This window comes from Hyaena hyaena, unplaced genomic scaffold, assembly GCF_003009895.1.
Source record: "Hyaena hyaena isolate Hyena2069 unplaced genomic scaffold, ASM300989v1 scaffold_169, whole genome shotgun sequence".
NCBI classification, from domain to species: Eukaryota; Metazoa; Chordata; class Mammalia; order Carnivora; family Hyaenidae; genus Hyaena; species Hyaena hyaena.
The window spans coordinates 267,931-324,847 of NW_024080801.1; the positions used below are offsets into that span (position 1 = coordinate 267,931).

Below are 56,917 nucleotides of genomic sequence, written 5' to 3' on the forward strand. Positions count from 1 at the left end.
GAGGAGGAGAGGGGGGGGGGGGGGGGGGGGGGGGGGGGGGGGGGGGGGAGGAAAAAAGGAAGAAAACAAAAAGAAAAAAAGAAAACAACCCAGCCTCCATACAAAGGCTAGTCGTCCTTGGGGGATTTCATCTCCTTAGTCACCGCCCAACACCGATTTCCTGCCACCAAGTTTTCTAAAAACACCGCCCTCAGCAACTTTCCCTACCCACCCACCACTTTGTGGCTGCAAAGAATAGATAGTGCCTCTCCTGAAATTCCCATCTCGTTTCCACAGACCTCTCCCCCAAGGTGCCCAATACGCTTTACCCAGTTCTGGACCAGGAAGGGCATCAGTAATTCATCCTCATGTATCGCATATGGTCATATGTTAGCGCTTTGAGGGATGGCATCTCCCCAAATTGTTTGTTTATTACCACCCTCACTTATTTTGCCCCCCCTCCCCAGACTCTGGCAACCAGAACTAATTTATTCTCTGTATCTATGAGTTCATTTGCTTGTTTGTTTTTAGATTCTGCATATAAGTGAGATCCTAGAGTATTTGTCTTTCTCTGCCTGACTTATTTCGCTTGTTATAACACCCTCAAGGGTCATACCTGTTGTAACAAATGACAGGATTTCCTTATTTTTATAATTGAATTATATATATATAATATATATTATATATATAATCTTGTTATGACAATTATATATGTATATTATATATTATATATAATCTTGTTATGACTGGAAGTATTTCATATATATTATATACATATAATCACATTTTCTTAATCCATTCATTTTTAAAAAAATGTTGACATTTATTCATTTTTGAGAGAGACAGAGCATGAGTGGGGGAGGGGCAGAGAGAGAGGGAGACAGAATCCAAGCTGACTCCAGGCTCTGAGCTGTCAGCACAAAGCCCTTCAAGGCTTGAACTCACACAACTCACTGAGACTGAGATCATGGCCAAGGTGGGACACTTAACCAACGGAGCCACCCAGGTGCCCCATCCATTCATTTTTTGATGGACGCAGAGGGTCCATTGTGTGTTATAAATAACGCTGCAAGAACATGGGGGTGAAGATATCCTTTTGAATTTGTGTTTTCATTTTCTTCAGATAAATACCCAAGAATGGAATTGCTGGATCATATGGTAGGTTCTATTTTTAATTTTTTAAGGAACCTCCATACTGTTTTCCACAGTGGCTGCACCAGTTTACATTACTACCAATGGTGCAAGACAGTTTTTTCACTCCACATCCTTACCAGCCCTTGTTATTACTTCTCTTTTCGAGAATGGCTATTATGACAGGTATGAAGTAATATCTCAGTGTGGTTTTGATTTGCATCTTCCTGATGAGCACCTTTTCATGTGCCTGGTGGCCTTTTATATGCCTTCTTCAAAAAAAATATTGATGCAGATACTCTGTCCATTTTTAAATAAAATGTTTTATTGAGTTGTATGAGTTCTTTACATTTTTGCATATTAACCTTTTATCAGATATATAATTTGCAAATCTTTTCTCCCAATCTGTAGGTTGCTTTTCATTTTTCCCACCTGTTTATTTTTGTTTTGGTTTCTTTTGCTTTCGTTGTCAGATCCCTCCCTGACAACATTACCATGACTGATGTCAAGGAACTTAGTCCCGACATCTTCTTCTAGGAATTTTATGGTTTTGTTTTTCATATATTATTATTATAAAGTAATTATTACCCTCTATCCATTTGCAAAAAAAAAAAAAGAGAGAGAGAGAGGAAGTATGTGTAAAATATTGTTTAAACACTTCTCCCACCCCAATACAAATCAAAACCACACTGAGATACCACCTCACGCCAATCAGAGTGGCTAAAATGAGCAAATCAGAGGACTCTAGATGCTGGCAAGGATGTGGAGAAACGGGCACCATCCTACACTGTTGGTGGGAATGTAAACTGGTGCAGCCCCTCTGGAAAACAGTGTGGTGATTCCTTAAAAAATTAACAATAGAACTCCCCTATGACCCAGCAATAGCACTGCTAGGAATTTACCCGAGGGATACAGGAGTGCTGATGCATAGGGACACATGGACCCCAATGTTCACAGCAGCACTCTCAACAGTAGCCAAAACATGGAAAGAGCCTAAGTGTCCATCAACAGATGAATGCATCAAGAAGATGTGGTTTATCTATACCATGGAATGCTACATGGCAATGAGAAAAAAAGAAATCTGGCCATGTGTAGCAACGTGGATGGAACTTGAGGGTGTTATGCTGAGCGAAATAAGTCAGGCAGAGAAGGACAGATACCCTATGATTGCACTTATAGGAGGATTAGGAGGAACCTAACGAAGGACCATGGGGGAGAAGAAGGGGAAAAATAGTGGGGGAGAGGGAGGGAGGCAAACCATGAGAGACTCTTGAATGCTGAGAACAAACTGAGGGCTGATGGGGGTGGGGGGAGCGGGAGGGGTCGATGGGCATGGAGGAAGGCACTTGTGGGGATGAGCACTGGATGTTATATGGAAACCAACTTGACAATAAAACTATTCAAAAAAAAAACTAAAAATCAAGGTAATATGACCTTGTCATATATATATGACATGTATGACATATATGGCATGTATAAACTTAAAAAAAAACAAAAACTAAAACTTCTCCCATCCCAATCTTAGTAAATAGTACAGAGTCCATGTTCTTATCTTGATATCCATGTCATGTTTACATTATAAAAGAAGGTTCATAGAGTAATGTGGAGGTTCAAGAAATGTATTCTTTTAGCAGGCACCTGTTAGGCATTCATTGCTGCCAAGTTTTAAGGTTTGCCAAATGGCAACAAGAGCGTGAAGTGAGGCAGAGAGACAGGAAGCCAGGCAGGGTGGAGTGAAGGAGGGGCTGGGAAGCCAGTCAGATTGGCCATGGAATCATTTGCATGGGGGTGATTAGATGAGGGGTAATGGAGGTCTTGAGTGCCAGGCCAAAGGGAGCTCTACTAGAATAGAATGGTGAGATCTCAGACACTCTGTCCCTATCATGGGAGAATTATTTGGAGTTCCAAGGAGGCTCCCAAAGGCACTCCAACTATACATTTAGGTGATATCCACTGCTCCTGCCCCGAAGCCTGGTTCTCATCATGTCACTGTTTTAGAAGCAGCACATTGTGGGGTAAGGGGCATGAGCTCTGGCATTGGAGACTGGTTCACATCCACAGATTTGTTACCGTGTGGCATCAGGCAGATGACTCCACCTTCCGGAGCTAACACTTCCCCCATTTCCTTGTGGAGCTGACAGTACAGGCGATGGACAGCTGTGCCACCCAGAGGTCTGTGCACTGGCGTCTGGCTGCTCACAGAGGAGATGACACGCCGACAGCAGCAAGGCTAGGTTAGCACATGTGCCTGTGCTCGAAATTGGGCATTTGACAGTGAGAGGTTCATCAAGGCTATAAAAAGACCTACTTCTGTCAGGGAGCTGGTACCGGGGGACAATCCAGGTAGAAGGGTGGCTTCTAAGATGACAGATGCATCAGGTCAGGACCAGTAGAAAGGACTTTGGCCTCTGTGTTGAAAGAGACACAATATTCTAGGGAGATATTCTAGGATTCTGGAAAGTTCTCAAGACCAATTGCAACCCAGGTATCTGATATGTTGGCTCTGAACTTTTATCCTCACCATCAGGCAAACTCACTCTTACACCCTCTGGGGGGTGTAAAGGGCCTTGAATTTTTCCTATGAAACTTAAGTTCTGTTACCTATAAAACTTAATATCTATTAGTATCTTAATAAAGCAGGGGACTTCTACCATTTGTACATAAGTAAACAAACAATGGAGCTGTGCTCAACATGGTCCAGTGTTTTGAAAGTGTTAGCAAATTCTCACATTAGCCTTTGGAGGTAGAAAATGTTACCATCTACATATTGTCAATAAGGAAACTGAGGCCCAGTGAGATTATATTGCCAGAATCTTATGCCCCAAACTGAATTCTCTACTGCATCACATTTGAGGGCAGGGAGGGAGTTTATTTTTCATCTCCAAATCCTACCTCTCAGCACAACTCCTGATACTCGCTCGGTGCCCAATAAATAAATCTTGGTTGAACGATCGCATGAATAAGTCAGTGAGCCAATCTCTTTTAAAGCACACATCTCATGGCTTAAATAGGATCACCACCGAACTGTCCGTGTTTTAAGGGGCTCTATCAGGCTGTCCAGGAAGGGTGTCCCATTCTTTGAGTCATTGGACACTTCCTTGGCTTAAGACCTTTTTACCAAAATCTAGGATAAGAGCTATTTCTGGGAGTAAGTCTGGAGCGATCATTCTCCACCCTGGTGGATCAGAGAAGAGCCTCAGAGGATACAGCAGAGAAACAGGAATATCTACTTCATGATTTGTCGTGGGCCAGGCCGGGCTGGTTTGGCTGTGTCCTCTCTCAACCCAACATCACGGTCACTCTGTCTCTTAGGAACAAAGGACCCACGGGGCCCAAAGGACAGGTGTACAATGCGCTGTGATTGTTGCAGTCCACTGACAGAAGGGAAATGGGGAAATAAATCACAATGTGACAGCTCACGCAAAGTGGAGTCCATTTTACTCAAACCGAATGAGATTGTTCAGAAGCACGGTGTGTGTCTATTTATGCAAATAACTATTCGAAACAGACTTGTTTCTTTGGCCTCTGGAAATATAGCTGGATGAGTGAGGCTTCCTGGGGAGATGACTACGACATTTTTTTGTGTATATAAGTAAGAGAAGCAAATCTCAAAAAGGTTATTTTTTTTTTAATTTCCAACAACAGCAAAATAATCCCGCTTCTCTTGTGTTGGATGAATTAAAGAGACGTTGACCTAGAAAGCTATTTGGTTCTTATTATTTTCATTTTTATACATAATTTAGTATTTTTATGATGTGTTACTAATACTGTGGTTACACTTCCATTGTATCAATACTCCTCCTGAAGAGTTTCCTCACTGCGTCTTCATGGCATTAAATAAACCCCCAAGTTTACCAGCACCTCTGGAATATCAATTACTTGCTTGCTTCCTTCATCCATCCATCAGCAAATATTTATCAAGTGCCTCTGTATACCAGGCACAGTTAGGAGTAATTGAGACAATCTATGTGAAAGCTTTAGGAGAGTAGTTGCCGTGCAGGAAGCACTCAGTACGCGTTAACTGGTCGTATTTTGAAAACAAAATAATCTCCTCTGTAGATGGTAATCCTAAAGTAGGTACTATTATTATCCCCATTTTACAGATGAGGAAACTCTGTCTACTTTGAATCAACCCAATGGAAAAGGTCTAAGAAAATCAGACTTAACAGCTTTGTTTGCCCCGGGGGAGATTACTTAAGTGGGTCTGGTATATCCATTTGAGAGATGACTTCCCCCAGGTGGCAGGCTGATGAGAAGAAATGAGAAAAGAGGGGATGGGACAAGCAGATAATGTTCTCGTGCTTCCTTGATCTGCATCTCTGGATATAAATATGTGCTAAACTCATATGTGGAATTTGAGAAACCTAACAGAAGACCATAGGGGAGGGGAGGGTAAATAAGGTACAAATAGAGAGGGAGGCAAACCATAGAGACTCTTGAATACAGAGAACAAACCTGAGGGGTGATGGGTTGAACAAACAGAGGGTTGGTGGGGGAAATGGGTGATGGGCACTGAGGGGGGGCACTTGTTGGGATGAGCACTGGGTGTTGTATGTAAGTGATGAATCATGGGAATCTACTCCTGAAGCCAAGACTGCAGTGTAGGTTAGCTAGCTTGACAATAAATAAAATTAAGAAAATAAAATAAAACAAAACAAAATATGTATGAGTATCTAAAAAATAAAAATAGGGGCACCTGGGCAGCTCAGTCAGTTAAGCATCCAACTCCGACTCAGATCATGATTTCGTGGTTCCTGGGTTTGAGCCCCGCATCAGGCTCTGTGCTGACAGCTCAGAGCCCGGAGCCTGCTTCACATTCTGTGACTCCCTCTCTCTCTGCCCCTATCCCTCCCTCAAAAATAAACATGAAAAATTTTTTAAATAAAAATAAATATGCGTTATTGGGTGTGAGTTCCTCAAACATCAGACTCTCCAATAATCAAACGAAAGTATAAGAACACATCTCAAAATCAAGTGTAAAATGATTATTAAATTATCTTCTTCAAGTTTTCCATCTGGTAAAAGATAAGCTGAGGCACACTAAAACTTTCAAGAGTTTATTTGAGCACACAGGGATCTGATCAGGTGGTGCCAGACCGAGGTCAGGTATGCCTCTCTCACGGGAGCTAGTGGAAAAGTTGTTATAGAGAAGACAGGGAAGCAAAGCCCGGAAACTGTTTGATTGGCTATAACTTAAACAGTTGCCTTATTTGGGAAAGCCCAGTTGGCTGTGACTCGCTGTCCTTAGGTTCCCACTCTATCACCTTGAGGCATTTGATTCTGGCTTCAGTTGTGGCTTACTTACACAGGCTGCCAAGGTGGTAGGGACCCAGCGTACTTGACCTCCTCGCTGAAGTACTTGAACACCTCCAAGCCTCTGCCTGTCTTTGCTAGCTTGATCCAAACTGCTGCCCATCTCCATTGGCTCCATACAGGTAAGAGTTGACATTCTAGGAAGGGCTTTTACTAACTTGAACCTACTCCGAGGAGGGTGACCGGGATATGCTTCTCCCCCACTGAAGATTCACCAATTCACTTGACCTTCTTGTGCCTTCATCTGTGAAATGGGAAAAGGGCAATGCCTGCCTGCTTGGGTTTCAGAGAGGTTTACGAGAGAGAATGTGTAAAGTGTTTGCCTCTAGTAAGTGCTTGATCTGTCTCTGTTTTTGTTATGTTTGAGGAAAGATGGAAGGAGATGATATTGTCTCAAAGACCACTGGGTGCAGCCAGTGGTTAGATTAACAGAGGTCCATCCTGCCTCTGCTACCATCCAAAGAGTCGGACCCATCAGCACACATTTCCACGGGAGGAGATGCTATTGATCTCAGAAGGCTGCTGAGCAAGCTTTTCCTTGATTAGTTTATTTATTTGTTTCAAGCTTGAGGGGTTTTGTCATTTTTTAGCATTTTCTGGAAGACAAGTAGTAGCAGGTGCTGAGGCCTAAAAAAAATTATAGGAGCAAAAGCTAAAAAATTATATTCACTAATTTAATTTTCTCTGAGAATTGGGCAAGCAACAGCTCTGTTCAGTTTTAGCGTTACAGCACCTGGATCCAGCTCATAGAAAACCCAAGATCTTGTTTGAGAACCACTGAGCTCTACTATCCATGGGCAAGGATGGGAGAAAGTAAAACCCACAAAAATTAAAATGCTGTCTCCAAAAACATTAATCCTGCCTTAATATAATCTACAAGGATACACTTGAAATGAGGACTCTGGGGAAATTTGCAAGTAACTGCCAATTTTGCTAATGATAATAAGTTTATTTTAATTGCTAATATATTCCTAATTACTCTAGTTCTAAAATGTTTACTTCACTGCCAGTCATCCTCTTTGATTTATGTTCTTTGTGAAAAGACTTTGTCATATCAATCAACCCATTTCAAATTTGGTGGCAGCTGCCAAAAATGATCTCACCTTCCTTGTCACACAGCTCAGCTGGGTACCATTTGTCCCAAGGCAGAGAGAGGCCTTCCCCACCAAATCTTCTAGAATTCATAGCTTCCTATTTCAGCTGGAGAAGCGTAGTATTTTTAAGACTTTGGTTACAGGAGCCAAAACAACCAACACTGCCTATTCCAAACTGTCTTTTAATCTGATCTTCTGTCTGTTTTGTCCCCTGTATCTATCTGAATGCGTGCGTGTGTGTATCCAAATAATTGTTCTAAAAGCATGATGTAGTTGATGTAAAAATTCCTAATCTGGGGAGGGGGGGTGCATTACAGGACCCCATTAACCTATTTACTCATTTTTTTCCATTCTTTCAACAAGCATGTATTGAGCCCTTAGGGCTGGGGTGGAGTGGTGACCAAGATTGACAAGGTCCTAACCATGCCACAACCATGTACTCATAGAAGACGACAGACCGTAAACAAGTAAATGAACCAATGCTACATAAGATGATTGCACATGATATGTGTTAGGAAAGAAAACTGGGGTGGCAGATGGCACTTGGAGCATGGCTACTTTGGATAATCAGAGTAGGTCACATATCGGGTGGGTCCTGAGCATGAGAAGGAGCCGGTTACATGAAAAGCTAAGAGAAGATTGTTCCCAGGGAGAGAGAAAAGAGAGACTGGGGAGAGGCTGGCCGGCGAAAGGACAGAATAAGGCAGCTAGTATGACGGGGCAGATGTGCAGAGAAATGTTAAGGGGTAGCTAGGAGGCAAATAACTAGGTAGGAGCTTGTAAGGAGACAGGGCATTATGCCCAATGTGATGGACACAGGTACATACAGAGAGAAGACCATGTGAGGATACAAGGAAAGGAGTCTAGAACACACCCTTCCTTCAGAGCCCTCAGAAGGATCGAGATCTACCACCTTGATATCAGACTTCCCACCTCTGGAACCGTGAGAAAACAAATTTCTGTCACTTAAAGCACCTGTTTGTGATACTTTGTTATGGCAGCCCTAGAAAACCAATAAAAGGAGGCAAGGATGATTGTTGAGCTTTTTATTTGAAAAACTAGAAAAATGGAATTTCCTTGAACTAACATGGTAAAGAACGGTAGAGGGGCAGGTTTGGAGGAGGTAGGGATTATGAGGCCTGTTTTGGACATGTTAAATTTCAGATGAGTTTTAGATGTTCAGTGGAAATTTTGAGAAGGCAATGTGGGCATACAAACGTGGAGTGGAGATCCGAACTGGAGATTTAGTTGGCATGGTTAGAGTTTACAGAGGTGTTGACACCCATGCCCATGGATGAGAACATTCTAGAAAATAGTGTAGATAGAGAAGAGGTCCAAGGACTGAGCCTGAACATACTGCAAATTTTAAAGCTGGCGCCATGTGGAAAAATGAGCAAGAAAGACATCAAACCAGCGGGGTAGGAGGAAAAGCCAAGGAAGCAAATTGCTTCCAAGAAGGAAGGACTCATGAAATATTTAAAACGCTGCTACAGGTCAAGTCAAACGAGGCCTAAGAATTGATCATCGGATTAAGCATCATTGAAGGTTGTTTGCCAGGGGCTGCTGTGGTGATGGTGGGCTTAGAATCCTGATGGGAGTGGGTTTCAGAGAGACTTGGAAGAGAAGATGTGGGGACAAAAAATTGTAGAAGAAAACTCTACCAAGGAATTTCACTGCTACTGGGAGCAGAGCAATGGAGAAAGAGAGCAGTTATAAGGGACGTGGGATCCAAAGAAGGTTTAATTAAGACAGGTGTTATTATAGCGCATTGGCATGCTACTGCTGTAGAAGAGAGGGCAATTCTTGGAGGAATCTCCATAAATAGATAAGAGGGGGTGGGTTGCAATCATGAGTAGTGAGTCGGCCTTAGATAGCAGCAAGGACCTTCCATCCACAGAACAGGAAGGAAGGCGAGTAGGGACAGATGCTTGTAGGTGGATAAATATGGTGCCAATGGCTGGTTGCGTCTTCTTAGCTGTTTCTATTTTCTCAGTGAAATAGGAAGCAAGGACACCAGCTAAGAATGGCTTGGAAAGGCCTTGAAGATTTGAGGAGAAAGGATAAGGTAGCAAATGGCCAGGCTGGCAAGGGGGAGCGTGAATACATAGATCGGGCTAAGGTGATTGCCAGGCATCACCAAACACACCTTGAGGTTTGTGGTGATGAATTGAAAGGAAGCCTCCTGCGTGTTTCTTCTAGAGCCACCTTCAGTGTGTGGAAAGCTGCATGATAGATGTAGCTTCAGATGCAAGCAGAATTGTGGGTTTACTGAGAAAGCACGATGAATGGAGGGAGGTGCAGGGGAATGACTTTAATGACAGCTCATGGAATCTGAAGTGAAGAAGTGCACAGAAGAAGACATGGTGGAGGATGAGAGACAGCGAAATGTTATCAGGATCAATAGGATTGGATCTGGTAGCTTTGAAAAATTGTCGTAGGTGAAGAGGTGGTGAGCTGGAATAAAAGTGATGGCTAAAAGTGGAATGTGTAAAAGGTGCCCGGGTGGCTCAGCCGGTTGAACATCCAACTCTTGATTTCAATTCAGGTCATGATCTCATGGTTGTGAGATCAAGCCCCGCATCTGGCTCCATACTGGGCACGGAGCCTGCTTAAGATTCTCTCCTTCCCCAACTCTGTCCCTCTCCTGTTCACATGCCTGTGCTTGTTCTCTCTCTCTTTCTGTCTCTCTCTCTGTCTCTGTCTCTCTCTGTCTCTCTCTCTCTCTCAAAGGAAAAAAAGTGGAATGTTCAAAATTGAGATTATGGAGGAAGTGATGGTAGGGTCCACAGTGACTGTGACAGTGTATGACTGTTTCAAGGTGGAAGACAAGATTATAAGCACAGAAGCAGGAAGGAAGTGAGTGGCTGGACAAGAAGCACATGAAAGACACCAAACAACATTAGCCACCAGGGAATGCAAATCCATCTGAGAGTGGAGACCACTGCACTCCTTTAGGGCCTGGCTGAGATCAGAAAGATGGGCATTACCAAGTGTTGATGAGGATTTGGAGAAACTGGAACCTTCTCCCGCTGCTGGTAGGGGTATAAAATAGTGAATTACTTTGCAAAGTAATTAGGTAGTTTCTTAAATGTTAAATACAAATATACCATAGGACCTAGCAATTCCATTCCTCGGTATCTACCAAGGAGACATTAAGGCGTATAGCCCCACAAAGGCTTGTATGTGAATTTCCCAGCAGCCTTATCCGTAATAATCAAGAAGCAGAAAAAAACCCAAATGCCCATCCATGATGAATCAATAAACAAAATGTACTACACCAATATAGTGGAGTATTATTCTGCCACGAAAAGAAATAGAGCAGTAATTCATGCTACAACATGGAGAAACCTTGATAACATTATGCTAGGTGGAAGAATCCAGACCCAGAAGGCCATACGTTGTATGATTCCATTTATATGAAATGTCTAGCAAAGGCGAATCTATGACGTGGGAGGCAAATTAGGGCTTGGCTGGAGCTGAGCGGTGGGAGTGAAAACTGACTGCAAATGGGCAGTCAAGAATGTCTAAAAATTTGACTCTAGTGCTGGTTGCCCAACTTGATAAATTCATTAAAAAAATCATTGAGTTGGGGGCGCCTGGGTGGCTCAGTTGGTTGAGCGTCTGACTTCAGCTCAGGTCGTGATCTCACAGCTTGTGAGTTCCAGCCACACGTCAGGCTCACTGCTGTCAGTGCGGAGCCAGCTTTGGATCCTCTGTCTCCCTCTCTCTCTCTCTGCCCTTCTCCCAAGCTCGCTCTCTCTCTCTTTCACTCTCAAAAATGAATAAACATTTTTAAAAAACTGTTGCATTGTACACTTGAAACAGGAATTTTATAAAATGTAAATTATAGCTCAATAAAGCTGTGGTTTTTTTCCATCAAAAAAAGAAAAGTAAAAAGAAGGAAGGACATCAAGTGGCCAGAGTATTCAAGGGGATATCTGTGTGTATACTGACATGGCCAGGAAGATTGGCAGGAGTCATTCTAGAAGGAGTGACTACTTGGGAGGTGCTAATGTCTTTAAGAAAAGAGGGTTCAGGAGTGGAGGCACTAAGAAATGGCAGCAGATTATGTGGTCTGATGGCATGAACTCCCAAATTAGAGGTTTTACAGCAAGAGGGATGGACAAAAAATGCAGAAATGGCCATGAGAAGTAAGAAGGACGCCCACCCCACTGCCAAGTTCAGTGATACCAGGACTCTGGGAGAGAAATCTCAATGCATCTGCTTATAATTTATAATGAATCATCCCAACGGCCCGTGAAAGATCCTGGACTGGGAGCCAGACATGGGACCCGCATCTCAGCTCCTCCAGTGGTTAACAATTGACCTCAACTTACCTTCTTGGACCTGCAACAATAAAATGAGAATAATAATCACTCTCAACCTCGCAGGGTTGTTCTGAGGGAGAAACAAGAATAAGTATTTACAAATCCACCTCACGTTTCATAATAAGAGGCCACAGAGCTGGTCTTAAATGCTCTCTGTTTTTGATGAGAAACCTGAACTTCAGAGAGGTTAGGTGATTTGTCCAAAGCCACACAGCACTTAAAGAGAAGACAAGAGTTCCGACTCCTCCCATCCTCTATGCTGCCTCCCCTTTGCAAAGCCTCCTCTCAGGAACAAGACCCCTCTAGGGTTTCTGTGCTGACTCTGAGATAGAAATAATAAGTAAACATTCCGTTTCTGCAGTGCCACGAAATACTCACATCTTAAAAAGTTCTAAAACTAAATCAGAATAAGCCTGGTATGCAGAAGCATCTGGGAAAGTCTAGACACAGCCATTGTTTGCACCACAACCCTGGGACCTCCTGGTCTCTTTCTCTGCACCAGCCACACCATAATCCTTGCCATTTCTGTGTTGGAGCGTGTCCAGACATCTGCTCTTAAAACAGTGACTTACTGATTACTTTCTTCTTTCCCAGCACTCTTCGGTGTCCTGAGGATTCAAAGAATTCCTGGCCCTCTTGGAGCTGTTGTTCTGGTGAGGAAAAGAGGCCAGGGCAGGAGGAAAACAAAGACCAAAACCAAAGCAAGCAAATAGTAAACGACATACACAAATGAGCGAGAAAGATCACTGCAGAAAATGAGACAGTTCTGTTTCCGGGGGTGATGGGAGTGGATGGGGAGAACATTCCCAGAGTGGTTGAGAAGGCTTCTCTGCAAAGGTGGTGTTTGCCTGATGACAGAAAGCTGGCCTTTAGAAGTTTGAGAGAAGAGTATTTCTGCCAGAGTCTGGCAGGTGCAAAGGCCCTGAGGTAGAGATGGGCTTGGTATATTTTAGGAATAGAAGGGAGAGCAGTGCTGTGGCCATGGCATGGTGAGCAGAAGGAAATGTAATGCGGGATAGAGCATCTTCAGCAGGAAAGTGAAATGATCTGAAGCACCTTTTAGAAAGATCACTGTAGCTGTTGTGTGGAGACTGGACTATAGCCTGGAAGATTAGAAAGGGAACAGGCCAGCTAGGAAAGTTTCTTCCCTGAAATAAATTGCTCCCTGGTCTTCAAATGTCCCTTCCCATTTTCTTCAGCTTCCAAACTCACCCCTCCTGCCAGAGTATTTCAGAAGGATGCCCAATAGCCAGAAGGTGGAAACAAGTGCATTGTCCATCAATGAATGAATGAAGGAACAAAAATGATATATGCACACAAGGGAATATTATTCACCTGTAAATGAATGAAGTACCGATACCGGCTACAAGGTAGTTAAACCTTATAAACATCATGCTCGGTGAAAGAAACCCGACACAAAATGCCGTGTACTGTGTGATTCACTTTACATGAAGTATCCGGAAGAAGTAAATCCATAGAGAGCAGAGTTGCCAGGGGTTGGGTGTGGGGTCGCGGAGACTGACTACTTCAGGGATGTTGAAAATATTCTGGAGCTTGATCCAGGCAGTAGCCGTACAACACTGTGACCGCACTTAATGCCACTGAATCGTACACTTAAAAATGGCTCATTTTATGTTTACATGGCTTTCACCTTAATTACAAACTTTAAAGGAGATAAAGCATATATTAGATCTGTTTTTGTAGCAGGTAGGATAAATGTATCCTGGCTAACTTCAGTTACAAGGAAGGATCTATTGGAGAGACACTGATTCCTCAGAGACTTCCAGAAAGAGCTGGACAACCGGGTGGGGAGGGGGGTGCTGGCAGCGGGTTGAGTGCAGCCCTGGCTCAAGCCAGTTTGTCCCTGTTCCCGGGGGGAAGAGAATCTGATTGGCCAAGCTGTGCCCCGTTCCTCCATGCTCCCCATGGTTTGGGGTCTGGGTATGAGATCACAGCCTTCCCCAAACCCACAGATTGAGGGGGGGGGTCATGGAAAGAGGGAAAGAAGGGATAAGAGGCAGAACCAGACTACAAATGTCACCACAAACACCCCTCAACTAGCTCATACATTCTTCCAGCCACATCTGTCTGGTCAATGTTTGCAGGGCATCCCCCCGTCCCCTGCTGGCACTGCCCGGGCTCGGGGGATAAAAGCGGTCTCTCCCCTCCCGGAGTGTGTAGTCGTGAGGAAAGATGGCTACCAGCCCTCCGCCAGTGGGCAGGAGGCTGTACAGTGGAGTACAGAGAATCCTAGGGAAGCTTCTGTCTGTTCCTCTGTAATCCAGACTCTTTAGGTCTCTGGGGCTGCCTCAAGTCACCTTGGTTATATTGCTCTTCACACTGGCATCGCTGCCTGTCTGCCTCCATCACTCATTGGACAGCGAGCCCTGAGCTGCATGGAGTTCAGAACTAACATAGGGGCTAAGAGTGGAGAAAGAAAGAAGGAAAGAAGGAAGGCAGGAAGGAAGGAAGGAAGGAAGGAAGGAAGGAAGGCAGGCAGGCAGGCAGGAAGGAAGGCAGGAAGGCAGGAAGGCAGGAAGGCAGGCAGGAAGGAAGGAAGGAAGGAAGGAAGGAAGGATAGGAGGGAGGGAGGAAAGAAAGAAGGAAAGGAAGAAATGGAGGAGGGAGGGAGGAAGGGAGGGAAGGAGAGGAGGGAGGGAAGAGGAAAGGAAAGAAGGAAACAAAGATTGAGGGAGGAGGGAGAGAAGAAAGGGAAGGAAGTGAGGAAGAGGGAGGGAGGGGAGACACATGGATATACTGGATACACTAGATTTTAGTTTATGTCCTGCTTCCTTTTTGATAAAGGGCCTTTATTTTTTATTTATTTATTTATTTTTTTTACAAATAGTTTATTCATAGTCAAGTTGGTTTCCACATAAAGGGCCTTTAAAACTAACTTTTGTTGTGTGATCATCTTGAACACCACACTGGGGGCGGGTGTGAGATGAATCTCCTACAGGGTGACAGCTGACGGCTGCCCTTACAGTAAATCATAGCAGGGGGCTGGGCCCGTCATCTGCCGGAGCCCTCTGCTTCCAGCACGACAATGGCCGCACGTCTGACCCCAGATGGTGGCTGTTTCCATGCCCTTCCAAGTCCTTCTCGCTGGGTGGCTTGTTTTTGTATCTCATCAACCTTACAGCCCAGACGTTGTTCTTGGATAAACACCAAGATGTTGGCAGTGGCTCTCTCTGAGTCGAGGGATTATGGGTCACTTTTTCTCTTGTTTATTTGAATGTTCTCATTAGTTTGTTTAAAAAAAAAAATGATGGCGAATCTCTTCCAAAATGAAGAAAATATAATTAGTCATTTCATGAAAATGAATCCTGTCTCATGCCCCCGTTGAAGCTCACTGTCTCTTGCTTGGTCTTCTCTGTGACAGTTCAGTGATAGTCCCCTCTGCTTGAGAGACAACCACAAGGCGTGAGCTCAGGCCTGTTTTACAAATGAGCTTCGGAGCAGTTGAGGGAGAGACCCGATGTCACAAAGCAATAAATGGCAGAACAGGTAAGTTGCACTCTGTCTGTCCAGCTTCAAAACTCATGTTGTCTGGGGCGCCTGGGTGGCTCAGTTGGTTGAGTGTCCGACTTCGACTCAGGTCATGATCTCGCGGTTCACGGGTCTGAGCCCCGTGTCGGGCTCTGTGCTGACAGTTAGCTCAGGGCCTGGAACCTGTTTCAGGTTCTGTGTCTCCCTCTCTCTCTGACCCTCCCCTGCTCATACTGTCTCTCTCAGAAATAAATAAAATTAAAAAAAAACAACAAAACTCATGTTGTCTTCCCATCATTCAACCTGGCTTTAAACATTGGAAGGAGTGTTCATTCAGCTAGACTGGCTCAGCCTTGGGCCAGCCTCAGTCGGGGGTCTCGGAAGTCAGAAAAATGACTTCCACCACTACTACTGTTACTAGCACCGGTCATGGTAGTAGTCATATTGGCAGCTCCCACTTTGGAAGAGCTTACTGTTTACCTAGCATCATGTTAAGCTTTAATTTTTTATTTTAATGTTTTATTTATTTCTAGGAAAGAGAGAGAGAGAGACAGCGTGAGCATGGGAGGGTCAGAGAGAGAGGGAGTCACAGACTCCGAAACAGGCTCCAGGCTCTGAGCTGGCAGTCAGCACAGAGCCTGACGTGGGGCCCGAACCCACGAACCGCGAGATCATGACCTAAGTGAAAGTTGGACGCTTAACCGACTAAGCCACCCAGGTGCCCCCATGTTAAGCTTTAAGTACTTCAGCTGCGTAGATTCATTCAGTACTCCTAAAAGTGCTGTGAATTAGGTAATAGTTTTATCCCATCTTATGGATGGCAAAGTCAAGGCTTAGAAAGGTTAACATACCTTGTCCCAAGTCACACAACAGAGCCCAGCCCCACCTCTGGTCTGCCTCCAGCCTAGAATATCATGCCATACTAGTGCTACATGGTGTTTGAAGGATATGGTTCTGCAGAGGAAGAAACCAGGTAGATGGGGAAGGTGGACTGCTCTAGGATGAGGTTCTTGATTTTTCCTTTCACCAAAAAGGAGAAGGGGAAAAAGAAGAAGAAGCTGGTGGAACTGGTGGCCCTGAGCTTCAGACCTCTCCCCTTGCCCACAGCGGAGCCCTGTAGGCTCAAACTGAGTTTCACTCACAGGGAAGTGTGCCATTTCAATCTGCTTTGGGGTGGAGGATGGGTCCCCCTCACTCTCCACAATGCAAATGCAAGATGGCCTTTTGCATTGAAAATCTAAGTCCAGAGGCACCAGCCTTTGTCCCCTCCCCCACCCCCACTCCTGCATTTCATTTCCTTTTGTTTTTATTTCCTTTAAGGCTACAAAAGGATAAGAAAATTTTTTCAAAGTGGTTGCCAGCTTTTAGTATCCACCTGCTAAATTGCCCCCCACCCCAGAGGCACCCCAGGCTCCCTGGCAGGTGTCGCTTGCAGCTGTAGCCCATTTCACCCAGCATGGGACAGATGGAGAGGACACAGCCATCACAGTGGGATAGGTATTTTTTTTTTTAAATACACAATCAGACCTTCATCAAGGCCTGGTAGGAAAATGTGGCATCGATGCGAAGTATGCCAAGGTAGCAGGTGTCTGCTCTGCGGCATTGCATGAGCAATAGTGGGATTCCTTTTGGGGTGGACAGGGGGTGGTTGGCATCTCCTGCGACCCAGGCAGACCATTTTGCATCTGAGTTGTTTTGAAGTAACCACCGATTTTGCTTGGAGAAGCACTGAGGGGAAATGACACTGGAGGCTCAATGACCTGAGTGGAATCCGGGCTTCACTGATTATGAGTTGTGGGACAGCATGAGGCTTGCATTCTGAGATCCACCTTCCTCATCTTTAACCTTGGCTATGGTGGGGTCTGATAGAGCTCACCAAGCATCCACATGTTCCCCTACCTTTCCCAGCCCTCCTGCCCCCCATACTTGTGTAACTCTCACCTTCACTTGTGGTGTGTAAGGGAAGGGATATGTTGCTTCCCAGTCTAAGCCAATTAGGTAGGCAGGCTTGGAAGCCAATGGCATGGTTAAAAGAAAACGGAGAGCTGCCTGGCCCACATCGGTCATTATGTGTTTGCTGGTCATGGCAGCTACAAAATGAAACAACCCTTGGCAGAACCGTGGTAGGGATTATAGATAAGGCAGATACAACATCTAGCACGTGGTAGATGTTCCATCAAAATGGCAGACCTTCCCATGAGCTGGGTATAGCTATAGAAGCCTACATAAGCAGAGGTCCTCCAGCAGATGGGACAGCACTGGGTGACTTCTCTCTCCTGTGGTGTCTCATTCATGTCATATCTCTGAGATTTGAGAATCTTGAGGTACAAGGAAGAAGGTAAAGGGTCAGTTTGGCTCTTTCCATTTAACCTTTTGCCTCACGGGAAATGTTTTCCTGAGTTAGTATTTTTGGAGAGAGTGACTAGGGCAATATTTGACCTCCAGGGTGCCAGGCCATTCTTCATAATCTTTCCAGCAGCAATCAGTAACCAGCAGGGCAAGGGCTGAGGGTTCACATGGGCCTGGGTGGGACTCCTAGACCCCCTACTTGCCCCCTTTGTGCTTGGGAAGGTTATTGAACCTCTCTAAGCTTACTATAAAATGGTGGGTATTATTCCTGCTGAATTAATTGGGGTATCCAGAGAAATAGAACAGGGTGTATAATGGATGGATGGATGGATAGATGGATAGACAGATAAATAGATTGATAGATACATAGATAGATAGATGTAGGTCTTCACAGATCTATGTGTAGATATCTATAGATATATATACAGATGGTCCCTCACTTAACAATGGTTTGTCTTACAATTTTTTAACTTCACAATGCGGAAGTGATATGTATTCAGTAGAAACCGCATTCTGAATCTGAGAATGTTGCTTTCATGGCCAAGGGGCTTTGCAGATGGGACTAAGTTAAGGATCTTAAAAGAGAGAGACTGTCCTGGATTATCAGGATGGGCCCGATATAATCACAAAAATCCTCATCAGAAAGAGATAAGAGGGCAAATGTCTGAAAAGGGAATGTGACAGCGGAAGCAGAGGGATGTGTTTTGAAGAAGGAGGTAGGGCCCGAGGGTCAGGGAATGGAGGCAGCCTCCAGAGTCTGAGAAAGCAAGGAAATGGGGTCTTCTCTGGAGCTTCTAGAAGGAATGCCGCCTGCTGATGTCTTGATTGTACACTCCTAAATTTCATTTTGGGGGCCGCAGACCTTCAGAACTTTAAGATAATATATTTATTTTGTCTCAGGTCATCAAGTCCGTGGCAATGTGTTACTGCAGTGACAGGAAGCTTGTATAATTGGGGAGGAAAGGTCGGGAACACAAGTCCAAGTTTGACATACTTGTAAACAATTATTTTTATTTCTGCATCTAACTTTGAAAGGTATTATTATGGAAATGCAGTGACCCTCGATAAAACTGTGCCCAACACAGAGACACAAGCAACATAAGCAATTCACAAAGTGTCCTTTCCTGATAGAGCATCAAAACAATAGGCTCTGGGGGCACCTGGGTGCTCGGTAGGTTAAGGTCCGACCCCGGCTCAGGTCATGATCTCGAAGTTTGTGAGTTCGAGCCCCCGTGTCGGGCTTTGCACTGACAGCTCAGAGCCTGGACCTTGCTTTTGATTCTGTGTATCCCTCTCTCTCTGCCCCTCCCCTGCTCACACTCTCTCTCAAAAATAAACATTAAAAAAAAATAGGCTCTCTGTACTATTATTTCCCCATTAAATCCTCCTTCAAAGCACACCATGAATGTAATTTGAGAACCTCCTTCTTCTCATCAGCTGGCCCACTTGTTACAACGACAAATGTATGGGTCGCATCCCAGGTCTACTAAATCATTGTGCAAATCTGTCCCAAGCTGAAGACAGTGGCAGACTGAATAACGGCCCCTAAAGACATCTAGATCCTAATCACTGGAACCTATGAATATTACCTTCTAGAACAAGAGAGACTCGCAGCTGGGATTATGTTAAGACTTTTTCGATGAGGAGATCACCCTTGATTATCAGAGTGGGACTTAAATGTAAGCACAAGTGTCCTTTAAAAAAAAGAAAGATACTTTTGATTTTACTAAAGTAGAAAATATTGAATTCTGTATCTCTAAACATTATTATTTTAAGAATCAGTCAAGTCTCTTTGCATTACCAGCATGTTTCCAATATGGTCCGCATATCCTAAACAGTATATCCGCAGAAAATCTTGAAATCTCCTGTAAGTAGGCGGGTATCACTTTTCGGCATAGACATTAATGATACAATTTCTTGGGGTTTCCCCAGTTTTTCTCTTTCTGTTTCTTTTTTCCATCTATTTGCCTTGTATCTCTTGGCCATTGCCACGGGATCCTCTGGGATACTCTGATGGGCTCTTTCCAGCATATTAATTGGTTCGCCAGCGACCTTCCAGTCATTTCTGGTGGTAAAAGGGTAACTGCCATGCCAGGCCTCCCTGCTCTTCCCATGCCCCCAATTCCGTGCCCACATTCTTCGATGTTCCGGGGGAAGTCATAGTTACAGACAAGTGCGCCTGTCCTTTTAAGAGAGAGGGGGAGGGAGACTTCACAGCAGAAAAGAAGGTGGTGGGACCCCAGAAGCAAAGCTCCAAGGACCCCTCCCTGGAGCTGGAGGAAAGAGTCACCTGCCCCGGGGCAGAGGCAGCCAGTACAAGCTGAAAACAGCGAGGAAGCAGATTCCCTGAGGCCCCTGGAAAGAAAACAGTGCTTGCTGCCAGCACCTTGATTTCTGCCTCCAGAGACGTAAACAATACACCTGTGTCATTTTAAGCTACCCGTTTGTGGCAATTTGTTACGGCAGCCATAGCAAAGCAACAGTGATCAATGAATGACTTTCCTCCATGATTGATCTTATGGTAGATACATAGATAGATAGATAGATGACAGACACATGGATAGAATTTGCCAATGATTTCACTTATTTATTAGTATAGTACTGTTTTCAACCCAAGTTCACTGAATACAAATGATATAAAGAGTGCTATTTGGATACTACCATTTTATCTTATTTTTTAAAATTTTTTAAATGTTTTTTATTTATTTCTAGGAGAGAGAGAGAGAGACAGCGTGAGCAGGGGAGGGTCAGAGAGAGAGGGAGTCACAGACTCAGAAACAGGCTCCAGGCTCTGAGCTGGCAGTCAGCACAGAGCCCGACGCAGGGCCCGAACCCACGAACCGCGAGATCATGACCTAAGCGAAAGTCGGACGCTTAACCGACTAAGCCACCCAGGCGCCCCTGGATACTACCATTTTAAGCGAGACTGGTTTCTCCACCCAAGCGTCTAGCTGGAGAACATCATACAGAACACGTCTGAACTGCAGGCCACGTGTGCTTTGAGAACATACACCAAGTGAGAGCAAGAACCGGGAGAGTCTTCTACTAACTATTCTTCCGCCGGCTATAAAATTGCACCATTTTTATCCATTTCAAGGCACTCAGGTGTTTGGCCTTTTTTTTTTGTTCTTAAAGATTTTCTTCTCTTCTGTCTTTCATTGCGCACAAGTGAAAGGTAATCATGAGCCCCAAGAAGGCTGAAAACTTGGCAAAGAAAATGGTTCAAAAGTCGAATGTGCTTTCCCGAAGAAAGGCTCTCTCCTGCCCGTTTCCCATGAACCCTCGTGTGTCGTCACCAACTCCCATCAGGAGACTCCTCGGGCAGAACGATGAATCTTCCGTCACTGTATTTTATGTGCAAACTGCAGTTTATTTACTTTCTTATTTATTTATTTATTTATTTAATTTTTGAGAGAGAAAGAGAGAGCAAGTGAGAGCGAGTGAGCAGAGGAGGGGCAGAGAGAGACGGACACACAGAATCTGAGGCAGGCTCCAGGCCCCGAGCTATCAGCACAGAGCTTGACGAGGGGCTTGAACTCTCAGACTGCAAGATCACGACCTGAGCTGAAGTCAGACTCTAAACGGACTGAGCCCCCCGGACGCTCCATATTTACTTTCAAGCTGGTATTGATTAAGCAGTTCAACAAGGGATAGGTGTTTGTAGGCAGGCCCAGGAATCTGCATTGTTAAAAGCACCTCAGAGAATCCTCTAGATGAAAATGAACGTAAGAAAACAATGCTTCAGGAAATATGAGGGCACCACTACCCATGTGGTTGGTTCTCCATCACATTTCCCAGCCTGTCCCTTTCAACTGCCAGTGTTTGCATAGGAAAGACGAATTAATGTTATTTTCCTGAGCAGATTACAATTATGAGAGCAAAAATGAGATCTTTAGAAAAGAAACATAACCAAATTAAAATGTGATTTTTTCTCGATTAAGCAGTTGCTCAGTCCCTTCCAATAAAGCAGTTGACTCCAAACAGACGGTGAATCAGACAATTTCTGGATCTTCAGACAGAAGTCATTCATCAGAGACGACACTCCTAAATGGCTGTCAAACTTTGGCAAACCTAGAGCCGAGAAAAGAGAAAAGAAATAGATGATTCATCCAGATAGACAGGAAACGCGGTAACTAATCACCGCATGTGCGCGTGCACACACACACTAGCTTGAGTAATCATAACTAGGAAGAGTAGAGCCTCAACTTGGAGTAACTTTTATTTTTATCCCAGCTTGGTGGTCAGTTAACAACCGTTTTATATTGTTTTCTTTCCCCACCTGCACCACTTCCTCTAAAACAGAAATCCTCTTAGGATATCAAGTGAGTTTTCCCCACTGTTCATTCATTCATTCGCCAGCTATGTAAACACACGTTCCAACAGGAAGGAGTAGAGAGAACAGAGGTTGCCCATGTTGTTCCTCTGATGTCATAAACGTGCAAAATGAACCCTGCTGATGCTAACACATTATTGGCAACATGGGACAACTATGATGACCTTCATTTGGAAGGGACCCTTGGGCCACTGGGGAACAATACAGACAGGCCCCAAATGCACAGGCTTGAAATTTAACAAAGAAGCTGGTTGAATGAAAATTGGCTTATGGGAAGAAAAAGGCGTGATCTGAGACCTACGAAGTGTGAAAGGATAGGACCCTAATCTAACCTATCACGCACGGTGCCAGTCAGGCATGGGAGGGCTGGTCCACTAGTGTCTGTTGGGCTGAATTAAGTGCTTGCCATCCACCCCCTTAGATTTTCATCCTTGATTGTCGGAGGAGCCTTATGAGTCATCCTTGACTCTCGATATTAATCACCATGTCTCTGGCTTATTAGCTTCTGGATATGTTTATGTATGAAGGAAAGGGTTGCAAAACCTTTAATATTTTAGAACTCTTGGATATAAAGGAAGTACTTTAAGAAATGGTATGGCAAATACATTCAATTGAATGAATATTTATGGTGTGTCTACTATTCCCTTTTTTTATGTTTATTTTTGAGAGAGAGAGACTGAGAGAGCATAAGTGGGGTAGGGGAAGAGAGAGAGGGAGAATCTGAAGCAGGCTCCAGGCCCAGGGCTGTCAGCACAGAGTCAGACGCGGGGCTTGAACTCACAAACCATGAAGTCATGACCTGAGCTGAAGTGGGATGCTTAACCGACTGAGCCTCCCAGGCACCCCCGAGGTATGTGCTATTCTCAAGAAATTGAGATGGATACAAAAATGAAGTCGATGGTCCTTGTTTTCACAGGTCTGAAATGCAACAGTATGTGTACAGGAGGCAGGGGAGGGGGCAGCAAACAGGAAAAAAAAAAATGGAGCAGGAAGAAGGGAAGAACAAGTTAAAGTACGTACACAATTAACCAAAGGAGGGATCTTATTGAAGCTATAGATGAGAGTGTGTAGGATAGAAATATCATCCTAATCCTGATATAATTCCTTTTAGGAGAGTAGGAGGTGCCCTGAAAGCAACAGGTGATACTACCCCCTGCAGGTCAGACACTGGCCTTCCAGGAAGCCTTCCCTCCCCGCTCCCCCCATTCCCTCCTAGTCTGGCACAGTCTCTCTCCTGGCGTGCCCCTAGCCTCTGTGCTAACTCTGTACTTGCACTTAACCATATTAAATGCGACTCCACCTTGCCCTTTACATGTCTCCTTAGACTCTGGAATCCTGAGGCCTTGGCATGGCAACCTTGGCACCTAAGGAAGTGTCTGACCCGTGGGAGGGACTCCAAAAATGTCTGCCAGGCAGAACTAGACATGCAGTGCAGCACAGAACATACCGTAAGTTCTCAACAGAGATTTAGTAAGGTTATGTGATGCCACGTTAGAAATCAAGAGGTGAAGAATTTACAAACCATCTTTCCAGGGCTCTCACGGTTGATGCTCAAGGAATTACATAGACGGGTTGTTAAAAATGAAGACCCCCTCAGACATTTGGATTCACAAGAGCTGGAATAGGGTAGAAGCTCCCAGTTGGTTCTAGAACAGATGCCCCCATGCCATGCTTCAAGAAACTCTGCTCTCATACAGAGTTCTTGAGAAGGTGAGGCTGGTCCTTCTGATTAATTGCACGAGTTCTTCTTAAAACCCCAAGTGAAGGGACTTAATTCACACCATCTGACAAGCAGTGATAGCTGGAAGCTGAGTTATAAAGTGGCTCTTTGGGTGAAAGTCTTTTGTTGAGACATTGTTGGTTAGCCCAGTCCTGAAGAGTGTGACATCTCAGCCCGGAAAGCTGAACATGAGTGCAAATGTGCCATTAATGCTGGGCGAGGTATACTTGTGAGTTCTGCGGACACAGAGAGTGACCGGCAGCCAGGGGGAAGGAAATGAGTGTCTTAGAGGACTTTTGAATAAATGTCATTAATACACAAGGGCTAACAAATAAGGGTATCTTGGGAGACCTCAGGACCCAATTTTCTAACTATGAGGCTAAACCAATCTTAGCTATATCAAAATCTGCCCCCAGAAACCTGAAAGGAAGAGAAACATCACTCAGACTGCCATGAAATCAATACTGGCTGGAGTCCTAAACAACATAAATCTTCACTAAGTCCCATTGTGATTTCAGAATTAACACAATGATTTCGTAAATAGGGCGACACGGTGTCAGGAGCAAAGGCCAGTAAACCAGTTTGAATTATAGAGCTCTGTCTCCAAGCTGTGGGAATTGGCCTCTGGCAGCCATATTGAAGAAAAGGTAATTAACACAGTCCATCATGCAGTGGGATGGGGTTTTCCAGACTATTTGAAATTCCGTGAGCCTCTCACCCAGACCCCAATAGCCCTTTGAAATATGATGAGCCATGGCTGTCAGCACACAGGGGTACCGTTAAGTGAGTGAGAGATGGCAGAGAAATCACATTTTGTAACTGAGACCATTTCATGGGCAGTTGGCCAGCTCTTTGGGAAACTATAAGATAAAGGCTTCTTAATAGGAGATATTTATAAAGCACAGTGCTATGAATCTATAAAAACACTTTCACAGGAGACTTAAATGTTTTAAATCCATGATATTTGTTAAGTCCTACTGCCTCGAAGCTTAATTTTATCAATTTTGAAGAATTTGTAAAAGCTTTAGAGATGGGATGAGAAAGCTATTAGGTTTTAGCATTAACAGAAAGTATTCTTCAAGACAAATGATCGGGACCTTTCCTGTATGTGGTCACTGCCATCCATTACTCAGCAAAAAAACATTCTCAGACAGCAGATTGTACTCATCTTTGTCAGGGTGATGATAACACAGTCAACACTTACTGAGCACAGGTGGTGGCTTTGAAATAGTTGGCAAGATTGAGAAACAGTGACTTGACAGCATCTTGGATAAGAAAGAGAAAATATTTAAGAATTACTTCAAAACGACCAAAATTGGAATGAAATACAGGGAAGGGATCAGGGGAATCATTTGAGAAATTGTTACTTACAGGCAATAGTTATCATCAACGGGCATGTGAGGACACTGGCTAATCCTCCTCCCAGAAAACATCTGAAACAACAGGACTTTTCAGGTTTCGTAAACTAATTATGCATTTCCAACACATGAGCCAACTAAAGCTTTAGACTAACTAAAGTCTCATGATTTTAAGATTTACTGTAAAACTACGGTGACAAAGGGGCCCCCGGCTGGCTCAGTGGGTTAAGCATCCGACTTCAGCTCAGGTCCTGATCTCATGGTTCATGGGTTCGAGCCCCGCATTGGGCTCTGTGCTGACAGCTCGGAGCCTGAAACGTGCTTCAGATTCTGTCTCCAAATCTCTGTCCCTCCCAGCTCACACTTTCTCTCTCTCTCTCTCTCTCTCTCCAATATAAATCAACACTAACATTTTTAAAAAGCTACAGTAATAGAGATAGTGTACTAATGGCCAAATGATAGACATATAGGTCAATAAGACAATGGAGAGACCAGAAAAGAACCCATGCAAATGTAGTTAAGTGAGTCTTAACAAAGGGGCAAAAGAAATTTCATGGAAAAAGGATAGTCTTCCCAACAATGCTGTTGAAACAATACGTCCACGTGCAAAAGAATGAGCCTCTACATATACATCCAGCCGAACACAAAATTTAACTCTTTAACTCAAAACGAGTCATAGTCTGAAATGTAACCACAGAAGTACCAAACATATTGATAAAACAAAGGAGAAAATCCACATGCCAACTGCTTTACAACCTTACCCAAAAAAGTGTGTTAAAATGTCAGGTTTTCACCAATCTGATGAGTATTGTTTCACAGAGTGGATTTTTTTTTTTTAAAACAGAATAATGTCTTTACTGTTGTTTTCAAAACATGAATCACTGTAAGAAATCATAAATACATACAAAGGGAAAGGGAAATATCATCAAAAAACTCCATTGGCCTAAAGCAGCCTTTATTAAATTTTGATGAACACCCTTTTCGACATCTCTTTATATGCATTTTAAAAGTTTGTTTATATTGAGATTTGACAAATGTACAGTAAAGCCTTTAAAGTGCACATCTTGTTTTTTTTTTTTAAACCTAAACTGCATTCGCCGCTCAGATCAAGATATAGGATTATTTCTAGCAGTCTCTTTCTTTTGCCATCCTTCCTACTCTTTTCCCCAGAATTAACCACTATTCTTTTATCTATAATAATAGATTCATTTTGCCTTTCCTTGAATTTTGTAGGTATCTGCAATGATACACTCTATGTCTGAAACTCGTCCATGCTGTTGCCCATGTCAATAATTCTTCTCTTAACCAATCTCTTAAATAAGCTTTCCATTTTTCAAATAACTTTAGATATACAGAAGAGTTGCAAAAATAGTACAAAGGGTTCTCATATACCTTTCACCAAGCTTTCCCAATTAAAAAAATTTTTTTTTAAGTTTACTCGTTTCTGAGAGAGGGAGAGAGACAGAGCGTGAGCAGGGGAGGGGCAGAAAGAGAGGGAGACACAGAATCTGAAGCAGGCTCCAGGCTCTGAGCCCCATGCAGGGCTCGAACCCACGCGCTGTGAGATCATGCTGAGTGGAAGTCAGATGCTTAACTGACTGAGCCACCCAGGTGCCCCTGGATTATCAGCATCTTACACTACGTTGGCACATTGTCATGATTAAGGGACCAACATTGCTGCCTCACTATTAACTCCACATGCCATTTGTACTTTCCGGTTTTTCCCTAATTTACCCATGTCCCACAATGCCATGTAGGATACCTCAGACATTTAGTCATATCTCCTTGGGTTCCTCTGGGCTATGACAGCTTCTCAGACTCACCTTGTTTTGGTGACCTTGACGGGTTGAGGAGTCCTGGCCAGAAAATGTGTAGAATGTCCCTCAGTTTGAGTTTTCCTCCGGCTAGACCGGGGTCCAGAAGACCACAGGGGTCAAGTGCCATTCTCATCACCTCGTATCAAGGGTACGTGCTATCCACATAGTTTATTCCTGTTGGTGTTAACCTTGACCATCTGAGGGCACATTTCCAAGGTCTTCCAAATTTCCTCTTTCCCCTCTTTCCAGGCTCTATTTTTTGGAAGCCAGTTTCTAAGTGCTCACACTCAAGGGACAGGTTGTCCAGCTTCCTTCTTAAGAGGCTGGAGGAGTGCGGGGAGGGGGAGGGGAGAGGAAGTATCTACAGGAATTAACCAAAGAGGTACATTTCACTAATAGTTCCGTGAATAACATAAAAGGTCCCATGATGCACCGCGGTTGGGAAATGCAAAGTTAGATAAAGCCAATCAGTTTTCTTCATGCTTTCATTTCACTGGCCTTTATGATGCTGATGCACATATGATCCTTTGACTTGGGACACACAATGCAGAATCCTACAAATTTATTTTCAGCACAGGATCTCCCTCATTTTTTTGTTCTTTTGGTCCCACTGTGATCTAAAACGACTTACTACTTCTTCAGCCTCATAAATTATCTGGGACCCTTATTTTAAAATACAGATTCTCACTAGATCTAAATCCCTATCACAAGGATTGGGATGTAGGACTTGGTATGTAAAAACACAACTCTCCCAAGTGATGTGAGGTATCTGGCCCTCAGGAGGCAGGGTGTGAGAGCAAGCGGCATTTGCTGCCCGGAGCACACGCAGCACGGAAGCCCCAGGCCTGGACCATTTATCCCTTTCTCACTGACGAAACAGTATCAATGATCCCCTGGCACTGAGGGATACAGAAGTGAAGGGGATGCAGAATGTCTCTGCTCTCAGGCAGCTCAGAGCCTTGTGGGAAGAGAGTGATCATTAACATTTCAACAGATGAACATATGATAGGTCAGGTGGTGATCAGTGCTTGGAAGAAAGGTAAAGCGAGGTGTATATGTGGTAGAGAGTGGGATGCCATTTACTCGGTGCTGTCAGGGAAGATCTCCCTGATGACGTGGCATTTGAACAGACTCCAGAAAGAAGTAAGGAACACACGGTATGAGGCTTTCTAGAAAAGACTGTACGAGGCAGAATAAACAGCAAGTGCAAAGGCCCTGAGGCGCGATTGCACTTAGCCCAAAACGGGCGTGACCGTTGCCCTGTAGACTTGGGCAAGAAAAGAATAGGAGGGGAGTGCAGGACACAGGGTAGGGCAGAAACACACCTATCATCGGGCAAAAGCATCACGTGATCTGAGGAGCTGGGTGGACTTCCCAGGAAGAAACTCTTTATGTCAAGATATAAAAACATAAGGAGAAAGATGGAGTCCCGGTGGGGACTCCAAGTGCCCTTGAACTCCAAGCGGGGTTGCCTAGTTTGTATCTGTAACAGGGAGCCACTGAGGATGTAAACGAAGGATGAAACATAATAAATTCCAATTTCTAGCAAGATCCACCGGCTTTTGTATGCTTTGTGAGATAATGAGAGGAAGGAAGTAATAGAAAAGGGGGCACTTAAGGGACACAGGCAAATGAACAAATCTTAACCACAGAGCTACCGAAAATGCACTGTGGAATAAGGCAAGGAAATTATCAATCAATTACAGCTTCATTAATTATGGAACACCACTGCATGCAAATAAAATCTGAATTACCTTGCACATGCACAAATGATTACGCACGCAGCCAGCAGAATTGCTTGAAAGGAGCCCTCTCTCCACAAACGGGTTTCTAATAGGAAAAGTAAAAATAAGTCAATTAGAAACCGTTGCTGATAATCTTTGTACAACAAAATTGTACTAAAGTTTCTTTGTTATACACCAACACCCCCCCCCAAAACCCACCACCACCACCACAACACAGATACCAAAACAACAGCACAGTTTTCAAATGCATGTCATCTCCAGCAACTTGCCCTAAGTAACAAGATAAAATTATCAAAAATGGTACAGGTCTATTCATTAGGTAATTTCAGCAAAGAATACATTGTTTCTGTCATGACAAAATGATTCTAGTACATAAACAGTCTGGGGCTTGCTTTTTACTGTAATGCTGGGGGACCACTCGGTAGAATGGATGCTAATGTCAGAAATCTAATTCCGATGATGACGATGGTGATGCCTAAAATTTGCACAGAGCCTGATTCACAAAGCTTTCATACCTCAGTTCACTGAATCAACACAACCGACCCGTAAGGTAGGAACCATTGTCCTCACTCCACACGTGAGAAGACTAAGACTGAGAGATGATGAAGTTCGTTCAAGGTCACACAGCTCTGAGGCGCCAGAGCCAAGATTTCCAAACCACGTCTAGGCAGAACAGAGTGTTTTCCTGAAATGGGGCAGGGATGGAGGATTGCCGCTTTGCATCCTGGGAGTCTCCAAAGGTCAGAAAAGAGAACATATATATTATGAACTATTTGTCCCTGCACAACTCTGCAATCAGTAAAATATTTCGGTGTTGTAGAGCCATCATGGAGATGATGACGAGTCCTTCAGTTCTAATCATAGGAGTTAAATCAGTCATGAACTTGAATATTACTCCAATCACCTGGAAGGAATCAGCGCTGGTTGATGGATGATCACATAAAGATCCGATGCAAAGGATAAATAGGCTTTAACTTAATTTCTGCCCAAATGCTTCAAAAGCTCAATTTTGCAACAGTTGTTTAAAACTTGGAATGACTTTGTGCCGGGAATGTATTTATTTTTGCTATTTATGCTATGAATGAAGATCCAGTCAGCTAACAAAGCCTACTTAGTCCACAATGTGGGTGGAATACTGAAGATTGGCAATGTGGAATATAGCCGTTGTGAATGATGGTACCCCAAATGTACAGTTTTTTCATGTATACTGTGAATTAAATAAGTTATTGTGGGCTCAGCTGAACACTCAGCCATCCTTCTCAAGTGTGTTTGTATTTAGCTGACTCTGATTTGACGTGGAATTTGGAAAACATTTCCTCACAGAAACAAGTTCAGCTTGACAAACTGCTAAAACCGTTAGACTTTGAATAAGGAACACAGCCTGGTTTAAATTCCCGTTCTATGAAGATACAATTGTGTGATTTGGTACAAGGTGTGCGCTGGTTCATTCCATCAGTAACCGCTTACTTAGTGTCTAGTTTGGCTTAGCTCAAGTGTAACTTCCTTCAGGAGGCCCGCCTTGATTCCTTCAACTCCCCTGTGGCCCTTAGCTGCTCCCTCTCTGCACCCCCATTATCCTTCAGGCATTTCCATCAGCAGCGTTTTCATACTGAATTAAAATTGCTGTCTTCTGGGGCACCTGGGTGGCTAGGTCAGTTGAGCGTCTGACTCTTGATTTCAGCTCAGGTCATGATCTCATGGATTATGAGTTGGAGCCCCGCGTCCGTTTCGGAGCTGCCAGTGGGGAGCCCACTTGAGATTCTCTCTCTCTCTCAATAAATAAAACTTTTCAAAAATTGCTGTTTTCTTCCTCTAGATTCCCCCACTAAATTGCAAACTCCTTGAGGACAGTCAGCATCTACCTGAAGCTCTTTGGTAGCAGTGCCCATATTTTTCTCGGGAGGCACCTCTCCCTTCTCAGTGCCTGGTTCACCTGGAGACTGAGTTCACTCCCAGCATTGGATGGGCTCCCAGCCATTTGAAGCTTCTCAGACTTATGGACAAAGTGATTGCTTTTGTCATGTACATGTGACCCTTCCAGAACCAATGAAACCTGGCCTCTTATTATAACTTGAGAAGGCTCTCCTCTCTTTCCGCTGGACTGGAATCTGGGAAGTTGCAGGCACAAAGCCACCAAGAGCCAAGATGGCTCTTAAAGAGTAAAGACTTACTCTTTAAAAGAGTAAAGCTCACACAGAAGACAAGAGACAAGAAAAAAAGAGATTGACAGGAATCTGAAATCTATGCCTGGAATTTTCATTAATGAACCAATAAATCGTGTTACTGATTAATCCATCTTGAGATGGGTTTCCATCCACCGGAGCTCAGAATATCCTGACAGATGATGTCAGGCACGCCTACATCCGAAGCTGGTAGAACATCGCCTGGGCTGCACACTCACAGCCTACGTGCAAAGGAGATCAAATAGAATCGGATGGAGATCTTGTCCGCCCAGGGCTTCATAGCCAGGTGAAGAAGAGGAAGATAGTTTCCAAAGAGATATAGTCAGGGCGCTAGGGAATCACTGGGATGTGTCACCTCCCCCAGCCAGAAGGGGGCAGACAAGGCCCCACAGAGGTGTTCTTTGACTTGGGCCTTGAAGGAGTAGGAGTCTTCCAGGAATGGCAGGTGGGAGACACATTCCAGACACAGCAAAGAACATGTACAAAGGCCTACTTGACCCGCCTCAACTTGAGCATTCTTATCTCTAAAATGGAGACAGCACACCTAATTGGTCCAGTGGGCCACTTGCTCTGTGCCACGTGCCACTTGGGCGGGTTGGCATCCCCAGATGACTCAGACACACTGCCCATCCCCAAGGAGCCCACAGCCTGCTGGACAAGACGCAGAAATAAACATGCAACAGCAGTGGAGGAGAAGGGCACGAGAGAGCGGAGCCCTGATGGCCAGATGAACACACACAAAAAGGGTCAGTTTAACCAGCTCCTCCCCATAAAAAAGGGTGGGATCCCTGGAGGAGGAGGCTGGGATGCCCCAGCCACCGTCTAACCAGTAAAAGCTGCTTTTCTCTGTCATCCCAGCGACCTGGAGGGGAAGTCCAAGAGCCTTTAACACTCCCCTAGGAGCTGATCTGGGAACAAAGTGGAGTGACGCATACGCGTCTCTGGGAAAGTGAGGACGGTCAGTGAAGTGAATGTTCACGGTTTTGTGAAGACAAAGAGAAGTTACTTCTGTTGAACCTCCGTCTTATGTAACCATAATCTCACATATATTTTGAGTACTTATCTACATGACATGTGATGCTAAGTGCTTATTTTAGTCATTACGAGGTAGGATCTAGCTCTCTCCATTTACAGATGAAAATACTGTGTTGAGAGCTCGGTGCACCGCTTCCGAGTTACAGCTCACAAGTGGGGGCTGGGCTTTGAACCTTGGCAAGCTGAGGGCACAGCCTTGCTGCAACACCGGGCGCAAACATGATGAATCCGATGTGGGCAACCTGGAGCTTGAAGACCATGCTTGTTGAATTTATCTCAGATTTGCTCCTGACAGGAAACACCAATAGCTTTATATCTTTTGACTTGTCTGGGCCAGAGGCATTGCATTAAAGGACTTCCCCCCGCTTTTTTTCTTTCTTTTCTTCTTGTATGTCAACTACACACCTAAGTATGGAGAATAAAATACCAGACACCTGGGTACATCCTACCCAGCTTTAGCAAAGCTTAACATTTTGCCAAATGTCTTCAGGGTTTTTAGAAAATAATTAAACGCTGCAAATCCAGTCCTTCCGGTGTCTCTAAGAGGATGCTCAGAACGAAGGCACCTCCTCTGCGCTGCGGCGCCCCGGTCCCCCCTCCTTGCAGGGCCTGAACCTTCCCAAGTGCACCTTAGTCATCCCTAAGTCATCCCCTGGCCCTGTAAGGAAGAATTCTTTGGGTGTGGCAAAGATTAAAAAAAAAAGAAGAAGAAAGAAAGAAAACAAAAAACGAACTCACTGGCATGATCCAGAATGTTCCCCGGGAAATGTCCGGAAGCCGTCCCTTGAGACTGAAGGGCCCAGTCGTGGGAGTGCTCCAGCGGAGCCCGAGACACAGCGTGGCTGGAGGAGGAGGCTGCCCTTGGCTGCTCGGACTCCCAGGCGTCGGAACACTCGAGAGCCTCTCCTGGAAAAGGCAAAGGGCTCAGTGTGCACATGCGTGTGCAGCGTCCCGGCCTCTGGAGGCGCATAGCCGAAGGCCGTCCCCATAGCAACGCTCCGGGGATTTGGGCGGGATGAGTCTCCGGGGCAGGTGGCATTTTAACATGCCCTCACCTTTGAAGGCGGCAGAGGAAGAGGTTCTTCGGAGCAGAGATGAGCAAAGGCCAGAGGCCTGACGTGAAGGAAGCCCGTTCCACTGTGGTTAGAACCGAGCAGTGATGGAGTGGCTCTGTCCACACACTTCTGCGGCATATTCATTTAGATAAAGTAATATGCGGTTGGGGTATATGGTAAAATCCAGGCGGCCTTGGGCCACCTGAATGGCTCAGTGGGCTAAGCGTCTGTCTCTTGATTTCAACTCAAGAATTCTCTACTTGGGATTCTCTCTCTGCCCTTCCCCTGCTTGCTCGCTCTCCAAATAAAGAAATAAACATTAAAAAAAATCCTGGTGGCCTTGGAAGAAATCATAAAATCGTAGCCTCGGACTCACGTACGGAACTAGAGTATCTCACCCTTAGTCCCCAGGGGAGTTGAGGGTTGTGGAGACAGATTGGAGAGTGTGTGATGGGTATATGAGTCTCTCATCATTATCACGCCAAACCAGAGCAGACCAACTCCTTCTACTTCTCGTTCATTCATTCAGCAACATTTACTGGATGGGATTATATACCAGGAACCGACCTAGCTGCTAGACTTACAAGCATGGAGGACATGATGCCTAGGCCCTCGTGTGCCCCCCGTACTGGTGAGGGAGACAGGAAATAGCTACAGTAAGTGTCCTGAGGAAAATTCTCCCTCTGTAAAATATCTGGAAATGCTGGATAACACCTAATCAACATCTTAAACCTTCTTTCTCATTCAGAGAGGCTGTGGTCTGCAGAGGGCCAGACATACATGCCAATAATTCGGATGCAATGGGGTCATTGCTCCAATGAAGGGCAGCAGAAGGCATCCAGGGAGAGTCTAGGAGGGAGAGTCTAGGAGAGAGTTTCAGAGTCCGTTGGGGGTGGGGGAGAGGGATTCAGGCAGGCTTCATGCATGAGATGGTATGAAAGTGGAGACTTTATGCCTAGGAGTTCTTCCAGAGAAAGAGCAGGAAGAAGAAAGGTCAGAGAGAGGCGGGAGAGGAAGGGAGGAGGGGAAGGAGGAGGAGGAAGAGGGAGGGAAGAGGAAGAGAAGAAGGAGAGACATCAACTTGAGAGAGAACATGGCAGGGTGGTTCCCAGAAGCCCAAGTTCCCTTCGGAGGCTGGAGGGGGGAGCCGGTGAGTGTGGGCACTCCCAGCCGGTGATTCTGGCTGTGTGGTCAGGTCACAAAGGGCCTCACGGGTCCCACTCAGGAGCTGAGGTTTGTGCTGCGGGGAGTCTGGAGCATGAGTGTAACGGGAGCACTCCTGTGTGATGAGAGGCTCCCAGTCCCATTCCGGGAGCTGGTAGTGATTGCTGAGCCCCAGGAGTCATGTGGGGTCCTCCCGTATCAGGTCCTCCGAACTTCTTCTCCCCCCTCCCAGGGACATTTGGCAATGCCTGAAGACGTGTTTGGCTGTCACAAATGGGGGTGGGGAGGATTGCTCCTGGCATCTCTAGAGAGAACAGAGATGCTGTTAACATCCTATAGTGCACAGGACAGGGCTGGCAGTGAAGGGTTGTCCAGTCTCACGTGTCAGTAACGCAGAGCTGGTGAAACCCTGTGGCAGACGGAGCAGACCCAAGCGTAGAAGGAGTCTTGATCATTAGTGCCCTTTCAGCAGCTCCGGTGAGCACTTAGGAGCGGAGAACATCTGTATTTTCCTGCACTTTCTACCTCTTCCCGATTGTCCCGACTCTTGTCAAAACGCCCTGCGCTCCGCCTTCTCAGGGCAAATCACAATTGATGATTTAGTAATTGTTATGGAAACACATACCATAGAATGCGTAATTTGTGCGATTTTTGTTTAATATCTGCCTCCCGGACTGGACTAAAAGCCCCAGGAGGAAAGGGCCACTTCTGCCCCAGCCCCAGTCACCAGCAATATTGCTTAGTGTGTTGTTAGCGTTCACTACGATCGGTTAATAAACGGAGAGTCCTGGTGGGAGGCGGGGAGGTTGAGACACGTGAAGTCGCTGTAACAACTCAGGCCACCGTAACAGGGCCATGGTAACCACAGAGACTGGGGGAAGGGGGGGGGGTCAGCGCTCACCTTCGCGGAGGCTAAAGCTGATTTGAGGGGGAGGCTTCAAGCGGGGAGAGCGGCCTCCTATCCAGGCTGGTGGCGCTGCCTTCCCACTCAGCCTGGATACTGAGCACATGAGCGGGTGCTTTGGGACCGGGGAACTTCTGCCAATCGCGCAGTCTCCCTCCCACCATCCCGCCCACAGCCTGCGGCCGCCTGACAAAGCAGGCTGCAGAAGCATCCTTGCCGGTTGCCATAGAGAAAGGAAGCAGCAGAGTGACACGTGTGGCTTATCTGGTGATGACCATGCCTCGAAGGAGGCCGTGGCCACGCGCGCTGTAGCACCACTCGCAAGAGCCTACCAAAACGACCCAAGCATCAATAGATGAGTGAATAGGGGCGCCTGGGTGGCTTAGTCGGTTAGGCGTCCGACTTTCGCTTAGGTCATGATCTCACGGTTCGTGGGTTCGAGCCCCGCGTCGGGCTCTGTGCTGACTGCCAGCTCAGAGCCTGGAGTCTATTTCAGTCTGTGACTCCCTCTCTCTCTGACCCTCCCCTGCTCAAGCCGTCTCTCTCTCTCTCTCTCTCAGAAATAAGTAAAAACATTAAAATTTTTTTTAAATAATATAAAATGGGAGTGATAAATTTAAAATTTATCTCTGAAGGTTTTCATGAAGATTACCTGGATCGTGGTGCCAAACACACAGGAGGACTATGGAATTGCAGCTACAATTTTTATAACAAAAGTCTCCTTGACTTTCNGCTGTCTCTCTCTCTCTCTCTCTCCTAGAAATAAATAAAAATATTTTTTAAAAAATAGATGAGTGAATAAAGAAGATCCTGCCATGTGCGCTGTCATGGATAAACCCAGGGGACGTCACGTGAAGGGAATTAAGTCAGTCATAGAAGGACAAATGTGCACGACTCCACTTACAGAGGCACCTATAACTGTCGGTCATAGAAGCAGAGGGTAGAAGAGTGGCTTCCCGGGGCTGGGGGTTGAGGGGACTGCTGTTCAGTGAGTATAGCGTTTCAGTTACGCTAAATGAATCCCTTCTGGAGATCCACTGAATGCTTCACAACTGAGCTGTGCACCGCACAATTTGCTAAGAGGGCAGATCTCATGGTGATAGTTCTTAGCACAAACAAGCACTCACACACTCGTGTGCACACACGGGGACCCAGGGAAAGTGTGGAGTTGTTGGATATTCCTACCACCTCGATTGTGGTGACGGTACCACAGGCATTTGTGTCTGTTCAAACCCACCCAATGTACACGCTCAATATGTACAATTCTTTGCATATCGGTTGTATCTCAATAAAGCCGTTAAGGGAGAGAGAGAGAGAGAAGCCGATTGGGTCAAATTCACACGGAAGTGAGAAAGAGCTGAGAAATGTCATGGCTGATTATTTCTTCAAGCATGACGCCTAACTGAAATCCACAGAGATATAGATGGGAGAGAGGTGAGAAAAGTAAAAATGTTCCTGGGCTGTTTGTTGCCCAAGCCCGCCTTGTTGAACTTACAGCGTTGCACTGGAAGCCAGATGATCGAAAAAAATGTGCCTGTGTGGAATACGAGAATATTACACAGAACTTTCTAGAAGAAGGGATGGCACTAAAGAGGGAAACTACAAAAAATAAAATCTTAGCATTAAAGAATGATCAAGGCATTTTCATCCGTGGAAAGACAGGGTTTGCCCCCAATGTACCGTCTCCCTAACTGACATTTGATTTTTGTCTCCAGCCTTAACAATAAATGAGAGGCTCCTAATGCAGATACAGTTTCAGCAAATAGCTTTTGTATTACATTTGAAGATATTAATTTCGTTTCTCCTGATTTATTCATAGTCAATGTAGCTTCCTTCTGTTTTATTTTTAAAAAAAATTTTTTGATGTTTATTTATTTTTGAGAGGGAAAGAGAGAGAGAGACACCTCATGAGCAGAGGAGAGACAGAGAAAGAGGGAGATACAGAATCTGATGCAGGCTCCAGGATCTGAGCTGTCAGCACAGAGCTGCACGCCGGGCTTGAACTCACGGACTGTGAGATCAATGACTTGAGCCGAAGTTGGATGCTTAACCAATGGCTCCCCTACTTACTTCTGTTTTAAAAGGATCTATTTCTCCCAAGCATATTTCCATATGCTTGCATGTAAAATGGGCATTGTTGTTTGCCGTGGAGGGAAACACAAAGCCACATACAGATGTTGTCATCAGAGATATTTATAGGAGAGGCGTTCACTCTGGAGAAAACCACAGACCTCAAGCTGGGAAGCTCTGCCTGAGGATGTCCAGCCTTTCTTTCCTTGGACTGGAAGAAGTGGAGCGGGCAGTCCTGCTCAGTCCTCCCTGCACGAAAGCGTTATCTTCTTTCAATATGACTCACAGGCTCTGGGAATGTCTCCCAAACTGCAGCCTCAGGGTCTGGGAAGCTGCAAAATGCCAAGGCTAAAAAATGAATTGCAACTGATGAGGAAGGTGTCTAGACACAGCTGCAGAAGGGGTGAGCTAAGGATAAGACAGGCAACCAATAAAAATCCTTGTTAGTCTGAAAACTGAGGGACAAGAAAGTTTAGGGGAAGAAAGTTTTGATTGCATCCGTGGCCCGGAGAGAAAACAGCAGAACAATTTAATTTTGAATTTTTCGTGAGTCTTCTAACGAGGCGACATTTGCGGAGAAAAATAAATTGCTGATAAAAGTCACGGGGCCTTGGGTAAATCCGGAAAACAAGAAGCCTGGGGAAGATTTGATTACAGTTGACAGCAGATGAAGGATTTCAAAGTCCTGTGTGCACCCGGTTGCCTAATGAATGATTTTGGAGGGGGGTGGTTTGATTTGTTATATTTAGAAGATATTTGGAAACCATAAGAATTTGAGCAAGATATCTCATACTCAGGCAAGCTCTGCTGTGGTCCAATTGCTTTCCAGTTGTTTGGACATATTTCCACGTGGCAACCACAGGAAAACTAGACAATAAATTTCCAAATCTGTGAAGCACTATCTTGAGAACAGCGATTCCCAACCTTCCAGCACTGAAACTTCATTTTCCTGATTTTTGCTGTATCCTGGAGCCTGCTTACTCTTAGCCATTTTTAATATTTTCTCTCAATTGTTTCGTTAAACCCCTTACTGTAAAGGACACTTGCCACTGATCACTTAAATGCCGCAAAGAGAAAGCAACTGTGAAATGGAGTACAATGGAAATGAGAGCTTATTTATTTGCCCTAAATACTGTTGTACCAGAAAGCTCTGAGCCTGTTCTTTGTTCAGAGAACTTTGTGAAAACAAGAGTATCCAGAGTTGAACCTTAAAGTGGCCAAGATTCTTTTTTTTATAAGTATATTGTCAAATTGGCTTACATACAACACCCAATGCTCATCTCAACTAGTGCCCTCCTCAATGCCCACCACCCAGTTTCCCCTCTCCCCCGCCCCCCCATCCACCCTTAGTTTGTTCTCTGTATTTAAGAGTCTCCTGTGGTTTATCCCCTCCCTTTCTGTTTGCATCTATTTTTCCCCTTCCCTTCCCCCATGGTCTTCTGTTCAGTTTCTCAAGATCCACATATGAGTGAAAACCTATGATCTCTGTCTCCCTCTGACTGACTTATTTCACTCAGCATAATACCTTCCGGTTCCATCCACGTTGCTGCAAATGGCAGGATTTCATTCTTTCTCATTGCCATGTAGTATTCCATTGTATATGTAAACCACGTCTTCTTTATCCATTCATCTGTTGATGGGCACTTAGGCTCTTTCCATGGTTTGGCTATTGTTGAGAGTGCTGCTATGAACATTGGGGTCCATGTGCCCCTAGGTATCAGCACTCCTGTATCCCTTGGGTAAATTCCTAGCAGTGCTATTGCTGGGTCATAGGGGAGTTCTATTCTTAATTTTTTGAGGAACCTCCACACTGTTTTCCAGAGCTGCTGCACCTGTTTGCATTCCCACCAACAGTGCGAGAGGGTTCCCATTTCTCCACATCTTCGCCAGCATCTAGAGTCTCCCGATTTGTTCATTTTAGCCACTCTGACCGGCGTGAGGTGGTACCTCAGTGTGGCTTTGATTTGTATTTCCCTGATGATGAGGGACACTGAGCATCATTTCATTGTGTCTGTTAAAGCCACCAAGATTCTAAACTGAACGTTTCTCCTTGGTTGTGTCAGAAGGACTGAGGGAATCGTAAAAGGTGTCTCTGTCACTGTGAGATTCAGCGTTCATGACCTCTGTGTCCTAGAGATGTCTGTCCCCCCCACTCCCAGCCCACGTGTTGGGAAATGCTGCTTTAGAACCGAGAAGAGACGGGCCTTGTGTACTCCAGAAAGCCAGCCTAGAAGCGAAGGATGGAAACTTTTCAAAAAGCACGTGATAGGTCAACACAGGTAAGCCACTGCTGTAGCGGCATCACCAGTGAGAGGAAGAGGCAGGCTTAAGAAGTCACAGCAGTCCAAAAATGGGCAAATTCAAGGAGACAGAGGGTAGACTTGAGGTTGCCAGGGGCTGGGGTTGGGGAGGGGACACAGGGATTAGGGAGCGACTGGTAAGGAGTGTGGGGTTTCTCTTTGGGTTGGCGAAAATGTTCCAGAATTAGAAAGTGATCATGGTTGCCTGGTGCAGTCACTGTGGAGAACAATATGGAGGTTCCTCAAAAAACTAAAAATAGAACTACACTCTGTATTGACCCAAAGAATAGGAAAACATTACTTCAAGAGGATTCATGCACCTCGAAGTTTATGGCAGCATTATTTACAAGAGCCAAGACAGGGAAGAAGCCCGAGTGTCCATCAGTACGTGAATGGATACAGAAGGTGTGGTGCCTACACACAGTGGGATATTAGTCAGCCATAAAAAAATGAAATCTTGCCATTTGCAACAACATGGATGGATCTAGTGAGTATAATGCCGAGCAAAACAAGTCAGTAAGAGAAAGACAAACAGATACCATACGATTTCACTCCCATGTGGAATTTAAGAAACAAAATAAGCGAACAGCAACAACAAAAGAGAAAAGCCAAGAAACGGACTCTTCACTATAGAGAACAAACAGACAATTATCAGAGAGGAGGTGGCTGGGGGAATGGGTGGAATAAGTGAAGGGGATTAAGAGTCGCTTATGATGAGCACTCAATAATGTATAGAATTGTTGAATCCCTGTATTCTACACCTGAAACTAATTTAACACTGGATGTTGACTATACTGGAATTAGAATAAAATTTTTTTAAAGTGGTCATGGCTGTACAAATTACCTTGCAAATATAATTTTAAGAGTCACTGAATGGTACACATTAAAATGGTAGATTTTATGACATGTGAATTGTATCTTAATTAAAGGGTAATTAGTGCTTTTTAAAAATATTTATTCATTTTTAAGAGACAGAGACAGAATGAATGGGGGAGGGGCAGAGAGAGAGGGAGACATAGAATCCGAAGCAGGTTCCAGGCTCTGAGCTGTCAGCCCAGAGCCCAATGTGGGGCTGAAATTCACAGACGGTGAGATCATGACCTGAGCTGAAGTCGGACACCTAATCGACTGAGCCACGCAGGCTCGCCAGTGCTCTTTGTTACTGTAGGCATTTGTGCCCATCTGTCAGGAGTGCCAGGAGTAGGTAAGATGACCTCTACGTTGCCTTCTAATTAAAGATTCCATACGTATCTTATTTATCAGAAATCTTAAAGCTACAGGACTCTTGAATTGACTTCTTTATTAAGCTGTGCACCATCAATCATATTCTCCTCTCTGATGACATCACATTCTTCTGGTTCTTTGCCTGAGAAATATTCCCCATATAGCATAGTGAGCCTATGCTCAAGACTCTTGGGATTGAATCCAGGTCACGCTATTTACTACACACACTAGTTGTGTGCCCCCAGGGAAAGGATCCAGTCTGCCTTAGTTTCCTTCTCCGTAAAATAGAGATAAGAATAATATTCCCTCCATGTTGTTGTAAATGGCAGGATTTGCTTTTTTAATAATGCCGAATAATATTCCCTTGTATGTATAGACCATATTTTCTTTACCCATTCACCATTGATGGGCACTTGGGTTGTTTCTATGTCTTGGCTTCTGTAAATAATGCTGCCATGAACATGGGAGGGAGGAACTCTCTTTGAGATTCTAATTTCAATTCCTCTGAGTCCATGCCTAGACGTGGGATTGCTGGATCATATGGTAGTCCTATTTTTAATTTTTTGTGAAACCTCCTCATTGTTTTCCATAGTGGCTGGACTAATTTGCATTCCCACCAACCGTGCACAAGCGTTCTCTTTTCTCCACATCCTTGTCAACATGGATGGATCTAAAGGACGTTACGCTCAGTGAAGCAAGTCAGACACAGCAGAAGTACCACATGATTTCAGTAGACCATGTTTCAGCTGTGCAAGATAAGTCCTAGCGATCTATTGCATAGCACAGAGCCTATAGCTAACAATGCTGTGTTGTAGACAAACTGCTGCTAAGAGGGTAGGTCTTGCATTGGGTGCTCTTAATACACGAGTGTGTGTGCGCGCGCGCACACAAATAATACACCCTCACAGACATTGGAGAGAAAAGAAGTACATAATACAGATTGGTTGGGATGGCGCTGGTCCATGGCACTGATTACTGCAGGGAAAATTATAACTGGAGTTTCCGTTCAACCTCCTTGGTTCCTTTCTAACTGCCCTTTCTGCTCATTCATGTTTTCTGTAGTAGATCCCTTTATTCCAGAGACCTCTACTATTTCTCATATTGGCTTTCAAAGCAGTATCTCTAGGCCCTTCCTTGCTCTGGAACTCCTTTGTTACATTTCCAAACCTCCCCTGGCCATCTTTCTACTTCCCATTGGTGCCTCAAATTCAGCGCATATGAAATAGAATTCATTGTCTCATTTCTTGACCCAAATCTGTCTCTCTCTCTCTCTCTCTTTTTTTTTTTTTTTTGCCTTTAAGAACTAATATGTCCTGCACAGAACACCAGTCCCCATGCTAATATGTACTTTCCATGAATTCGTGCATTTCATCCTCACAAAAATTCTATGTGCTACTATTTTTCTCTCTTATATATGAAGAAATGGAGGTCATAGGGATTATTAACTTGCCCAAGAACACTGAGGTTGGAAAAGATGGTGTCAGGACTTGAACCCAGGTCCATCCAGCTCAAAAGCCTATCTTCCTCATCACTCCGGCAGTACTGTCTTCCAGGCCTCCGTGATGGCAGAACTTTTCATGCAGTCCCCTTCCCCAGCTTTCTTTGAGCCCTCCCACTTCTTATCATTACATTCAGTCATTCAACAGCCTGTCCATTCTGCCTTGAAGAATATTCCTTAAATCTCCTCCTTCCTCTCTATTTCCAGAGCCACGTTCCTTAGTAGGCCCACTGGTTTTAATTGCCCCTAAGCTCTCACTTGGTATTCCTCATATCTTTCCTTCATGTTACTGTAAAGGTAATCTTTGAAAATTCAAATCTGATCATGTTATCACCTCGCTTAAGAGCCTTCTAAGATACCCCTGATTGAGTAGGATAAAATCCAAACTCCTCAACACAGCACAGACGGTTCTCCAAATATATCTTCAGTCTATCTTTCCGAGCTCATTCCCCACCTCCCTGCCTCTTTCTCTTTCCTTTGTGCTGTTTATACATCTCTGTTATTGTAAGACCTAGGATATACTCAATTTAATTAATCTTGTGTTCGTATAAGAATTATGTCTTTGCTTCGAAAGCACTCTGGTTTTGAATTAATCTAGTATCGCACTCATACACACATGCACAAGTGCATTTAAAACCTTAATCATGTTGTGCCAATATTCATTTCCTGGTTTTGATAATGACTGCGTATAGTTGAGTAAGTCGTAACCAGTGAGGGAAGCTGGATAAAGTAGACGCAGACCTTCTCTGTATTATTTTTTGCAACTTCTCATGAATCTATACTTACTGAAACTTAAAAAGTTTTTTTAAAAAATTACTGTAGCATTGTGTTTTTTGCCCAGGAAGCAGGTTGAGAAAAATTCAAGACATGTAAGTGTTCTACCTTTATTATTATATTGTTGTATTACAGGACTCGGCTTGCTTGATCTTGGAGCTTGGGCTAAGAGGCATATGTTGGATTTCATCTTGGAAAGAAAAGCAAAACCCTTACTAGCACTAGAGCAAAGACCAGGCTTTTGAACCAGACAGACCCATGTTGGATTCCAGTTCTGCTGTTTATAAACTAAATGAACTTGGGCAAGTCACTGAACTCCAAACCTCACTTTCACTGTAATTATAAAAAATGATGATCATATGACCTACTTGCTCGAGGGTTTGGGGATATTTAAACAAGGTAATGTATATAAACAAGGTCATAAACTATAAACTTAAGCAGGATGGAATGTACAGTACTTAGCTTATAAATAAACATGTTTGATTTCTCTTTCTCTTGGGCCACATGAGCAAATCCTGTTGGCTCTATTTTTTTTTTCCTGCTGGTGCCATCTTTCTTTCTTTTTTTTTTTTTTTTTGTCTTTTTAAGTGTTTATTTATTGTTGATAGAAAGAGAGACAGAGTGTGAGCAGGGCAGGGGCAGAGAGAGAGAGAGAGAGACACAGAATGTGAAGCAGGCTCCAGGCTCTGAGGTGTCAGCACAGAGCCAAACACGGAGCTCGAGCCCAGGAACCGTGAGATCGTGACCTGAGCCCGAGTGGGGCGCTCAACCAGCTGAGCCACCCAGGGGCCACGTGTTGGTGCCATCTTTGAAGTGTATCCAGAATCCTACCACTTCTCACCTCTACCTGCTATCATCTTCGTTCAGGCTACTTTTATCTCCTCACTGAATCACTCCAACAACCTCCTAACTTGTTCCCTTGCTTCTGCCCTAATACCTCTTACGTTTAATCTGAACACAGCAGCCAGAGATAGCTTGTCAGTGTGTAAATTGAATCATGTCATTCGCGTGTCCAAAATCCTCCAATGGGCTCTCCTCTCACTCAGAGTAGAAGGCAAAGCCTTTGAAACGGCCTCCCATTGCCCCGCCCCTCTCTACGTGCACCATATGGATGCCTCTGCCATCCCATCTTCTCTCCTCCCCCCTCCTACTCAGCCCCGGATGCTCCCAGCTCAGAATCCTTATGCTTCCATTTCCTTGCATTTCCTAGGTTGTTCATTTCCCCCAGATGCTCCACTCTCACTTTTAAGTCATTGCTCGGAAGTCATTCTCATGAGGTCGCCTTAGTCACCCTACTTAAACGTGCAATCCCATCTCTTCCTCCTTTGTTGTTCCTTATACCACTTACCACTTTTAATGTGCTGTGTAATTTATTTGCTTTCCCTCTCCCCTGACAGGGATGTAAGTTCCTGAACAAGTTTGCTCACTGTGTAAGTTCCTGAACAAGTTTGCTCACTGTGTAAGTTCCTGAACAAGTTTGCTCACTGTGCTCCAGTGAGTGATATGGTGCCTGATACATAGCTGACCCTCAATAAAATCTTCTAAGTGGATGAATGAATGAATGAATGAATGAATTCCAGCAGAGTGAGTGACATAAGCAAAGCCACAGAAGTGTGGAGGACTGTGGTCCACTCAAGAAATGGAGAGCAGATAAGTATGAGCAGAGTCAAATGTGTGTATGTGAGGAACCAAGTCCTTCTCTGTCCCTTCCCAGGAGACATCTTGAAGGGTCCTCACACCCCATGTCTCCATTTCCTTATCTCCCACACTCTTCACCTTCCTGCTCATTCTCTTCCACCGCTTCCACTTCTATCGCTCCACCACCAGTAACCTCCAGGTTAGTAAAGCTAGTTGCCATCCTGTTTTGACCTTTGGACACATATTGCCGCTGTTGACTGTCCCGTCCCTCTGGAAGCACCCCATTTTCCTTTGAGTCTCATTTCACAACACTCTCCTCGTTTTCCTCTTACTTCTCTGGATGCCTCCTCTCTACCCTTTTTGCAGGCCAATCTGGTCCTATTCACCCAACCATTATATTCCATCCTAGGCTCCCTGTTTGCCAACTCTACCCTCTTCCTAATCTCTCGCATCCTCTCCATGGCTTTGGGAACCACCTGGACGGAGGTGACTCGTGAACGTATACCTCAACTCACACTGCCCTTGGAGCTCCACATTGACTTGTGCCCTATGTCCCAAAGGGACTTAAACTCTACATGTTCCGAACCATGCATGTGGTCTTTGCCCATCCAGGAAACCTTTTCCCTAGATCCCTTAGACCTAGCCATTTTGCCTCTGGAGTCCTGAATGCTCTCATCTTTCCCCTTTGCCCAGAGAAGCCTCTCTTATTTTTGAGAAATCTGTTCAAATGCCACTTCCACAGGGATGCCTTCCCTGAATTTCTGGGTGGGTGAAATCTCCCATTACATCATCTACTTTTTTGTCATGGCATTTCCCATAATTATTTTATATTTGTTGGTGTAATTATTTCACAATGGTCTGAACTTCACCCTCCTGCCCCAGCCAACTAGAGGCCGAGGTTATGTTATTTGTATTGACTCTTGTGTCCTCAGACCTAGGACATGGTGTGGCAGGTGGTAGGTGCCCAATAAATATCCACTGTTTCCATTCTAGTAATAAAAACAATTGGAACCCTAAATTCTTGAGGGATTGAACTATACTTGACATTCATCGTCCCATTTAATCTTTAAGATATGCTTTGAGTTCACATCATTGTGTGTATACACATATATGTGTATCTATACATACATATTTAGATACATTAATATTGCATTATGTATATTACACATACATTTAACATGCATACATGTGTACATATATGATATATGTGTATATCTAATATATACATATAGCATGTATTTCAACAGGAATATATACATTATTATTATATCCTGTAAATACATCTTGTTTTAAAAACAAGGAATTGTGACATAGCAAAGTTAACTATCTTAATGTGCCCATACTGGTACTTGGACCCCAACTCCAGTGTCTTTTCTCCATCCAGATCCCATATAGAGAAGATGCATTGAAAATGTGCAAATATTTTTGAGGCATTATCTACTTAATAATTTACACATTTAAATTAGGCTGTTTTGGGGGCAACTGGATGGCTCAGTTGGTTGAGCATCTGACTTTGGCTCAGGTCATGATCTCATGGTTCTTGGGTTCAAGCCCTGCATCGGGCTCTGTGCTGATGGCTCAGAGCCTGGAGCCTGCTTCACATTCTGTGTCTCCTTCTCTCTCTGCCCCTCCCCTCTGTCTCTCTCTGTCTCTCAAAAATAAATATGTAAAAAAAATTTTAATTAGGATATTTTGTGTGATGTGAACACATATGTATTTTGGACAATATAAGTAGTAGGGAGAGAGCTTTAGGCAAAATTTTTTTATACAAAGGGTGTTTTTAAAATTTTTTTATAGTTTATTAGTTATTTTGAGAAAGAGAGAGAGAGAGAGAGAGCAAGTGTGCAAGCAAGGGAAGGGCAGAAAGAGAGAATCCCAAGCTGAAAGCACGAATGAGGCTTAATCCCACGATTCGTGAGACCATGACTTGAGCCAAAACCCAGAGTCAGACACTCAACAACTAAGCCACCCCCATGCTTCTTAAGTGACTTTTAAAAATATGGCCCGTTCCTTCTATGCAGAGAAGGTTATCTCTGGAATTTACATTTGGTTCAGGACCACATGATTGCTGCTGCCCATTTGCAAATGATATTTCACTGTGGAAAAGGTGATTCAAACTCACCGATTTCATGGCAATGGTGCATGGCCAGCCTCCTGACCCCCTCCAAACAGGTGTCCTGACTTAGGGAAGAGTCCACATCACCAAAGATATTTCCAGGCTGCCAGGATTTAGAGGTGCCAAGGTTGAAGAGATTAGAAAAGGAAGGGCGGATTCTCTTTTTCTTTTTAAATATTCTGGAAATAAATGAAAGTAACATGATGCAGAATGAATAACAGCCCCCTCTGGTTCAAAAGCAAGAATGTGGTGAAAATGATTTGATGCGTAGAACCCATGTGTGAAGTTCATTTCATTTGTTCCCTCTGTTAACCTCACAGAAGTTTCTTAAACTTCTGTGTGTCCAGGTGCCTGGATCAATATCAAAGATACTGAAATGCAAGATAAAACCTTGGGCACAAAATGTTCACAATCCATTATAGGAGAGAGGCAAGGACAATGCAGACGAAGCTAATGCCTTCATAGAGCTTATTCTGTGCCAGGTGTCTTTCTTGGTTTACATACAATAACTTTCATTACCCTTGGAACAGCCTTGTGCGGTAGGTACTATAGATACCCATTGTTCAGATCAGGAAACTGAGGCACAAAAGGCAAGTAACTTGGCTGAGGTCATCTAGTAAGTGTCGTAACTGGGAAACAAACTGAAGAAGGCTGGCTCTATGGCCTCTTCTCTGGATTACAGTGCTGTGTAGGGGGTGTGTGCTCTGACGGAATTAACCAGAGGCTGCACTGAGAGCACTATGAGAGGCATTGCTGATCAGGATTCAAGGGAGGCTTTCCGCAAGAGGAGATGTCTGTGCTGCATAGGATTGTCTGTTCTCTTCACTGAAGAGCAGGTAGGTCTTATATTGAGGCATGCCAGGAAATGAGGCTGGAGAGGTAAAAATAAGGCAGGGAATGAAGAACTTTGAATGTGACAATAATGGAGAAACTTGAATGCCGTTAAGGAGTTGGATTTTCATGTCAGAGCAAAGGGAAGCCACTGGGCACCATGGCGACGTGATTTGTTCCGCATTTCTGAAAGATTTCGCTACTCACCCATCCACACTCCCAGCAACCTGTCCTCTACATTGTAATCAGTGTTATTGTGCTCAGGATAAATCTGGTCACTTGTCAATGGCTCCTCTTTCCCTACAGAACAAAGCCCGACCCCCTTAGCTGTACTTGAAGGTTCTCTTCTCAGCCCCTGTGTCTGCTCAGGCTTCTCTCATGTTCCTTCCACTCTGAACTGTATCTCTGCCAAACCACCTACCATATTCCAAATTGTTCAGGGTATCCCAGTGCTCGATGCCTGTTCCCTCTCTGGAAGTCCCCTTTGCTACTTTGTTTTAACTAAGATCCTGCATCTCTCCAGACTCAAATCAGTCTTCATTCTCTCTAGGAATCTCGTTTTAACCTGTTTCCTCAAGTGAAATAGGCTTCCCTTCTTTTTCTTCTGCACTGTATTCTCTCAGACCTCTACCCTGGCACCCGGATCTCTTGATCACCTTGGTTTAGGATCAGCTATCCTTGCCCCTTATCGGCCTTTACGCTTCCACAGTCTGAAGGGGGAATGGGCTCTCATAAATGAAAGCTAAATGAACAAATGAACGAACGAATGAATAATTAGTGGATGGATTGGATTTTGGATTCTTTTACAGGTTATCCACTACTTACCTAACTAAATTCTCCTTGTAAAGAACACTGGTCTGGGGTGGGCTCAGAGTTATATTGCCATCTTCGCCACAGAGGAAACTGTCTTCTGTCCAAATGTAGTAGCCATTGGAGAGGAGTCTGGGACTTCGGCGACAGGTAACATGGGAGCCTGTCAAGAGATCTACAGGGCAGCATTCAAAGGAACTGTCACCATCCAGGAAATCACAGGCAAAACTAAAGAGGGAAGAAGGAAAGTGGTTTACACCTCTATCCACTACATCCAGGCCTGTAACAACCACAATTCTACCCACCATGAAGGAAAATAGCTCTTAGCATTCATGGCTAACTCTTTTATTTTTTCATTTAATTTTTTAAATCTTTATTTTATTTTGTTCTTAACTTATTTTTGAGACAGAGCACGAGTGGGGGAGGGGCAGAGAGAGAGAGAGAGAGGGAGACACAGAATCTGAAACAGGCTCCAGGCTCTGAGCTGTCAGCACAGAACCTGATGCGGGGCTCAAACCCACAAACCGTGAGATCATGACCTGAGCTGAAGTCAGCCGCTTAACCGATTGAGCCACCTAGGCGCTCCTAATCTTTAGTTTTGAGAGAGACAGAGCATGAGTGGGGGAGGGGCAGAGAGAGAGGGAGACACAGAATCTGAAGCAGGCTCCAGGCTCTGAGCTGTCAGCACAGAGCCGGACACGGGCTCCAACTCACGAACTGTGAGATCATGACCTGAGCCGAAGTCAGATGCTTAACTGACTAAACCACCCAGGCACCCCTCATGGCTACCTCTTTGCATGCATGCATTCAGCCACCCGAAGAATGTCACTCCTAACCTAGGCTTCATCTCAGTAATGAGAGCATTGAACAACAGGGCATTTAGTGCTTCCTTCTGTTTTAAACATTTTGATGAAAACATTACAGCTAATCAGTCTCCTCACCATATGATGCAACTCTACCCTTGACATTAATCCATTTTCTTGGATGGAAAAATTGCAGAATGGCCTAATCGGGGTGCTTATTATATAAGCTTATTATTATAAGCTCTTTGGAAGTGTATAGTCTCCACCCCCTTTCCCTCCAACCGCCGTATCCTTACTCCTTCCCCATAATAGATAAATTACGACTGTGCAGCCTTCAGACATATGAGTTATAGGGTGAACATGCAGTCAGAGAGATCTCTTTGACTTTGGCCAATTTCCCTCTTGGTCAGATGCACCAATGACCGTACAGTTTGTGGTTTGGTATCCAGGGAACGTTCTTAATATTTAGTTGGGTAAATATCCAGGTGTCTTAGGTTTGAAGAACCATCATATGCTTGTGTGATTGAAAGGTGACATCATGCCACATGCTCTACTGAATTTCTGATAAAGTTTTAAATGTAGAGGCCTGTCCTCAAGCAATAAATGCACTAAAATTAGTAAAAATACTGTTTTTTTTTTTTTTTAAATATTTTTGTTTATTTTTAGGAGAGCTAGGGAGAGAGAGACAGCGTGAGCAGGGGAGGGTCAGAGAGAGAGGGAGACACAGACTCTGAAATAGGCTCCAGGCTCTGAGCTGGCAGTCAGCACAGAGCCCGACGCGGGGCTCGAACCCACAAACCGCGAGATCATGACCTAAGCGAAAGTCGGACGCTTAACCGACTAAGCCACCCAGGCGCCCCGTAAAAATACTGTTTTAAATGGATATTATTTGTTGAAACTGTACTGTGGACCTAGCTCATACTTCACACTTTATCTACTTTTCACTAACCTCCCCAAAAGCTAAGTATTGTAATCTGCATTGAACTGTAGGGAAATATATATATACCTTATATATAAGATGCAGACAGACAAATAACTTGGACATTTTATAATAGCTAGTAAGTGATAAGACTAGGATTTGGACCCCTATCTATCTGGAGTGCTCATTCCACGTGGCTTGCTAGTTCATCCTTGGCTGATTCATTTGATAGTAGCAAGAGGCCTAGAATTTACAAATAAGGGTAGGCTCTTACACCAATGCATGATTCCTTCATACCATTGGCACATTTTACAAAATGCTAGGGAAAACATCAACTGAGGCCTGCCTAAGGAATAAAAGAGAGAAGAGCCGGCGGGGGGCGGGGGGAGGGCGGGGGAAGAAAGGAAAAGGAGACTTCATCGTAGAACTTGAACAAAACGGGTGACTCTACACGTTTTTGTAGAGCATGGCATTTGGCCAGCTTGCGCATGGCATAGAATCGTGTTGCTCTTATAAATTGAGATAGTAAAGCATATTTAGGAGAAACTCAGTTCGAGAAAAAGTAACCACCATTCATCAGTAGTCGGTGGTTTCTTCACTCCTGAAACAATTCACATTTGCTTATAGACTCACAACCATGCCCCTCCCCCGTTCCATTATTAGGTGATGCAACTTTTCATCTGGTATGTGCATGGGACTGAAGATTTATAGCCATTCCAAAGCAGGAGGAGGTCTCAGACTAACATTTCTAAACCAGGAATGCAATAAAATGAGACACACAGGGAGAGAACGTGATGGATTTGTCTTGCAGAAAGTCCCATGGAATACCTCGGGAGAATGCATCCGGGAGACATCTCTCTGGTATATTCTCTCTCAGAGCCTGAAGAACCTGCATAAGCACATGGGAGAGAAGTGCAAATTTATCACACGTCCCCAGCATGCAGGACTGCAAATAAGGGGGGCTTTAAAGAAGGTGTGAATAGATCCCTCCTTGGCAGGGAACTCAACTAGTGTGGCCATGCAGTGAATCAGGACTAAGCCAACTTGTCACGGGAGCCAGAAATAACCCAGGGGCTTCTGTCATCTGTTTCTTCTCTCACTCAACATTCCTGTAGAGGTTTCTTAGCAGAGGATGAGGCAATAATGAACTATTAGCATCAAACTGACTCATCAAGAAAGGGAGGAAGAAATTATCTTGTGTGAAGCTGTAGAAAACCAAAATCAATTACCCAGTGTGCCAGTTCTTTTAGCTGCCTCAGTAATTTGAGGGATTCAATCATTTGCCTAGACTCTCTCTCATTAGCGCATTTTAAGGCACTTCCATTGTAAAATAATGAGCAGAAGACGTTAGTGAAGGAAAAAAAAATAAAGTTTCGTTTTGTTTCATAGAAATGATTTTCCAGTGTATGAAGCCTGTGAGTATTCTTAATTTAAAAAAATTAACTAATTAATTAATTAAAAAAAAATCATCCTTCCATTCACGCATCCCTTCATTCCCCATTAACTAAAGGCATAGCACCTAATTTCAGTTGGGGAAAGTGCAGTTAATTAATATTCTAAACTCTAAAGCAGGATGTTTTATAGTAACGTGCGAATGCATCTAACAGAGAGGCTCCATGAAACTTGATTCCTATGAGTTACTATGAGTATCTGAGACAAAGAAAGGAGTGTAGACTGTCAGATCAGGATGGTCGATTTGTAAGGAGTAAATTGTAGGTGTGAGAGGAGGGGGTAGAAACCAGGTCTGGGGAGAGAATGACAAGAGGAAGGAAGGAGCTTGAAACCACAACCGTTTTAACAACGCCCTTATTTTCTGCAAGTAGCTATCAAAATCATTCAGTATTTTTTTATAGACAGTTTTGCATCTTAATAGTAGCTGATAAGCAATCCCCTTTCACAGTTATGCACAGACATCTAAAAAACCAGTGATTTTTTTTTCCACTAAAAAGACAAATGCCACATTTCTCTCAAGGAAAGAAATGAAGTCAAAATCATTGCCAAAGTGAACACTGGCATTTAAGAAGCACACGCTACTGACAGATGGTTAATGGTATGAGTATCAGCAAAATCAAAGCAAGGAAATTGCTAAAAGAAGTCTAATCGTTCAAAAGATAATTGCGCATAGCAGTTCTCCTACATTTTCTTGCCACTGGTGTTGACATCAGTTGAGAGATTTGGTACATCTTGGGAAGGCTGCTTGTTCAAACTTCACAGATTTTCTGAAAGAGACATTAAAAAAGAGGTGGATTATATATTAAAAATAGAAAAATGATGCCAAAACAGATGGCATCTACTAATTGCACTAGTCAGACTTGTTTACTGAATGATACAGAGATTTAGGGCTGAAGGAGGAAACTGGAATGAATGACCACTGAGGTTGCACCTGCTACAACGTTGTATTACATTTTCCATCGTCTGGCTTAGCGCATCCAAATAACCTTTTTCTGTAACTAAGAACAGCATTTTATTTGGGAAACCTAGATTTATGTGGTTGACTTGTAGTCAAAGTAACTAATGACAATGAATTGTTTAATTACGAAATCAGAAAAAAGGAAGATTGGTTGTAGAGCCCTCTAGGTAAATGTATTTGTATTTTCGTCATGCAACACACATCACCCTCTTTATCAAGTTCCAGGCAACTCTTGGGGATCCGTGTCTGTCTTTTGTGCAACACCTCAAACCATTGACAAGGGGTCATAGAAAGGGCTGGTTGTCTTTAAAAGGTGCTGTCAGCCTGAACATTCGCAACTAGCACAAGCAGCATTACACTAAAAATTGTCCACCACCATGCAGATTTCAAAACTCAGTTCGCAGGAGCATGTACTTTACTCTCTCAATTACAAATTAAACATATGTCCAAGGGTGTAAATCACATAAACTTTGATCATATACCACTCATCACATAGATCCATCTGCTGTAGACCACGACCCTTTGCACAAAATGCTATCCTCATAGCCTTGTAAGGTAAGACTAAATTCTCTTTCTGATTCACCATCTCTATCCACATTTTAAAAATGTGATACCTAGTAATGGATTGTTTTTGTAGCTGTCATACATTAAATCAAACCAAGCTAATCCTAGAGCCCCAAACTGATTCTTTCAATAAATTATATGCCATACCTTTTAGAAAATATAGATCCTAGCTTATAGACACCTTCAGAGGAGTCCAGAGAACCGTCTGGCATTCCTTAAAAGATCTCTAAATCAAAGCACACATTCATAGATTTCATTCATTTAGAATATAAAATAATATTGTTTGCCCCATAATACAAAAGTTTGTCATTGTCCTTTTGGCTTTTGATCAATATCATCTGAGGTACGCAGCCCAAATTACACCATGTTAATTTTCCCCAAGCATCAAGTTTAATTTTAAACCCACGAGTTCTGTGGCGTATGGCAAAGTTTTACTGCTATATCTTACAAATACTTGTATCAGGCCACAGGCAGTACAGTTAATCAAGTATTAGTAACATTCAAAAAGCCTTCAGTAACAGTGCTAAATCTTTTCAAGAAACAGCTTCTGTCTACCAGTTCTATCAAAGTAACACATCCGTTCTGAAAAATAATCTGGCCATACATGTTCCTTCCAAAGGGAGTCCCCAGCTTCTTCCTCCTACTGATGAATAGCAGAATTACTGAAGTACAAAGCTTCCTGTGGTTGACGATGGAGACATCCAGGATTTAGCAGTTCTTTGGCTGAAAATAAAGACAGACTGTCAACAGGTGCAGGGAAGTCTCGTAATCAAGAGAAATCCCGGTCCCTCCTCCTAACAGATGCCTGCGTGCATCGCCGTGTGCCGGAGTTTGCAGACAGGTTTTGTCCTCGGTGGCCTCTCGTTCTTTTGGTTGTTTCCTAGAATAAAAGGGCATGCAGTTCTTGAGAAAGTCAGCCTTATAACCGCTCTTGTTTTCTTTCAAAAACAGCCTGTGTAACCAGAGACTGCGAGGCAGAATGAGGTCACACTTCCTGTTGGGCTCACATCAGTGGCATTCACGCTGAGGAGTATGGTGAAGCCTCAGAATAGTCTCCTGGACCAGCAGCAGAGGACGTGCGGCCCACAAATCAGGCCAGCTGGATACGTCACGGTCACTCGAGGGATGCTTTCCTGAGCTACCTCGTCACTCCTAGCCATGAGAACGCGAGAGAAACTTCCAGAGAAGCAATGCTTCTTGACTGTCATCCTCTGGCCCTTTCCAATATGAGTAGTACCTAGTTGTGCTGTGTCCAGATCGATGAAGTTAATTGGTGCTAATGCACTGATGCTCTTAGATTCAGAATATCATTCAATACCAGGAGCTGGTTTTTATGAAAATGTCTGTAGTGGCAATAGGTAGATTCACCAAAGATTGAGCTTTACGGGAAACTCTCTGGGGGGCATTTTATACTTTATATTCATATTTTAGTTGAGCTCAAAGAATTTCCAATGGGTCCCTACAAATCTATTGTAAATGATAAAAAAGAAAATACATTCTAACAACACGAAGGTGCATTGGGGAGTGGAAAGAGTGTGGGTTCTGAAGTCACAGAGACTGAGATTCAAACTCTATCTGCCTACGAGCTTTGTAAACTCAGATTTGTGACTTAACCTTTTGGATCTGCAAGTCTTCCAACTATAAATGTAATAATATATATTTTGTAGGGTGCCTTGGAGAATTGAATGAGAAAGGAGTACTGAGAAAGAAGTGAATCCTCAGCTCGGATGTGCAAGATGTATTCCTTATTTGTTTTCTGTAAATCGTCTTCTCTTCTGAAGCCCCAGTTGGTCAGCCCGGCAGAAAAGTTAATCTCATTCCTTTTTGGGGTTCTCTCAAGAAAGGGATTTACCTTTCTCCCTGAGGTAATGCCAAAGGCAGGATCTTTTATAGAACATGCCCTTAGAAACAGAAGCTGTTAGTGAGGGAGTCACGTCTAGTCTGTGGTAGATAGCTTGCAAAGATGACCCTCAAAGATCTTTGTGGGATCCCTTTCCCTTCAGCATGGGCTGAAGCAAATAACTCGCTTCTCCTGCATAGATGAGACACAAGTGATGGATCGGCACTCCCACGATTAGGTTACAAAAGTCTGAGGTTTCTGTCTTGTCGACCTCTCCATTACCTTCTAGGCTTACACACTTGGATGAAGCAAGCTTCCATGTTGGAGACGCACACAGGACAAGAATCTGGGGGGTTGTCTCAAGTGCCGGCAAAGGACTGAAGCCCTCGGTCCGATGGCTGGAAATCCAGTCAATGGCCACATGAGTGCCTCAGAAGCAATTCTGTCTCCAGTTGAGCCTTGAGAGCGCTACAGCCCCGGATAACCCTTTGGTTGCAGCCTCTAAACACCCACAAGCAGGCAAACCAGCTCAGAATTGCCCATATTTCTGACCTGTAGAAACGATGTGATCAAAAAATGGTATTTTAAGGGACAACGTTTTGTGTAACTTTTCACACAGCAATAGATAACTAATACATAGTCCCAACAAATGTGTTTTCTAGGCCACTAGGTATTCCAGTCTGTTTGGCCAGGAGGCCAGCCTTAGAACATAGGCACGTTTATTCAAGGCTGGGTCTGGTCACATCTGCCTACATTTATCAGATAGCCATTCCACCCTAAGGCAGTTCTGGGAGTCTGGTACCTTCTTTCTTGAAATCCATAGCTCTCCTCCTTCTCATTCTCTCTCTGTTTCTCCTTTCTATTTTCACCCTCCTCCTTCCGGCCCTGGCTAATGATTTCTGGAGGAGGAAGGGAAAAAAATCCTTCTGGCCTAAGACCCTTGGCTCTGCCCAAGTCCACAAAGCCCCTTTCCCAAAAGACTGACATCAAAAAGACTTTATTCCTTTACTGATCTGGCACAAATTAGGGTATCATTAGTGATGGTAATCATTGCTAACTTTATGGAGCCCTTACGACTTCCCAGGCACTGTTCCACTTCCTTTACATGTATTAGCACATTGAATCTGCACACCAACGCCACGAGGGAGGCTCTGTTCTTAACCTCATTTACAGATGAGAAAGCTGAGGCACAGAGAGTTAAATACTTTGCCCCAGACCACACAGCCAGTAAATGGTGAGCTGGCAGAACTGAGATTCTGAGCCTGCATTCCTAACCTATAAGTAATAACCATCACATCAAACACGTTTGAGCATTTCCTATGAGCCAGGCACTGTCTGCAACACTCTGTGTGTGTGACCTTGAGTAAACCTCACACAGCCCTAGGAAATAAGTACGATCATTATCCGCATGCAGGATGGAGGTTTAGAGGGTTTACAGATACTACCAAGTGTCATGGTAGGAGTTCTAACCCTGGAGCCTCCCCTTTGCTCTTCTCTCCCCAGGGCCACTTGTCTCCTTAAATGCCAGATGTGTGCCTGCTCCACGATCTTTGTGCTCCACCCCTCCCTGCCCAAAATGTCCCCTTGATAGTCAGAGGGTGTTCTCTTACCTCCCTTGGCTCTTGGCTCAAGAGCTTTGGTCACTAACTAAATTGCCCTCCACGCACCCTCCTTGCTCTTTCCCTGCTTTATTCTTCTCCATAGTACTTTTCAGTATGTAACATACCACAGCCTCTATTTTTCGTAGTGATGAATTTATTCCTCAGCCAGACCGTAAGCTTTATGAAGGCAGAGAGTTTCGTCATTTCTCTTCATTTCTGTAGACCCAACATCAAGAATCCAGCCTGCCACGTAACACGTTGTCCATTACCATTTACGGAATCAATAAGTAACTGAATTAAAAGCTAGGGGAAACTGACTTCAGCCCTCTATTCTGCAGCAGTTTTATTTTTTTAATTTATTTTCAGTTCATTTGTTTGAAAGTGACAAAGAGGGGTAGAGAGAGGGGAGAGAGAATCCTGAGCAGGATCTGCGCTGTTCGTGTGGAGCTGTATGCGGGGATTGAACCCATGAACCATGAGATCATGACCTGAGCTGAAGTCAAGAGTCAGACGCTTAACCAA

General features: G+C 44.2%; 1 protein-coding gene across 2 annotated transcripts; it reads right to left on the reverse strand.

Moving 5' to 3' along the window:
- Positions 1–21,680: 21,680 nt before the first annotated feature.
- Positions 21,681–53,867, reverse strand: TMEM71 (transmembrane protein 71). Of its 2 annotated transcripts, XM_039240209.1 has the most exons (10): positions 53,559–53,867; positions 52,118–52,199; positions 50,809–50,869; positions 48,274–48,486; positions 46,624–46,796; positions 32,613–32,780; positions 28,666–28,741; positions 25,108–25,169; positions 24,941–25,001; positions 21,681–21,754 (listed from the first exon to the last, which is right to left on the reverse strand). In XM_039240209.1, exons 2-10 carry the CDS (start codon positions 52,161–52,163, stop codon positions 21,739–21,741), a joined length of 876 nt encoding a protein of 291 aa, XP_039096140.1. In that variant the 5' UTR covers positions 52,164–52,199; positions 53,559–53,867; the 3' UTR covers positions 21,681–21,738. The 2 variants fall into 2 exon arrangements, with proteins under 2 accessions (XP_039096140.1, XP_039096141.1); XM_039240210.1 differs by lacking the exons at positions 21,681–21,754; positions 24,941–25,001; positions 25,108–25,169 and adding an exon at positions 27,154–27,272.
- Between the last annotated feature and the right edge of the window lie 3,050 nt (positions 53,868–56,917).

Excerpts from the sequence above, each read along its gene's own strand:
- TMEM71 (XM_039240209.1), bottom strand. The coding sequence starts at position 52,163 with ATGTACCAAATCTCTCAACTGATGTCAACACCAGTGGCAAGAAAAT. Across the intron at positions 48,487-50,808 it reads CCCGGATGCATTCTCCCGAG|TTTTGCCTGTGATTTCCTGG; the intron begins GTATTCCATGGG and ends TTCCCTCTTTAG. Across the intron at positions 32,781-46,623 it reads GCACCATTGCCATGAAATCG|GAGAGGCTCTCGAGTGTTCC; the intron begins GTGAGTTTGAAT and ends TGCCTTTTCCAG.